The 72,089-nt window shown below is 46.4% G+C and overlaps 2 long non-coding RNA genes across 2 annotated transcripts in view; both read right to left on the bottom strand.

The window, feature by feature from the left end:
- LOC120388573 overlaps positions 1-9,338 on the bottom strand; it is a 16,033-nt gene extending 6,695 nt beyond the window's left edge. Inside the window, exons 1-2 of the long non-coding RNA XR_005590594.1 lie at positions 9,318-9,338; positions 6,552-6,572 (exon numbers count right to left, since the gene is read on the bottom strand). This is a non-coding gene — a long non-coding RNA (uncharacterized LOC120388573). The remainder of the gene's footprint in view (positions 1-6,551; positions 6,573-9,317) is intronic.
- Positions 9,339-39,564: 30,226 nt separating this feature from the next.
- LOC120388146 lies at positions 39,565-66,067 on the bottom strand. Its single transcript, XR_005590508.1, has 6 exons — positions 66,051-66,067; positions 64,525-64,551; positions 63,740-63,766; positions 55,336-55,362; positions 54,582-54,617; positions 39,565-39,584 (listed from the first exon to the last, which is right to left on the bottom strand). It is a non-coding gene; the product is annotated as an uncharacterized LOC120388146 (long non-coding RNA).
- Between the last annotated feature and the right edge of the window lie 6,022 nt (positions 66,068-72,089).

The raw sequence follows: 72,089 nt of genomic DNA, 5'->3' as shown, positions 1-72,089 counted from the left end.
GTAGTGTGGGGCTCAAAACTGGACACAGTACTCCAGATGAGGCCTCACCAATGTCGAATAGAGGAGAATGATCATGTCCCTTGATCTGGTGGCAATGCCCCTACTTATACAGCCCAAAATGCCATTAGCCTTCTTGGCAACAAGGGCCAGGGCCGTCCAGAGGATTCAGGGGGCCTGGGGCAAAGCAATTTCGGGGGCCCCTTCCATAAAAAAAAATTGCAATACTATATTCTTGTGGCCTGGGCATGGGCAAATTGCCCCACTTGCTACTCTCCATGGGTGGCCCTGAGAAAAATAAACCTTCCGTGTCTTGGCACAAGCCCAGTTTTGAAAAAAACTTCTTTACAAGGTATCACTGGTTCTCAGAATCAGCTAGTGCTAAAAGGCACTAAAGCTCATTAAAAGGGTTGGACAAATATTTTCCGTCAAAACTTTTTCTGGATCGAAAACTAGGGGTTTTTAAAAAGCAGAAAAAAAATCATGGACGATGTCTTCTTTCCTTCAATTTTTTTTTAATTGAAAAGCTGAAATTATTGTGCCAAAACCTGAATATGGTTTGGGGTTTCAGAAGTGTGTGGCCAAATATTTGCTGCTTTCTGTGTTTGTTTAAAGAAACAATAAAAAAAATTCTGCTTGAAAAAAATCCAAAACTTTTGAACCACCTCAGCTTGTGACCAAACCAAGCTGAGCTCATCCAGTCAGAGATTTTTCCAGGTTTATGATACTCCGCTGGCTTCCTTGACTCGTATCTGTCTCCATTACTTTGGGTTCATTTAGAACATAAGAACAGCCATACTGGGTCAAACCAAAAGTCCATCCAGCCCAGTATCCTGTCTACCGACAATGCCCAGTGCCAACTGCCCCAGAGGGAGTGAACCTAACAGGTAATGATCAAGTGATCTCTCTCCTGCCATCCATCTCCACCCTCTGACAAACAGAGGCTAGGGACACCATTCCTTACCCATTCTGGCTAAGAGCCATTCATGGACTTAACCTCCATACATTTATCTGTTTCCTAGAGAATGGCTCCATGGGGTCCCTCACAAACTGGAGACAGTTACTGTGGGTTTGTCTTTAGTATAGACTATGTACATACTCCACGAACTGAGCATTTGAGCTTGTTCCAGAATCTGTGTGAAAACTAGCACATGCATGTGAATGGACACAGGGTGCTAAAATTAAATTAACCCAGGGGTTCTCAAACTGGGGGTCGGGACCCCTCAGGGGGTCACAAAGTTATTACTGGGGGTCATGAGATGTCAGCCTTCACCTCAAACCCCGCTTTGCCTCCAGCATTTATAATAGTGTTAAATATATAAAGAAGTGTTTTCAATTTATAAAGGGGGGGTCACACTCAGAGGTTTGCTATGTAAAAGGGGTCACCAGGACAAAAGTTTGAGAACCACTGAATTAACCCCTCTGAAGCCTCAGAGAATGCAGGGGAGGCGGGTGGGGGTGGGGGTGGTCTCCCTTGGTAGGGTTGGGAAGGAGGTAGGTGGTGTAGGATATTGGACTTTTCATGTGATCCCTCCCCCAGTGGCTAATTTTAAATGAAGCTACCCTCCCCTGACATGAATCTCCCTATGGCACTGAAATTAAATATACACTATAATTTGGCATTTGAGAAGTGAAAGGGATGGTAGCCCTAACGGAAAAGCTAACAGCTTGGCTCTTCTGCAAGCCTCAAACTGCTTAATGAGCTTTAGGGTAGACAGGGGCGGCTCTAGGTATTTTGTTGCCCCAAGCACAGCAGGCAGGCTGTCTTCGGCGGCTTGCCTGCGGGAGGTCCCTGGTCCCATGGATTTGGTGGTCTGCCTGTGGGAGGTCCGCCAAAGCCGTGGAACCAGCAGACCTTCCGCAGGCATGCCGCTGAAGGCAGCCTGCCTGCTGCCCTTGCAGCGACCGGCAGAGCGCCCCCTGTGGCTTGCCGCCCCAGGCACACGCTTGGCGTGCTGGTGCCTGGAGCCGCCCCTGAGGGTAGGGAAGGCTGTGCCTCCCAAACATCCTGGCCCTGCCCCCTATCTGAACCCCACCCACTTCCTGCCCCCCAACTGCCTGCCCCCCCTCAGAATCCCCGATACATCCTGCTCCTTAAGAACATAAGAACATAAGAACAGACGTACCGGGTCAGACCAAAGGTCCATCTAGCCCAGTATCTGTCTACCGACAGTGGCCAATGCCAGGTGCCCCTGAGGGAGTGAACCTAACAGGCAATGATCAAATGATCTCTCTCCTGCCATCCATCTCCATCCTCTGACGAACAGAGGCTAGGGACACCATTCTTACCCATCCTGGCTAATAGCCATTTATGGACTTAGCCACCATGAATTTATCCAGTCCCCTTTTAAACATTGTTATAGTCCTAGCCTTCACAACCTCCTCAGGTAAGGAGTTCCACAAGTTGACTGTGCGCTGCGTGAAGAAGAACTTCCTTTTATTTGTTTTAAACCTGCTGCCTATTAATTTCATTTGGTGACCCCTAGTTCTTGTATTATGTGAATAAGTAAATAACTTTTCCTTATCCACTTTCTCAACATCACTCATGATTTTATATACCTCTATCATGTCCCCCCTTAGTCTTCTCTTTTCCAAACTGAAGAGTCCTAGCCTCTTTAATCTTTCCTCATATGGGACCTTCTCTAAACCCCTAATCATTTTAGTTGCTCTTTTCTGAACCTTTTCTAGTGCTAGAATATCATTTTGAGGTGAGGAGAGCACATCTGTACACAGTATTCGAGATGTGGGCGTACCATGGATTTATATAAGGGCAATAATATATTCTCAGTCTTATTCTCTATCCCCTTTAATGATTCCTAACATCCTGTTTGCTTTTTGACCGCCTCTGCACACTGCGTGGACATCTTCAGAGAACTATCCACGATAACTCCAAGATCTTTTCCTGACTCGTTGTAGCTAAATTAGCCCCCATCATGTTGTATGTATAGTTGGGGTTATTTTTCCAATGTGCATTACTTTACATTTATCCACATTAAATTTCATTTGCCATTTTGTTGCCCAATCACTTAGTTTTGTGAGATCTTTTGAAGTTCTTCACAATCTGCTTTGGTCTTAACTATCTTGAGAAGTTTAGTATCATCTGCAAACTTTGCCACCTCACTGTTTACCCTTTCTCCAGATCATTTATGAATAAATTGAATAGGATTGGTCCTAGGACTGACCCTTGGGGAACACCACTAGTTACCCCTCTCCATTCTGAGAATTTACCATTAATTCCTACCCTTTGTTCCTGTCCTTTAACCAGTTCTCAATCCATGAAAGGACCTTTCCTTTTATCCCATGACAGCTTAATTTACGTAAGAGCCTTTGGTGAGGGACCTTGTCAAAGGCTTTCTGGAAATCTAAGTACACTATGTCCACCGGATCCCCCTTGTCCACATGTTTGTTGACCCCTTCAAAGAACTCTAATAGATTAGTAAGACACGATTTCCCTTTACAGAAACCATGTTGACTATTGCTCAAGAGTTTATGTTTTTCTATGTGTCTGACAATTTTATTCTTTACTATTGTTTCAACTAATTTGCCCGGTACCGACGTTAGACTTCCGGTCTGTAATTGCCGGGATCACCCCTAGAGCCCTTTTTAAATATTGGCGTTACATTAGCTAACTTCCAGTCATTGGGTACTGAAGCCGATTTAAAGGACAGGTTACAAACCTTAGTTAATAGTTCCGCAACTTCACATTTGAGTTCTTTCAGAACTCTTGGGTGAATGCCATCTGGTCCCGGTGACTTGTTAATGTTGAGTTTATCAATTAATTCCAAAACCTCCTCTACTGATACTTCTATCTGTGACAGTTCCTCAGATTTGTCACCTACAAAAGCCAGCTCAGGTTTGGGAATCTCCCTAACATCCTCAGCCGTGAAGACTGAGGCAAAGAATCCATTTAGTTTCTCCGCAATGACTTTATCATCTTTAAGCGCTCCTTTTGTATTTTCATCGTCAAGGGGCCCCACTGGTTGTTTAGCAGGCTTCCTGCTTCTGATGTACTTTAAAAACATTTTGTTATTACCTTTGGAGTTTTTGGCTAGCCGTTCTTCAAACTCCTCTTTGGCTTTTCTTATTACACTCTTGCACTTAAGTTGGCAGCGTTTGTGCTCCTTTCTATTTGCCTCACTAGGATTTGACTTCCACTTTTTAAAGGAAGTCTTTTTATCTTTCACTGCTTCTTTTACATGGTGGTTAAGCCACGGTGGCTCTTTTTTAGTTCTTTTACAGTTTTTCTTAATTTGGGGTATACATTGAAGTTGGGCCTCTATTATGGTGTCTTTAAAAAGGGCCCACGCAACTTGCAGGGATTTCACTTTAGTCAATGTACCTTTTAACTTTTGTCTAACTAACCCCCTCATTTTTGTATAGTTCCCCCTTTTGAAATTAAAGGCCACAGTGGTGGGCAGTTGGGATGTTCTTCCCACCACAGGGATTTTGAATGCTATTGTATTATGGTCACTATTTCCAAGCGGTCCTGCTATAGTTACCTCTTGGACCAGCTCCTGCGCTCCACTCAGGATTAAATCTAGAGTCGCCTCGCCCCTTGTGGGTTCCCGTACCAGCTGCTCCATGAAGCAGTCATTTAAAGTATCGAGAAATTTTATCTCTGCATTTCGTCCTGAAGTGAAATGTTCCCAGTCAATATGGGGATAATTGAAATCCCCCACTATTATTGGGTTCTTAATTTTGATAGCCTCTCTAATTTCCCTTAGCATTTCATCATCACTATTACTGTCCTGGTCAGGTGGTCGATAATAGATCCCTAATGCCTTGCCCCCTCACCATCCCCCAGAGACCCCTCAACCACCACCTCGGGACCCCACCCCTGATCCCAGTCCCCTGATTGCCCCAACCCCTATCCACCCCCCCTGCTGAGTCTTGACAGACCCCCAGAATGCCCACGATCCAACCCCCCCATTCTCTGTCCCCTGACCACCCCCCCGGCCTCTGCCCCCATCCTGTCCCTGGGACTCCCTGCCCCTTATCCAACCCCTCCAGCCCCTTACCCCCGGCTCCTCCCTCACCTGGAGCCTCAGCGCATCATATCCAGGAGTGTCCCTGAACAGCGGTGCAGCATGGCTCCGACGGGGCCTGAGCTCCCAGCCCTGCCCCCTCACCACGCAGCTCTGAGCGGGGAGGAGCTCAGGCCCCACCAGAGCCACGCTGCACCGCTGTTCAGGGACGGTCCTGGGTACGCTGAAGCTCTGGGAGAGGGGCGGAGGCGGGGTCGGGCCAGGGCGGGAGCCTCACCCGTTCTCTTGGGGGCCCCTGCAGAGCCCAGGGCCTGGGGCAAATTGCCCCACTTGCCCCCCCCACTCTGGGTGGCCCTGTTGACTCATATCCAGCTTCTCGTCCACTGTAACCCCTAGGTCCTTTTCTTCAGAACTACTTCCTAGCCATTCGGTCCCTAGTCTGTAACAGTGAATGGGATTCTTCCATCCTAAATGCAGGACTCTGCACTTGTCCTTGTTGAGTAGTTAATCTGAGCTAGGCCCTCAATGCAGGGCATCTCTCTTTAACAGAATAGCCCACTCTGCATTCTCAGTGTGTGATTTTCAACAGTTCAGACCTTGGCTAAATCTAGAGCAGGCTTCTCTAGAGCAAGTCTGTACAATGCTCATCAGTGAGAAATATCGACAGGCTGCAGTTTCAAATTGCAGACTTCAGTCCTTGGCCATTTGGATCTTATCTTAACAACAACAACAAAAACAGATGGATAAATTGGAGTTTCCACAGACCCCTAGAGATCTTAGTGCTCCTGACAGTGTCACATAGCAGGCCATGCTAATGCCAGATTTTATCATTGAATCATAGAAATGTAGGGCTTAAAGGTACCTCAAGAGGTCATCTAGTCCAGCTCCCTGAGCTGAGGCAAGGCCAAGTAAACCTAGACCATACCTGACAAGTGCTTGTCCAACCTGTTCTTAAAAACTTCCAACAATAGGAATTCCACAACCTCCCTTGGAACCTATTCCAGAGCTTAATTACCTTGTAGTTAGAAAGTTTCTCCTAATATGAAACCCGAATCTCCCTTGTTGCAGAGTAAGCCTATTGCTTCTTGTGCTACCTTCAGTGGACAGGAAGAACAATACATTGTCCTCTTTATAAAAGCCTATAATATATTTCAAGACTGTTATCAGATCCCCCCTCAGGTTTCTTTTCTCATGACTAAATCTGCCCATTTTTCTAAACCTCTTTGTTTTGTTGTTCTCTCCCAGACTCTCTCCAATTTGCCCACATTAATGCTGACAAAGAGGTTTAAACAATATGTGTGTGTGTTTGAAGAGAGCAACTTTCTACAATTAACAACCTAATCCAGCAAAATAGTTTGAAAATTAGCAAAATAGACAAATCTCTGCTTCCAGAGGGATTCACTCTGCTATAAGCTCAGCATTCCCATGAAGCACCTCTTGCTGCTACAGTGGCAGATGTCTTCAAGTGGCATCCAAAATATCCATTTGCCTGCGCCTTTCTCTAGTCTCCATATGACCGAGTGACATTTGACCTGGCTGAAGGGAAAATAGGGTTCTGGGAAACCTTACCTTCTTCGGTTTATTTCCCACCTATGTGAATAGAAAGAAAGAGAGAACATTTCTCATTGGTTAAACATAAGTGTTTCTCAGCTCCATGCCCATACACACATAGTCTCCCATTGTGCCTGATCTTGAACCCATTCAAGCGATTAATGGCAAATTCCAATCTGACATTTTTGTGAAGTCCATTCTAAAAAAATTCCCAACCAGACTCAGCTTTCAACTGTAAATCTCCCCCTGTTACTGCAATACAGGAAATCCTGAGCATTACCACAGCTTTAGAGATTCTACACGTTCCCTATTTCTGGAATTCAGACACATCCCATAAGATAAATAAAAAATCATTGTTAGAGAAAAAAATATTTTGCTCCCATATTTCTAAGAGTAAGTTCTTCATATCTCTTTATACATACATGTAAAGGGATGGTGTGTGGTGGTGCGGGGGTAGGGTGGCTTTCCACCAAGGGGAATATGAAAGGTGGCTGAGGCTTGCTTTGAGAGACAGATTTCAGAGGGAATTTCTTGCAGAACTGAACTTAAAATGGATTCCTGTACATTTGCTGAATGTTTTGGACACACAGAAAACAATAAAAAAACAACAACAATGGTGAAATATATTGAGGAGGAATCCATTCAGAGTTCCTTTTTTCTGCCATGATGTTTATTTCTTACTGTAGCCTCTTTGTGTAGCACAAGAGGGTCCCTGGGTCCCATTTTCCTAACCACCAGGTTACAGAATAAGTCTTATTTTTTCTTTCTCTGGCTCAGTGATCATTTAATTAGTTATCCAAAGTGGAACAGGTGCACCAGGAGAGATTGAGAGAACACCATGTCAGACTATCCTGTAGCACTGTGGTTACAGCATTCACCTGAAAGGTAGGAATCTAGAGTTCAAATCCTTTGTCCCCCATAAGAGAAAAGTAGGAATTGAACCTGGGTCTCCCACATCCCAGCTGAGTGCACTAACCCCTCGGCTAAAAATAATAAGGCAGTAGCTACTATCCCCACCTATGGTGTTTCTTGCAACAAACAGCTTCCATGCCTAGGGGCAGGTCTACACTTAAAAGGCTGCAGCTGTAGCGCTTTAATAAAGACTCTCTAGGCTGATGGCAGAGAGCTCCCACAGGGGTATAGTTAATCCACCTCCCTAAGGCTATGCCTACACTAGAGATCTTACAGCAGCTCCACTATACCAATGCAGCTACGCTGCTGTAAGATCTCAAGTGTAGCTGCTCTATGCCGACAGGGGAGAGCGCTCCCATCAACATAACTAATCCGCCCCCAATGAGTGGTGGTAGCTATACTGGTGGTACACCAACACTCTGGAGTGATGTAAGTTATATCGACGTAAGTGGTAGTGTAGACATAGCCTATGAGAGGCAGTAGCTGTGTCAGCAGCAGAAGCCCTCCCCTCAACATAATGCTGTGCATGGGGCAGTTAGGTCAGTTTAACAACATTGCTCGGGGTGTGGATTATTCACGCTGAGTGACACAATAATACTGATGTCAGTCTGTAGTGTAGAGCAGAGCTAGAGCTGGCTGCCGATTGCAAACAGACATTGAAGCCTGAACTTTGTTGCCTGTCTTTATGAGAGGAGTGGGGTTTAGCGCACACCTCTCTCATTGGCATCCCTCATTGTCTGGCATAGGTGACTCCCTGCCTATCATGCTGGGTTTTGTAGATCTATTTTAAAGTGCCTATGTCTCCTCAAGCATTGTGCAGGGAGTTTAGGTGCCTAACTCAGGTTTAAGGGGATTCCATCATTATCACAGTAATTTGCTAGGTGCCTAAAAGTTAGGTGTTAGGTGTTGTGATGCTCAGTGTCACAACCCCTAAGTCCCTGTGTGGGTACTTGGGTAGGTGCAAATTAATAAACCTGAAAGTGTAAAGAAAAGGGTTGTTAAGCAGAGGCCTAGAAAGAGAGGCCTGTGTGAGAGATGCAGGCAACTTGCCCTCCCTAAGGAACATATTAACAATCTCCACCAGTAATGGACTCCTCACAAGATTTCTCCAACCATGAGGCATATGGGTCTGCCCAAAACACAGTAGCCTGATGTTCTACAAGCTCCTCCAGTAATGCATAAAACCAGCAGAAACTAAATCAAAGAAGAACTTGCATATGCCCCGCCTGCAGAGTGGCCTGCTAGCAAACCTTGGGGCCAAACCTTTCAAATAAGGGCTTGCCTACATGAGGAAGTTATCTCGGAATAACATAAGGTATGAATTTAAAGCTCTATAGCTATTCTGGGTAACTCCCTCGTGGACACTCTTTTTCCAGAAAAAGGGCCTTTTCACTTTAGCTTAATCCACTTCCAAAATAGAGCAAGTGAACCTGGATAAAAGGCATTTTTTCCCTCCAGAATAGAAGCGTCCAAATTGGGAGTTGTTCTGGAATAATTATGCCAGTCAATCTCCCCTTGTGGACAAGTCCAAAGAATAACTGTTTTTCTTGGCAATAGATTGAAAACTCTTCACCCTGAGCAATACTCTATTTTATGTATCTGAGTGGAAACTTGTCTGCCTCCAATATACCCAGCACATAGGTTTCACAGATTCCCTATGCCACGATCAGTCAGATGAAGCCTTTTCTGTAGATATGCCTGTGCCAGGTGCTTAGCAGATCCCTAGTATGTTCCTGCCTCTTTTTTACATACAGGACACCATTAAAGGTCACAAACCACCCAAGTTGTTAAAGTGAGTAAAATGTTATTGCTGTAGTGAAGGTACATAGTTCTCCTACGAATATAACTGTCCCAATATCAGTTCAAACTTACTCTTCTTATTGTCCTTTCCTTCTGGAAAAGAAAAGAAAAGCCTCATGTTTAAGTACATTCACACACCACTTCTAATAAAACATGGGCAAACCAATACCATAATGTACTGCATCTAGTAGAGATTCTTGACATTCCCAAGTACATAAGAATTAATATCCAGTTCCAGAAATCTTCTTGACCTGCACAACTGCATGAATGGAGGTAGTGTAACATCTTAGGCTTTGGCTTGACTACAGAATGTCATTTGTTTCCTTGTAAATCTATTGAAATGAACTTATATCCACACAGAAATGTTGCAAATAGCCCACCACATGACAAAGGGGTGGCATTAGTCATTTGGCTTCATAGTTGCAGTATCTGATGAACCTCCAACAGTTCCCTGGTTGAGAATCCCCTCTCACCCTCCCTGGCCATCCCCACCTCCACAAATAGTTCCCTACTTCCATTAATGCACCTCCCACCACCCTCAAACATAAAATATCACAGGGAAGGATGCGCGTTGTAGAAGCCCCTAATAATGTGACCACTGAACTGCCCTCCCATTTGTGACACCTGCAGGTCTTGGAGAACAAAAGGACCATGGGAGAAGAATGGGTTAACTCATGCACCTGGCCCTCTCTGGGGATGCAGTGCAGGGGGGAAGGAAGGAAAGACCCATGCTCAGTCATGTATTGGTTGTTCTATCTAGGTGAACAGTTAGTGCACAGCAAGCTAGGATATAAATCCACAGTGCAATAGCCCGTCATGTATTAAATGTCCGTGTACATCCTGCTGTCACACACTAACAGTCATAGAATCATAGAATCATACAATATCAGGGTTGGAAGGGACCTCAGGAGGTCATCTAGTCCAACCCCCTGCTCAGAGCAGGACCAATCCCCTACTAAATCATCCCAGCCAGGGCTTTGTCAAGCCTGACCTTAAAAACCTCTAAGGAAGGAAATTCCATCACCTCCCTAGGTAACTCATTCCAGTCCCCTAGTGGACACTGAACTGCTTCTGCTTCAAAGCAGAGCATATCAAAGCACATTAAGGAATCATTAGTGTCTGCCAGCAGGGTCCACATGGACAGCTAATGCACTATCGATTTACACCCCAGCTTGCCAGGTACTAACTGTTCATCCAGACAAGCCCCTAGGTTGCCAACCTGGTGGAGAAGTGCAACACATTGTCTGAGAGAAAAATCACCAAATCATCTTTACAGCTTTTTTCACAGACATTGTTTTGAACTAAGATGCAATTCCTAAGGTGAAAAATTGCTGCACATGCATCACTCAGCCCCCACTGCCAAACCGTTCTCATTCTCCCCCACCCCTTGATTCATGGTCTGATCCAGCTCCCCTCACTGGAAATGCTGCAGAATCTCCTAAATCCACCTCAGACCTACAGTAACCCTGAATCCCCGCTTTCTCACTGCCACAGGGACTCCAAAATCCCACTGTGTTCTACACACAACCACTTCTAGACATGATGCAGACCTCTACCACTCCCAGGTGGGCAGTGTTACCCAACCAATAGGGGGTAAAACCTGACCAGATATTAACCAAATTTTGAGAAAAACATTCAGCCGATTTCAGAGTCTTTCTTTCTTTCTTGCCAGTAACATTTTCATTTATTAACCTTAGAAAAAAAATCAGTGTGCAATCTATCCAATATGTTAATAAACCCTTTAAATTAACTTCAGTTTGTGAAACAATTCACTCATTAATCACTGCACTGTGTGTTTCACTGAAAACACTTCTGAGTAATACACTATTTTTGGGGGTAGCACAGGTGAGATGAAATCCCACATGGCTCATTTTTGTCGATCCTCTGTAGTTCAGTTTCTACCCTCAGTTACATTGAAGCACAGGTGAGTCTTAGGGTAGAATGTGGCCTTCTCAATGTAACTGTTCAAACAAGAATGAAAATTTACTCATTTCTATTTTGTGTGTATCTGCACATTAAAAAAGATATATTTAGTGTATGTTTATTTTTCCAGATTTGGTGGATTGTTTAATGGCATTTTCAAGAAATTAGAAAATAAAACTACTAAGCAATAATATATCCCCATTAAACAGTGTAGTGGGAGAGACTCAAGTACAAGCTGTTGAAAAGCCAATGCAAACTTACCTGGGTTCCAGTTTTTTGAGGCTAGACAAACAAACCACAGATTGTCAATATGCAACAATGTCAAGAGGAAATAAATGTAACAACATTTATATAAAACATTTTTTTCTTTCAGAAGTAAAATATTAGAAGTAGATAAGCAGATATTATTTTAGTTAACTTTTCTTTTAGGAAGAATTGCCTTCCCTAGAGTGTATAAACATAAAATGATAATACTTATTATAGCCTATGACAAGGTCTCCTTTAGTTAAGGTTTAGACCAGGTTTTTGTTTATCGCTCGACTATGGTGACCAGAGAGCAATTGTGAAAAATCTGGATGGATGGATGCGGAGTAATAGGGTCCTATGTAACACAAAGCCATCATATTTTTGACAGTCCCGATAAAATTGGGACATCTGGTCACCCTAATCTCAACTCTCCTAGAATCAGCCTTGCTCCTTGGAGTGACTTGAAATTTGGTGTGCCATATGGGGGAGCTGGCTTGGTGACAGATCCAAATTTGGGGTAATTTGACCCCAATTGGAATTCTGGGTTGAGATCACAATGCCACAATGATGGGGCAAAAACAGTGTCGCCGGTGATACTGGGTAAATATCGTCAGTCAATCCTCCCTCCGTGAAAGCAATGGCAGACAATCATTTTGCGCCCTTTTCCCTGGATTGTCGTGGCAGATGCCATAGCACGGCAACTATGGACCTCATTTATCCTTTTTTCACTGTCACCTTAGGTCTACTGGATGTTGCTAACAGATGCAGTACTGCAGTGCTACACAGCAGCATTCACTTGCCTTTGCAAGTTAGCAGAGACAGTTACCAGTCCTATTGTACCATCTGCTGCTGTCATGGGTGCTCCTGGCTGGCCTCGGTGAGGTCGGCCAGGGGCGCATGGACAAAAATGGGAATGACTCCCCAGGTCATTCCCTTCTTTACATTTTGTCTAAAGATAGAGTCAGTCCTGCCTAGAATATCAGGCAAGCCTACTAAAGAACCAGTTAGGCAAATGTCCGCTCCGGGTCAGAGCCCAACATCCCGCAGAAATGATGATCTGCATGCTATTCTAGGAGGTGCCCCTGCAACAACCCCACCTGTTGCTTCCCTCCTCTCACACCCCTCCTGGGCTACCATGGCAGTTATCTCCCCATTTGTGTGGGAGGGCGGGGAAGAGGGAGGCAGCCTCCAGCTGCTATGATATTCCAGGCAGGACGGAATCTCCATTAGACATTAAATGGGGTAGGGGGGAGGAGTGCAGCCTCCAGCTGCTATGATATTCCAGCCAAGCCTGAATCTCCAGGAGACAAAGCTTAAAGAAGGGAATGACCGGGAGTGAGTCCCATTTTTCCCCAGGTGCTCACGGCCGACCTCACCGAGGCCAGCCAGGAGCACTCACGGGATGATGAGGATGGTTTTCAACTCTATTGCACCATTTGCCATCAGGAAAGGAAGAGATGGGGATGCTGCTGTTCAGCGCTGCCGCACCGCGTCTACCAGCAGCATCCAGTAGACATACAGTGACATGAAAAAAGGCGAGAAACAATTTTTTCCCTTTTCTTTCACAGGAGGGGGGGTGGTGGGAGATTGATGACATATACCCTGAACCACCCGCGACAATGTTTTTGACCCTTCAGGCATTGGGAGCTCAGCCAAGAATGCAAATGGTTTTCGGAGACTGCAGGGACTGTGGGATAGATTGAGTACTCAGTCCCCCCTCCCTCCCTCCATGAGCGTCCATTTGATTCTTTGGCTTTCCGTTATGCTTATCATGCAGCACTGTGTTGAGTCCCTGCTGTGGCTTCTGTCTATCAAAGCCTTGGCGATTTTTTCAGATGCTTTGGCATTTCATCTTTTGGAACGGAGTTCTGATAGAACAGATTTGTCTCCCCATACAGAGATCAGATTCAGTATCTCTGGTACGGTCCATGCTGGAGTACTTTTTGGATTCTGGGACTGCATGGTCACCTGTGCTGATCAGCTCTCCACGCTGGGCAAACAGGAAATGAAATTCAAAAGTTCACTGGGCTTTTCCTGTCTACCTGGCTGGTGCATCCGAGTTCAGATTGCTGCCTAGAGCAGTCACAATGGTGCACTGTGGGATAGCACCCGGAGGCCAATACCATTGAATTGCAGCCACACTAACCCTAATCCGAAATGGCAACACCGATTTCAGCGCTACTTCCCTTGTCGGGGAGGATTAGAGATACTGGTATTAAGAGCCCTTTATATTCATATAAAGGGCTTCGTTGTGTGGATGGGTGCAGGGTTAATGAGATTTAAGACTGCTAAATTCAATATGAACTCGTGCTGTAGATCAGGCCCTAGACAGATTGAACTCAATGCTGTTTGCTGCCATTGGCACTTGGCAGAAAATGTGCACTTTCTTTTGTATACTGGTCCCTTCATGTAAAATTTCAGATCTCTCTAAATTTACAGTCCTCTATTAATATCCTTAAATCAGCCACCTATTCAAGAATGGCTTCATTTTTGTTTAGATTCCATTTATAAAAACAGAAGTGCTCTGTAATCACCATCTCAGCAATAGGGCAGGGCCAAATTTTTCAGCCAAATCACATTTTGGCCAAATATGCAGATTCAAAAACACTGAAACATTTCATGAATTTGTGTCATTTTTTTCTGAAAAAAGAAATCAAAATGTTTCATTTTGACACTGTCTAAAGAAAATGTTTCAATTTTTCAGTTCAAAACAACTTTTCATTTAAAAAAATTCCTTAAATGTTATTTTTAAAAAGGTCAACATCTAAAAGGAAAAATATGATTTTGTCAAAGAAAGCAAAATGTTTCTTCTGACTCAAAAGCATGTTTTGGGGGCGGGGGATTTTTGGAATTGCTAATGTACCAAAAAGTCTATTATTCACACATCTCCATGCAGCAGATGTTTTGTCTTTGGGTTTAATATGAGTTCTTACGGTGGGCAGCAGGTTATAAATTTAAGCTCCCATGAAACTATGTACAACCACCACCTTTTTCTCATCATCCGAATCATTAACCATTTATACACTTCCTGTCAGTAAAGGGGACTGGTCCTTTAATGAGCCTGCAAACAATTGCATTTTCCCAAAACAATCAGGCATTCTTAATAGTTTTGCCCCCACTGAGCAGTTTAATGCCCAGTGGTTCCAGTTTCCTTTTACTTCCACTTTCACTAGGTGTTTCACTTGTCACTCTCTGTTTCACTGTGTTCCTGGATTAGGTGCCCAGCCTCATTTCCATTTATTGTGCCTATTGCTCTTTGCATAACAATTGCAGTATGGAGAAACCACATGGCACAGCTGGGACCCAAATAACTCTGTTTATTAAATATTACCATGCAGGTAATGACTAGATGCATATCTACTCCTGCCCTGAGTGGTTTGTGGTTGCTTCAAAATTATAGAACCTTGTGAGAACCACCAGAGGGCTCACAGAGTCCACTACCCTATTACTACACACAGTAACATTGGCATATCAAAGTAAGATAGCATTGCCAACCCAAAAGGTTCAAAAATGACAAATAATCCCCTCCCCCAAACAAAACCCTCACAGGATTAAAAACACAATAACATTTTTTGGCTTGTCTTCTGGTTTCTGGACTCCCTCTGCCATCACCCATGTGAGTGACAATCAGTGTTGCTAACTCTCAGATATTTACAGTGAGTAAGATGATTTTGTCCCTGCTGCAGGAGCGCTTGACAGAATATCCAGCTGAGATCAGATTTCACACATTGGTGTAAAGTGCTCTTTTACAGTGTAGAACTTCCAGCTTCTCCCAAAAATCAAAATAATTAATTCTGTGCTCCCTCCCAGCCCCCATCAATTCATTTTGTGCTTCCCAGCCACACACCCATCCCACCCCCTTCAACTCTGCCATCCACCACACATCTTTTCTGCACTCCCCAGCTCCACTTTTCCCCAACTCCCCTGACCAGCTCTACTCCTCCTGCGCTGTGGATGTTCTACATACCCCCAAGCAGCAACCCCACTGGGAGTTCTTGGTCACACAGCACAGACTGACAGGCTTTAAAGAAGTTGTGCTGTTCCAGGCCTGCTATCAGCATAGCATACAGCCACCTTAGGTTATACGTGTGCACTTGACATACTTAGTGCACAGGGACTACTAGAAATTAAATATGGTATCATTTCCAGGGTGTTATTCTGTGTGCGTGGAAGAGACAAAAATCAGTGAGGACTTTCCCATTTGGCCCAGTGCTTTATCTGAGAAAGACAAAAGTGAACTTTTCAACAGAGAAACTTTAATGTACAAGTTGAGACAATCACTCAAGTTAAGACAATATTTTCCCAGCATGAGAAATCAGTGTGGACTTACCTATTTGAGCCCGCAATTCATCTGAAAATAATCATCATAATAAAAAAAAGTGATTAAAAAAATAGGAACTGATTTTAGTGTCCAAATTGAGATAATGGGTTGGTTTCCCAGAGTGAGAAATCATTCTTCCTGACCCACTGCTAGTCATGTTCCTCCATCCCTCCCCATTACTAACTGCCTGTCCCTGCCCGCAGCCCCTGTCCAGAAATAGTCACAGAAATGCAGCAACATTTGAGATTTCACTCTGTAAATTTCCTTCTCATGAGGGTGCCAGGTTGACATCCATGGAATTGGAATAATCATTCTTTGATCCACAGAAAATGTTCAGCATGGGCAGGGACCATGTGAGCTACCCTCTCACAGCCCCACCAATGTGCTCTCACTTGCCCTGGGGAGACACCTGCTAAGTGTTGAAGGGGAGTGCAGGCTCCAGGGCTTATTCAGTTCTTGAATTCTGAGGCCTTAAATGAGGCTTTCTCTCTCTCTCTCCATAGATTCATATATATATATGGAGTATTTGGGCCAGATGATGGAGCAGTCAGCACAGAGGTTGAGGTCCAGTGGGACCCTGCAGATCAGAGCAATATCAGAAGCCCCTTAGGCTCATGCAGACAGTGGAAAACCTCAAGTCTTTAGTGCCCCTGATAGTCCTTTGAAAGGCCCCCGTGACACAGATGCTGAGTCCTTGAATGTCAGGGACAGGGCATAGCAAATCTGTGTTGGTCTCTCTTGTTCCTGGTCCAGCTCTTTAGTGGTGCCGGATGGCTTCAGGGAAAATCTGCAGCTTTGTATGGCCTGTGTCTCACTGAGGAAAGATATCACAGTCTCAGAGACTCTGAAGTTCATAGATTTTGATATGTGGTGAGGGAGCTTCTTCCTTTGATCCTTGGCCTCCTTTCCCTTCTACTTCCTTTCCCTGTGTTGTACCTGCTGCCTCTTGACACTTTTGTCCTGATGTCCTACCAACCACCTTGTGAACTCCTGCCCTGAAACCCTGATATATGAGCCCCTTCCCTTTCCCCATCCACAGCTCTGCTTCTTCAACCCCCAACAGCAGTGCTGACTCTCCTCCCCTTTCCCTAATACGGGATCCTGTCTCTTTCAAATGTATCAGTGTGTTCATGCATGAGAGGGGAGTGTTCCTTATTGCTGGGCTCACTGTTTTCAGGGTTCACAGACTATGGAGCAGCCTACAAACGGCTGCTGCATGCACCCCTACAGTGCACAGTGATGGAATACACCCCTGCATTCACATCTTACACACTAGTATAATAAAATAAAAGTCAGGCCTTGTAAGATATCATTTTTTTAAAAAACTCATAATTTGATGGTCAATAATGTCCTGATCAAATATGAGTGATCACATTTTACGTAAGGTTATATAAGTTTTGCCTGTATAATGTTATCAACACATGTTCCACACCCCACAATCCTGCGCAAGCAGAAGTCAGCAAACAGGTCTGTTGTAAACAAGGGAATGTGTGCTTGCCTTAGTGTTCATTTAAGCACTAAATAGAGTCATCAGGCAGGAAGGGGGAAAAAGGAAACTCAAACAGGTGGGGGAAAAAAATCAGGGAACATCCTTCTCCATAAAATCCTTGTCTGCTAGTTCCCAGTTGAAAATATTTTTCAAGCATGGGACTGAATTTAAAAAAAGAAGGTGCAAACACCCCAAGACACTCCCCCTCATCCCCGTCTGTCTCTGGCATTGCACTTAAGACGACAAAGGAAAACAAATATTGGACTCAGGGAGCTCCTGACCTGAAGAGGGCTGGGCAGTACGGGACATCTATTTCTGGGGGGAAATCTGGGACTGGGGGTGTGTTGGAGTGAACCTGTAGTACAAACAAGCCTGCAGTACAAACAAGCACAAACAAGTGAGAGCCAGCAGGTACACACAGACACGCAGGGTGTGGCTTGCATGAGGGAAGGCTGTTTGTGAGCAGCCCAGGTGGCATTGTAAGGCACCGAATGTTGCAGGGCAGGTATGACACCCTCTCCCCAGTGGTTTGAATTGTACCCGGATATTTCACAGGCACCTCCTGGCTTTAGCTCTGTGCCTTACTCAGCTGGCTCCTGAGTAAGGGAAGCAGCCATTGAGCACTCTGATGATAACAGGGAGGAAGAAGGAGAAAGAGCTCAAGGCTCGCCCTGATCCCTCCTCCCCATTCATAAATATGCTGGCTTAGCCCAGCAGCTCCCTGTCTCTGCCCATCTTGGAAAAATATTGCCCACTCACGCGCACTTCTCCTCTTCCCTCCAAGGCCTCCCTCTGCTCCTCAGGCTCAAGGAGAAGAGAAGAGGAGGGAGCCTAGTGCTGCTGCATGAGCATCTCCTCCTCTTCCTCCCTCCTGCCAGTGGGCAGCACTTGGGTCTGCAGGACACCATCTCCCTGTACAATGTAGCACAAAGGGGCTGAGCAGGGTATGGTATGGAGTGTATGCACAATCCCATACAGTTGTGAGCTCTGAGCCAAAGTCCTGCACTCAGGAGTGAATCCAGCTGAACCCTCTGGCATGGTGCAGATGAAAAGAGGGTGCCACTTGGTCCCCAGTGTGTAACTAAGTAATAGAAATGAAAACTTACCCCTTTCCTTATCAAGTTTACCTGCCAAATAAAAACAGTTATTTCACTGTGTGCATAGCTTTCAGACTGGACACAGATCTGTCATTTCTATTGTGGATTCTTGTGAGCAGTTGAACTCAATGTCTGCATGTAACCTTCTCTTCACCATCAAGTATAGGGAAGGGATGGTGGCCTGAGCCTGGAGCAGTTTAGCATCCGCCTGTTCAGACACAAAAGTTCCTGCATTTCCTATTGCAATTGAACTGGAAATAGATGAAGTTACTAGGAATGAGCCTGACCCACCGTGTTCAGATCTGGTTTGGTAGGTTTTGACTGTTTAAGAGAAAATGGACCTGCCATTCTTTTAGGCCCATATCTTGGAACAGCCTCTCTGTGTAAATCAATGTGTTGGGTTTGAACTATGAAACTTTAAAATAATTTAGATTTTGCGTGACCTCAGAAATCAGCTCTTTCCCAGGGTGATGTCCCAGGAGCTCAACTAGTTGAAATGCTGAGCTAACAATTGGCTGGATTTAATAAGGAAGGGGCTGGAGACTGGTGATATTCAGTGAAGGACCCTCAGCTTCAGCAGTTGCTTCCCTTTTCACCCATCAAAGCCCAGAATTGTTGATACCAAAGACAAACTGAAACTTCGCCTTTTCTCCCAGGTGTTTGTCTGGGGAAGAGGAATTAGTAGGTAGTATTGGATGGTGGGATGAACTTGGAGGCGGAGTGCAGCGGGGAGGGTAGCTGGGTGATTTCTTATGTTTGATGATTTTTCCCTGCTGTATGCTTCACCAAATATCGTATAAAACACAGAGTTCTGGATGAGTTCATGTACAGTAATTATCACTAATATACTTATAATTATTCAGAAATTGTTCCATTTTCTCTGTTAACATTTCAGATTACAATGTTGTGGTGTATGATTCCTGCAATGTATGTTATGGATGAACTATATTTCCTAGAGAGGATGGACATAGGAAAGGAGCAACTCAGCAACACTGAACCACTAAACTATGACACTACATAGGTCCTGAGACACAGATTAGGGTCTGGACTATCTATACAATGGATGGCAGCCTTCAGTGTCTGCTGGCTGAATTGCTGGGCAGCCCCTTTACTAAAGTCTACTGGCTCACATATTGCAAGAGGCTCCAAATCCACACACCCTTCCTTGTATGTGGAATCTCATTCCGTGGAGCTCCAGTTAGCAGCAAGGGTCTCACTGCACATCTGTTTGCTGGGTCAATCATGAGGCTGTTTCAAAACCAAAATGCTTCCAATTTTTTCTGAGAGTAGTAAGATATATGCAATGTTGAAAAATACAATTAATATATTTATGTGGTATAAACCTTCTGTATTTTACTGAAATTGTTTCAATAGCCAGGTAAACTTACTTATTTTTTCCATCAATGATTCTAAAGGAGACAAAGAGAGAGAGAGAGAATGTGTACATCTTGTTTATTCAAAACTGTATATTCTCTAAATCTAATTAACTGTATTAATTAAAGGAGCTCCTAAATGAGAAAGTATAAAAAAAAACATGAAAACACTTCCTAGTTTTTGTCTTAGCAGCGAATGATAATAACTCATAGAGCACAGCATGTCACTGGCAGAGCCAGAAATAGAACCTTGTTATCCAGGACTGTAGCTGGGTAAATCTGCACAAAGCTACTCTCAAATCTTCTTTGTGGTTCATAAACACATTCACTGTAAATGTAATCCTGCCCCTTGTGTTGAGTTTTCACTGACTATTCCAGCAAATATGTTTACATTCTCCTGAGCACTGATATGTAAATGAAGAATGAAGAATATTCATGGCAAGTGAGCTTATAATTATAAATATCTGGGTCATCCTGTTTGCCATTTTTTAAAAATTGGAACATTAGCTTTCTCCCAGTCTCCTGGAACTTCCCCAGTGCTCTAAAACTTATGAAAATCAGCATTAACTGTCCAGTGAGCTTCTCAACAAGCTCTTTTAAAACTCTTCAATGCAAGTTACCTGGATTGGCTGTTTGAAATTTTGTAATGTTAGTAGCTTCTGTTTAGCTTCCTACAGAGAAACTAGTGGAATGAAAAAATGGTGAGACATGTAAGCTGTCCTTTCACAGTCCCACTAAGGGAGAGCCTTACCCCTGTCCTGTGGGACACCTGCAACAAGTTTGAGGGGAAAACAGAATCCATGGCTCATTCAGCCCCTGGACTTTATTCTGAGTCTATGTGTAACTGATTTGATTCTTCCCATGAACTCCACTTTCTATAGACCACCCAATTGCCATCAGATGGCAACAGTTTCTGCCAACAATTGGTACTGAATGTGAATATTTAGTATTCACATGTCATGGCTACTCATCAGAAATCATATTTAGAATCCCCCAATCTTCTGGTCCCTTCTGTTCATCAGGGTGAAAGCCACCTTTTAGTTATTAATAGGAACTCACCCTTTTTCTCCTTATGAATATCTGGAAAATAAATACAACATAGAGTCAAACTTTCCACAAATGCACTTTGCATGGGCAAAACTGTTCAGCTGTGCACTCCCAGTATGGTGCAAGGCTGGGTTGGGTGCTGAGGGGGATTTTCCAAAGCAGTGTGTCAGGTTTCTTCAAGTCCCCCAAGCACTCTCCATCCTGTGCAGTCCCTGAGGGTGAGACTAGGGCATGAGAAAAGTAATAAATTCCTCCTGAATCAGAGGCTTCCAGTCTTGACAGTTACCACTGTGTTTGGCCACAATGCCATAGACACGACATGGTGGGAGAATGGACGTTGACTGGATTAGAAAACACTGCATCTGCAGACCAGAATTCTATGCAGACAGGAAAAGGTTAACTTATAAGGCCATGAGATTCTGTAGCCCAGTACTTAGAGCCCTCATCTAGGAGAGGGAGACCCAGGTTCCAGTCCCTTTGTTCCAGTGACTGTCTGATTATCCAATAATCTTCAAAGGATGGGCTAGAATTATATTGCATATGAAATTGTACTAAGCTATTCGCTTCATAGTGTTCAGTGGATTGTGTTAACCGAATGGCTAGGGAGCAGTTCTGCAGAAAAGGACCTAGGGGTTACAGTGGACGAGAAGCTGGATATGAGTCAACCGTGTGCCCTTGTTGCCAAGAAGGCTAACAGCATTTGGGGCTGTATAAGTAGGGGCATTGCCAGTGGATCAAGGGACATGATCATTCCCCTCTATTCGACATTGGTGAGGCCTTATCTGGAGTACTGTGTCCAGTTTTGGGCCCCACACTACAAGGAGGATGTGGAAAAATTGGAAAGAGTCCAGCAGAGGGCAACAAAAATGATTAGGGGGCTGGAGCACATGACTTCTGAGGAGAGGCTGAGGGAACTGGGATTGTTTAGTCTGCAGAAGAGAAGAATGAGGGGGGATTTGATAGCTGCTTTCAACTACCTGAAAGGGGGTTCCAAAGAGGATGGATCTAGACTGTTCTCAGTGGTAGCAGATGACAAAACAAGGAGTAATGGTCTCAAGTTACAGTGGCGGAGGTTTAGGTTGGATATTAAGAAAAACTTTTTCACTAGGAGGGTGTGAAGCACTGCCTAGGGAGCTGGTGGGATCTCTTTCCTTAGAGGTTTTCAAGGTCAGGCTTGACAAAGCCCTGGTTGGGATGATTTAGTTGGGGATTGGTCCTGCTTTGAGCAGGGGGTTGGACTAGATGACCTCATGAGGTCCCTTCCAACCCTGATATTCTATGATTCTATGATTCTGTGAGAGCCTACCCAGTAATTGGGACTTTATGGGCAGAGAGCTCAAAGGGACATTCAATTAAATCAACCTATGTGAGGTTGACTTTCAACCACTGCTGTAGTTACTGCAGAGGCTGATGTCCACATTACCCTCCTTCTGTCAGTGGTGTGTGCAATATAATTCTAGAAGCATTTGCACTGACTGGTGATGGGAAGTGTGGAGGGCTCAGAGCCACAGCTCTCAACTCCACACAGCTCCCCACCAGGAGTTCAGCTGCCCCCCCCCACAGATGGGGCTTTTTGTCTCCACAGTCACAGCCGAGTATGTGGGGGGGGAAGATGGCTGGTGTTTCTCATCTCCAGTGGGCAGATCTGCACACAGTGTCTGGTCAGCTGCCGTGCTCCTTGCGAGGAGTGGGGAGCTGGGACCCCAGGGTGAAGCAGGATTTCCAGGAGGAAGTGGGGAGCCTGTGGGGCAGCACAAGCTGGGAGCCTAGGTGGCAACCGAGCTTGGAGTGGAGACCCGACAGTAGCCCAATTGACGAGGTGAGAGCCAGTTTTCTTGTCCAGCAGAGTTGTTAAATTGACAAGAAAGCCAACAGCTGTCGTAAGGAACATAGTGTCTACACAGACACTGCATCGCCCTAATTACATAGACATAAGCTGTACAACTCTCGTGCAGGTAGAGATATTAGTTGCTGTAGTACGGCACTTACATCGGCAGGAGGAAGGCTGTAGTGTAGACTCTGACATAGTTACATCGACATAAGCTGCTTTATCTCAACCTAACTCTGTAGCGTAGACCAAGTCTCATTAAGACAGAGGCTATGTCTACATTGCTGACCTTATAGCAGCACAGGTGTGCTGCTACAGCCATGGAGCTGGAAGGGTGTTCATGTAGCCACTCTTTGCCAGCAGGATAGAGCTCTTCTGCCAGCAAAAGAAAACTACCCCAATGAGCAGCAGTAGCTTTGTCAGTGGGAGAGCATGTTCCACTGACATAGCACTGTCCACACTGGTGCTTTTTTGTTGTAAAACTTTTGTTGGTCAGGGGTGTGAAAAAACATACCCCTCCCCTGACCAACAAAATTGTAGTGTAGACATAGCCAGAGACAACACAAGCAGAGGCAGAGAGAGTCATAGAAAGCAAGACAAAAGCAGAGAGAGAAAGCCAAGGAAATGCAGCCTGGAAGCACAGTAATGTGGCCCTGAAAAAATGTTTTTTCCATACAGAGTGCTGGGTGGAAAGGCAGGCTGGCAACAGTGGAGAAAGGAACTCTCTCTTCTTTTTGTTTCTTCCTGCATTTGGAGAAGCAGGACTTTGTGCACTCCTTGTAAATGAACAAGATACCACCAAGGAAAATACCAGACTCCATTGTCAAATTCTGTTCCCATCTGGAACATCCCCAGATCCCAAAACTTTGGTGGACCACTTAGGTCAAAATGGAAAGTAATAATAACAAAAACTAAAATACAACAGTATTTGCAAAATTATGCCAAGTAAAAAATCATCTACTTTCATGATCTCTAGATTCAGATTATGGTATGGAATGGGGCCTCTCTGTTGTCTGACCTTTTGCAAAGATTGAGAAATACAACCTTCTAACTCTTCTTGCAATCAAATAATTCATCAGTTATTCCATTGCAAATTCAGAACAATCCTGGTGTATCAGGGCACCATGTGAAAAAAGAGATGGGTGGTGAAATGAAATAGTATAGGGCTTATACATCACAGTGTCTAATGTTTACAAAATATCAGAATAGACTTACCATTACTCTCTCTCACTTTCTCTGCAAAAAGAAGGAAACATTTCAGTGTGTGAATATTTTTGTCTATACAGGGTTTAGCTAAGGTTTTCTATTGAAGTAGGAGTTGAATATGGAACAAGCTATTTGGAAAATCAAAGGAGGGAAGTATTGGAAGCAACCTGCTATGAGCTATCAAGTACAGGTAAAAAAAAGTACAGGTTATCTCATTATAAGCTTGAGCTAGGTCTTCTTTCTCTGCATGGAGCTGTTTCCTGAAAAGAAAGGAGCATAAGGATCCTGATAAAGGGAAAATTCTGATACATTTGTATCTTTGTAGTTGCTAAGTCACCTCCATAATTAAAGTTAATGGGGAGATATACTGCACTACTTACACCCCTCCACTGGGACCAGGGAGCAACAAAAAACCAAAAGGTAGAGAACAGGAGAGGAGAAACACTTTCTTGCTCATCTGGCTGCATCTTGATTAGCCTTGGGCCCCATGAAGTTTCTCCTGGGCTGTGAAAAACCTTTTCACTGATCATTTGTTTATGGAGGGAGCGTAACCTCAGATAAGGGTGGATGCTGGGGCATTGAACAGGGGATTCGCTTGCTGCTAATGCCCTCCTCATCCCACTCTAACAAATTGTATTTGACTCTTCAACCGCCCCATGAGAGCACTAAGGGGCAGCCTTAATGTGCTTTCAAAGAGCTGGTGGTGAGGGGGCTGGAGAAGCTGGTAAGTCTTTCAGGCCAGTGTGGGATTCTGGAGGACTGTGCCGGGGAGCCTGGTCTAACTGAAAAACCTTCTATAGGGGCTGGGGAGTTTTGACTCCAGAAATCTCTAAGGGACAGAGGGATTTCGCACAGGGGGGGCGCTACAATTCACACCCTTAGTCCTCTCACGGAGGCCTGGGAGAAGCAGGTGGTGGGGACCAACCAGCCAGAGCAGAGAAATGGTTTTCCATTCCCTGGAACAATGTGCCTGAGGGTCCAAGTATTCGCATGCAGGAGCACTGGCAGCTGTCTGCAGCTTCACTCTATCTTGATAGTGTTTTGGCGTGAGAATTACGTCATGTGAATGATTCATTCTGGCTGTTTCAAGGCACAGCTGATATCAGACATATGTCAGCGTAGATGGAGGGTCAGAGGTTAGGAAACATTTTTTTCTTTCCTACAAAAATTTTGACAACAGTTAGGCTGCTGGTGAGCTGACACCATTGCTCATTGTGCTATCCATGTTGCCTCATTGTGTCATTGTGCTCCCTGTCTGTCTGTATCCCTCTCTTGTCTCTTGGTAATCGTTTTTATCAGTTACAAAATGTACTAAATAATGAAATGTGTAATAAATATGAAATGCCAAATCTTACGTTTTGACTAATTTTAAGCAAGTGCAAGTGTATTTACTCTTCAGAAATTGGACAAAAAGATTCCAGGCAAGGCAGATCTGTGTGAAGCTTCATTGCATTTCACACTCCCATTACCCCCCGCCCCCGCCGCCCCAACAGTTCCAAGCAGGCTGCCTTACGGAAAATGTCGCCCTGGGAGAACTTGTATTTTGGCGCCCCTGGTACCTGCTACCTCCCTGGCCTCCGCTCCTACCCTCTATTCCCCCTGGTCCCCCGAAGCCTCCCTGGGCTTCCCATCCATTCCCCCATTACACCTGACCTCTGCTGCCTCCATTACCTCCCCATCACCGCTGGCCCCCACTGCCTCTCACCCCTGCATCCCCCTGGGTCTGCTGCCTCTCTGGGCTCCCAACCCACCTCCATCACCCCTGGTCTCCACTACCTCTCCATCTATCCCACTATTGTCCCTGCTGCCTGCTGCCTCCCCAGGCTCCCCACTCCCCCATCACTTCTGAGCCCCACTACCTACCCCCCACCGCATTGACCCAAGCTTCTTTCTGTGGCCTTGCACCCAAAGCCTGTCCTTCTCCTTGCCTCTTGACCATGTCACCCCCCCCACACACATCTGTAAGACTGGCCCTGGTTCAAAGTAAAGGTGGATATCATGGGGAAGAGGGGGAAGGACTGCACTTCAGCTATTCCTGGGAACATGGGCAACTGACTGTACGTAAGACCAGTTGCGTGGCATCTGTTGTCAGCGTCAGGGACTGGATCCAGAATACAAGGAAGTACAAAGATGGCTTTAAGTCACCATTTCCTCCCATCTCAGCCACAGCGAGTCCTGGCTAGGACACACTGTGTCAGAACGGAGAACTGGGTCCCGAGAGTGGATGATTTTGCAAGGTTGGTTCTTAGGTTGGTTCAGAATCAAGCTGCTTCCACACAGTTCAGAGGGCAGGATTTAAGGATTCCCAGAAATACAGTTCACATTTCCACTGCCCACCTCCTGTGTGTGTGAGTGAGAGAGAAAGAGACAGAGAGTAAACCTGTTGAAATTTCCAAGCAGACTTACCCATTAATTTCTTGAGAGATTCTGGAAAAGAAAAACAGCTCTTTAAATACCTGCACATTGTTTTATCTAAACTGTAGAGTTACAAAATGTAACTGATTTTTATTACAATCTGTATGTCCTGAGAAATATGTTCTAGCCCAATCAGCCATTATAACACAGTCAATTGTTCAGCTTACAGCATTACTTCATGATATAATGATTAAAAAAAGACAATAAATATGTGTATATCCTGTTGATCTTCTCTGTGTTAAACTGCTGAAAAATCCGTTCAGACTTACTCGTGTCCATCTTCCCAGATCCTGAAAAAAAAAACATTGAAGGGTCAGCACATTGCTTTCTCCAAATGACGTCATTATAAAATCTAACCTGATTCTGTCAACTAGAAATTGTCCTAAATGATAAGCTAGAAAAGAACAATACTTTGGGGATTTTTACTAGATAATATTAAAACATTATCACCATACACTCCTATTATGGAGGCACATTGGTTCCAAAATAGTTAAGACTTGAGATAAGCTCACTTTTTTCAAAAGGTGATTTTTCCAAGTGCTCTAAAACCGTATATGATGTCAATGGTGCTTCTGTACCTTAACTGTACTTCATGGTTTTCAGATTTTTAAGTATAATTTGCATGTGATGATGGTACGGAATGGAATGGTATGAGACACTGTCTGCATTCACAACGTTTTTGGTCAGTGAATAGGGCTCTTCCAGCACTAGGTGTCACAGTGTTTTATAAAGTTGGAAAAGAAATTGTATCCTCATTTTACAGAGGTGTAAACTGAGGCACAGGCAGCAGAAGGGACATGACTGTGGTCATATAAAAAGTGTGTGTCAGCCTCAGGAATAGTTTTCTTGTCACTTCACATGAGCTGGGTAAATACTGCAAACTGTGAACAATATGTTCTTGCCTGTCAATTTACCCTCTTACAGCAATGAATTCTTTAGCTGGAACTGACAATTGCGTTGACCACGATTCACACATCTCCATGCAGCAGAAGTTTGGTCTGTGGGTTTAATATGAGCTCTTAGGGTGGGCAGCAGTTTATAAATTTAAGCCCTCATGAAAATCTGTACAACCACCACTGTTTTCTCATCATCTGAACTATTAACCATTATATACACTTCCAGTCTTCAATAAAGAGGACTGGTCCTTTAATGAGCCTACAAACCATTGCATTTTCCCAAAACAGTCAGGCATTTTTAATCATTTTCAACCCACTGAGCAGTTTCATGCCCAGTGGGTCCAGTTTCCTTTTACTTCTACTTTCACTAGATTTCTCCAGTCACTCTCTGTTTCACTGTGTTCCTGGATTAGGAGCCCAGCCTCATTGACATGTATTGTGTCTATTGCTCTTGGCACAGCTGGGTCCCAAATAACTCTGTTTATAAAATATAAACATGCAGACAATGTCTAGATGCCTACATAATGCTGCTCTCAGTGGTTTGTGGTTGCTTCAAAATTATAGAACATGACGAGACCCAACAGAGGGCTCACAGATAATTTAAAGGGACACTACCCTATTACTACACATAATAATATTGGCCTATGAAAGTAAGATGGCATTGCCAACCCAAAAGCTTCAAAAATGACAAATAACTCACCCCCCACCCCCACCCCCAAAAATCACAGGATTAAAAAACAACAACATTTTTTGGCCTGTCTTCTGGTTTCTGGACTCCCCCTGCCATCACTCATGTGGGTGACAATAAGTGTTGCTTACTCTCATATATTTATAGTGAGTAAGATGATTTTGTCCTGGCTACAGGAGTACTTGTCAGAATACCCAGCTGACATCAGATTTCACACATTGGTGTAAACTGCTTCTTTATGGTGTAGAACGTCCAGCTTCTCCCAAAAATCAAAATAATTAAGTCTGTGCTCCCTCCCAGTCCCACATCAATTCATTTTGTGCTTCCCAGCCACACAGCTCTCCCACACCCTTCAGCTCTGCCCACCCACCACACATCTTTTCTCACTCCCCAGCTCCACTTTTCCCCAATTCCCCTGACCAGCTCTGCTCCTCCTGCAGCTGTGGGTGTTCTATGCACCCTCCAGCACAAACCCCACTGGGAGTTCTTGGTCACAAGGCAGAGACTGAGGGGGATTCTAGAAGTTGTGCTGTTCCAGACCTGCTGTCAGCATGATATACAGCCAGCATAGGTTATACAGTGTGCACTTGACATACTTAGTGCAAAGGGAGAACTAGAAATTAAATACGGTATCACTTCCAGGGTGTTATTCTGCATGCATGGAAAAGATAAAAATCAATGAGGATTTTCCCAATTTGCCCAGTGCTTTTCCTGAGAAAAACAAAAGTGAATTTTTCAACAGAGGAATTTTAATGTACAAGTTGAGACAATCGCTCAATTTAAGAGAATATTTTCCCAGAGTTAGAAATCAGTGTGGACTTACCTATTTCAGTCAGCAATTCATCTGAAAAAGAAAAAAAAGTTATTAAAAAATAGAAATGGATTTTAGTGTCTAAATTGAGATAATGGCTTAGTTTCCCAGAGTGAGAAATAATTCTGCCTGACCCACTTCCAGTCAAGTTCCTCCATCCCTCCAAATTACTAACTGCCTGTCCCTGCCCACAGCCCCTGTCCAGAAATAGTCACAGAAATGCAGCAACATTTGAGATTTCACTCTGTAAATTTCCTTCTCATGAGGGTGCCAGGATGACATCCATAGACTTGGAATAATCATTCTTTCATCCACAGAAAATGTGCAGCATGAGCAGGAAGCATGTGAGCTGCCCTCTCACAGCCCCACCAATGTATTTTCACCTGCCCTCAGGAGACACCTGCTACGTGTTGGAGGGGAGGGCAGACCACAGAACTTATTCAGTTCTTGAACTCTGAGGCCTTCAATGAGGTTATCTCTCACTCTCTCTCTCCATAGATTGGAATATTTATATGGAGTATTTGGGGCAGATGATGGCGCAGTCAGTACAGAGGTCGAGGTCCAGTGGGACCCTGCAGATCACAGCAGTTTCAAAAGCTCCTTAGGCTCATGCAGACTGTGGAAAACCTCAAGTTTTTAGTGTCCCTGATAGTCCTTTGAAAGGCCCCTCTGACAGAGATGCTGAGTCTTTGAATGTCAGGGACAGGGTATAGCAGATCTGTGTTGGTCTCTCTTGTTCCTGGTCCAGCTCTTCAGTGGTGCTGGATGGCTTCAGGGAAATTCCACAGCTTTGTATGGCCTGTGTCTCACTGAGGAAAGATATCACAGTCTCAGAGACTCTGAAGTTCATAGAGTTTGATGTGGGGTGAGGGAGCTTCTTACTTTGATCCTTGGCCTCCATTTCTGCTACTTCTTTTCACTATCTTGTGCCTGCTGCCTCTTGACAGTTTTGTCCTGTTGTCCTACCAACCTTCTAGTGAACTCCTGCCCTGAAACTCTGATATATGAGCCACTGCCCTTCTCCCATCCACAGCTCTGCTTCTTTGACCCCCAACAGCAGTGCTGACTCTCCTCCCCTTTCCCTGATAAAGGATCCTGTCTCTTTCAAATGTATCAGTGTGTGCATGCATGAGAGGGGAGTGTTCTTTATTGCTGTGCTCACGGTTTTCAGGGTGCACAGACTATAGATCAGCCTACAAAGTGCTGCTGCATTTGCCCCCTACACTGCACAGTGATGGAATACATCCCTGTAATCACATGCTACACACTATCGTAATAATAATAAAAGACAGGCCTTGTAACATATTATTTAAAAAAATATCAGAATTTGATGTCAGTATTGTCCTGATCAAATATGAGTGAAAACATTTTACGTAAGGTTATATAAGTTTTGCCTGTATGATATTATTAACACAAGTTCCACACCCCACAGCGCTGCCCAAACAAAAGTCAGCAAACAGGTATGTTGGAAACACAGGAATGTGTGCTTGTCTTAATGTTCATTTAAGCACTAAATAGAGTCATGAGGCAGGAAGGGGGGAAAAAGGAAACTCAAAGGCCGGGGGAAAAAATCCAGGGAACATCCTTCCCATAAAATCCTTCTCTGCTACTTCCCAGTTGAAAATGTTTTTCAAGTGGGACTGAAATTGAAATAAAAAGATGCAAACACCGCAAGACACTCCCCCTGCCCCCATCTGTCTCTGGCATTGCACTTAAGAAGACAAAGGGAAACAAACATTGGACTCAGGGAGCTCCTGATCTGAAGAATTTGGTCAGTAACCTTGATGGAAACATGTGGAGAGAAAGTTTCCTTATATCTAATACAGTTTGCTAAGTTAGGCACCAGTAAGTGTTTTATCTTTATTTTTCTTGTAACCATTTCCAAATGTTATGCCTCATTACTTGTACTCACCTAAAATCTATTCCTCTGTAATTAATATACTTGATTTACATTTTTATCTAACCCAGTGGATTTAAGTGGAAGTGTCTGGGTAACTCTATTTTAAGGTAACAAGCTGACATATTGTTCCCTTACAGGAATAATGGACTTGATATAGTTGTACTGCCAGGAGAGGGCTGGACAGTATAGGACATACATTTCTGGGGGGAAATCTGGGACTGGGGGTGTTAGGATATAGATATTCAGGCCTGTCTGTAAAGGCCTATACTTTAAGAATTTAGGTGCATTCTTATCACTTAGCTAGTTATAGAGATATAAAAGAAAGAATCAGTGACAGTCTGAGGCCATGTTCTTAGGCTAAGGCCTTTGGCTAAGCAGTGGGAGCAGCCATAAACTGGGAAGCTTATGGTCACCTTCTCACATTCCAAACCAGTCATGTTGAAATAAGGCAATCTGGAGCTGTTAGAAAGGAGGTCCGATCTATCATCTCCAGATAAAGGGAAGAGCCTAGAAGTTGTAAAAGGAAATTTAGTCTGACAGCATCCTGTCTGGTAAGAACTCACTTATCAATAGACACAGCTGGGAAACCCTTATGTCTTTATAGACGTAGTTGTGAAATCCTCACTTCTGTATTGTTCTGTCATTATAGTTCCCACTTTGCTATTGTTTATTTGCATGGACTCTGTCTGGTTCTGTGATTGTTTCTCTCTGCTGTATAATTAATTTTGCTGGGTGTAAACTAATTAAGGTGGTGGGAGATAATTGGTTAGCTAACCATGTTACAATATGTTAGGATTGGTTAGGTAAATTTCAGTAGAATGATTGGTTAAGGTATAGCTGAGAATATTACTATATAAATTAGGGGCAAACAGGAAGTAAGTTGGGATTCAAAAATAAGGAAAAAAAGAACTTGAATTTAAGCTTGCTGGAAGTTCACCCCAATAAACACTGAATTGTTTGTGCCTTTGGACTTTGGGTATTGTTGCTCTCTGTTCATGCAAGAACAATCAGGCAAGTGGGAGAATGAGGTAATACACATTCTAACAGGGTGTATGTTGGGGTCAACTTGCAGTACAAACAATCTGGTGAGAGCCAGCAGATACACACAGACACGCAGGGTTTGGCTTCCATGCTGGAAGGCTGTTTGTGAGCAGCCCAGATGGAACTGTAAAGCATCCAAGGTTGCAGGGCAGTTGTGACACAGCCCCCCATTGGTCTGAATTGTGCCCTGGTATGTCACAAGAACCTCCTGGCTTTAACTCTGTGTCTGAGGAGGGAGCCCAGTACTTCTGCATGAGCATCTCCTCCTCCTCTGCCCTCCTGCCAGTGGGCAACACCTGAATCTGCAGGACACCACCTGACTGTACAATGGAGCACAAAGAGGCTGGCCAGGGTACAATATGGAGTGTATGCACAATCTTGTACAGTTGTGAGCCCTGAGCCAAAGTTCTGCACTCCGTAGTGAATCTCACTGAACCCTCTGGCATGGTGCAGAGGAAAATGAGGGCACCATTTGGCCCCCAGAGTGTAACTAAGTAATATAAATGAACACTTACCCTTTTCCTTAGCAAGGTCATCTGCCAAATAAAAACAGTTATTTCACTGTGTGCATAGTTTTCAGACTGGACACAGATCTATCATTTCTATTGTGGATTCTTGTGAGAAGTTGAACTCAATGGCTGCATGTTCCATTTTCTCAGTGAACGTTTCAGATTACAACGTTGTTGGTGTGTGATTCCTGCAAAGTATGTTATGGATGAACTATATTTCCTAGAGAGGACGGACACAGGAAAGGAGCAACTCAGCAACATTGAACCACTAAACTATGACACTACATATGTCCTGAGACACAGATTAGGGTCTGGACTATCTATACAATGGATGGCAGCCTTCAGTGTCTGCTGGCTGAATTGCTGGGCAGCCCCTTTACTAAAGTCTACTGGCTCACTTATTGCACGAGGCTCCAAATCAACACACCCTTCCTTGTATGTGGAATCTCATTCCATGGAGCACCACTTAGCAGCCAGGGCCTGACTGCACGGCTGTTTGCTGGGTCAATCATTAGGATGTTTCAAAACCAAAATGCTTACAATCTTTTCTGAGGGTAGTACGATATATGCAATTTTGAAAAATACAATTAATATATTTATGTGGTATAAATTTGTATTTTACTTAAATTGTTTCAATATCCAGGTAAACTTACCTATTTTTTCTATCAATGATTCTAAAGGAGACAAAGAGAGAGAGAATGATTTAAATGTGTACATCTTGTTTACTCAATACTGTATATTCTCTAAATCTAGGTAACTGTATTAATTAAAGGAGCTCCTAAATTAAAAGGTATAAAACAACTAGGAAAATCTGAACACTTCCTAGTTTTTGTCTTATCAGAGACTGATAACTTATAGAGCACAACATGTCACTGCAGAGCCAGAAATAGAACCTAGTTATCCAGGACTATAGCTGGGTATTTATCGCTACTCTCAAAACTACTTTTTAGTTCATAAACACATTCACTGTAACTGTAACCCTGCCCCTTGCATTGAATTTTCACTGACTATTCCAGCAAATATGTGTACATTCTTCTGAGCACTTATATGTAAATGAAGAATGAAGAATATTCATTACAAGTGAGCTTATAATTATACATATCTGGGTCATCCTGTTTACCATTTTAAAAAAAATTGGAACATTAGTTTTCTCCCAGTCTCCTGGAACTTCCCCAGTGCTCCAAAACTTCCTGAAAATCAGCATTAACTGTCCAATGAGCTTCTCAATGAGCTCTTTTAAAACTCTTTGATGCAAGTTACCTTGATCTACTGATTGAAATTGTATAACGTTAGTAGCTTCTGTTCAACTTCCTACCAAGAAACTAATGGAATGGAAAAATGATGAGACATGTAAACTGTCCTTTCACAGTCTCACCAAAGTTGTGCATTAGCCCTGTCCGGGGGGACACCTGCAACAAGTTTGAGGGGAAAACAGAATCCATGGCTCATTCAGCCCCTGGACTTCCTTGTGAGTCTATGTGTAATTGACTATCTTTACATGTAATGTATATGTATAGATACATATATGACCATGGCCAGCTGTAGTGGTGGGCTGAGGTCTAATGTGAGAGATCAATACTTTTCTGCATGAACTGGACTCTTCCCATGAACTCCACTCCCTATAGACCACCAAATTACCATCAGATGGCAACAGTTTATGCCAACAATTGGTACTGAATTTGAATATTCACATGTCATGGCTACTCATCTGAAATCGATTTAGAATCTGCCAATCTTCTGGTCTCCTTTGTTCATCAGGTTGAAAGCCACCACTCAGTTATTAATAGGTACTCACTCTTTTCCTCCTTAGGAATATCTGGAAAATAAATACATAGAGTCAAACTTTCTACAAACGTGCTTTGCATGGGAAAAAATGTTCAGCTGTGCACTTCCTGGATAGTGCAAGGCTGGGTTGGGTGCTGAGGGGGATTTTCCAAAGCAAGTTTCTCCAAGTCTCCTGAGCACTCTCCATCCTGTGCAGTCCCCGAGGGTGAGACTAGGGCATGCGAAAAGTGATAGATCCTCGTGAATCAGAGGCTTCCAGTCTTGACAGTTACCACTGTGCCTGGCCACAATGCCACAGACACAGCATGGTGGGAGAATGGACGTTACTGTATTAGAAAACACTGCATCTGCAGACCAGGATTCTATGCAGACAGGAAAAGGTTACTAACAAGGCCACAAGATTCTGTAGCCCAGTGATTAGAGTCCTCCTCTAGGAGGGGGAGACCAAGGTTCCAGTGACTCTGATTACCCAATAATCTTCAAAGTGTGGGATAGAATATATTACATATGACATTGTGCTAAGCTATCAGCTCCATAGTGTTCAATGGGTTGTGTTAAACCTACTCTAAGCTGTGAGACCTCCATCCCCCATTTAAAATGGCCATGAGAGACAGCTAAACAGCCCCACCTAAAACAAAGGGAGTATGCAAGCCTACCCAGTAACTGGGACTTTGTGGGCGGAGAGCTCGAAGGGGCATCCACTGTCTTTGGGTCTGTCTACACTACAATCCTAAAATGAACTCCGTGAGGTTGACTTACAGCCACTGCAGTAATTACTGTGTAGGGTGGTGTCCACATTACTCTCCTTCTGTCAGTGGTGCATGTCCTTACCAGAAGCACTTGCACCTACTGGTGATGGGCAGTGGGGGGGGGAGGGCTGAGAGCCAGCGCTATCAGCTCCACACAGTTCCCCACTGGGAGCCCTGCTGCCCCCCTGGGCTTTTCACCTATGCACTCACAGCTGGGGAAGTTGGCTGGGGTTTCTCATCTCCAGTGGGTAGATCTGCGCTCAGTGTCCGGTCAGTTGCCATGCTCCTTGTGGGGAGTGGGGAGCTGGGACCCCAGGGTGAAGCAGGATTTCCAGGAGGAAGTGGGGAGCCTGTGGGGCAGCACAAGCTGAGAGCTAGAGTGGCAACCGAGCTTGGAGTGGAGACCCGGCAGCAGCCCACTTAATGAATTAGGAGCCAGTTTTCTTCTCCATCAGAGTCATTAAATTGACAAGACAACCAGCATCTGTGGTAAGGAACACAGTGTCTACACAGACACTGCCTCACCCTAACTACACTGACATAAGCTGTTTGCCTCTCGTGAAGGTGGAGTTATTAGTTGGTGTAGTAGGGCACTTACATGGGCAGGAGGAAGGCTGTAGTATAGACACTGACATAGTTAGCTCAACATAAGCTGCCTTATGTCGACCTAACTCTGTAATGTAGACCAAGTCTCAGTGAGACAGAGGCTATGTCTACATTACCGACCTTATAGCAGTACAGGTGTGCTGCTACAGCCATGAAGCTGTAAGGTCTCCTGTGTAAGCCACTCTTTGGCAGCAGGAAAGAGCTCTTCTCCAAGCAAAATAAAACCACCATGAATGAGCATAGCACTGTCCACACTGGTGCTTTTTGGTTGGTAAAACTTTTGTTGGTCAGGGGTGTGAAAAAACATACCCCTCCCCTGACCAACAAAATTGTAGTGTAGACATAGCCAGAGACAACACAAGCAGAGGCAGAGAGAGTCACAGAAAGCAAGACAAAAGCAGAGAGAGAAAGCCAGGGAAAAACAGCCTGGAAGCACAGTAATGTGGCCCTGAAATAAAGCTTTTTGCCATACAGAGTGCTGGGTGGAAAGGCAGGCTGGCAACAGTGAACAAAGGGAACTGTCTCCTCTTTTTGTTTCTTTCTGCATTTGGAGAAGCAAGACTTTGTGCATTCCTTGTAAATGAACAAGATACCACTAAGGAAACTACCAGACTCCATTGTCAATTTCTAGTCCCATCGGGAACATCCCCAGAGCCCAAAGCTTTGGTGCACCACTCAGGTTAAAATGGAAAGTAATAATAACAAAAATTAAAGTCCAATAACGTTTGTGTTTGTCTTAGTAGCAAAATTAACCCACGTAAAAAATCAACTACTTTCATGAACTCTAGATTCAGATTATGGTATGGAGTGTGGCTTCTCTATTGTCTGACCCTTTGCAAAGATAGAAATACGACATTCTAACTCTTCTTGCAGTCAAATTATTCATCACTTATTCCATTGCAAATTTAGAAACAATCCTGGTGTATCTGGGCACCATGTGAAAAAGGGATGGGTGGTGAAATGAAATAGTATAGGGCTTATACACATAGTGTATAATGTTTAAAAGTATCAGTGTAGACTTACCCTTTCTCTTGCTCACTTCCTCTGCAAAAAGAAGGAAACATTTCAGTGTGTGAATATTTTTGTCAATACAGGGTTTAGCTAAGGTTTCCTAGGGAAGTAGGAGTTGGATATGGAATGAGCTATTTAGAAAATCAAAGGAAGGGAGTATTGAAAGCAATCTGCTATGAGCTATCAAGTACAGATAAAATACCGGGCTATCTCATTATAAGCATGAGCTAGCTGGCTCTCATCTTCTTTCTCTGCATGGAGCTTTTTCCTGAAAAGAACGGAGTATAAAGATCCCGAAAAAGGGAAAATCCTGATGCATTTGTATGTTTGTATTTGCTATGTCACTTCCATAATTAAAGTTAACAGGGATGAGGAGAGACACTGAACTACTTACACCTTTCCACGGGGACCAGGGAGCAACAAAAAGTCAACAGGTAGAGAACAGGAGAGGAGAAAAACTTTCTTGTTCATCTGGCTGCATCCTGATTGGCCTTGGGCCCCATGAAGTCTGTCCTAGGGTGTGGAGAACCTTTTCACTGATCATTTGTCTATGGAGGGAGCGTAACCTCAGATAAGGGTGCATGAGGGGGTATGCAACAGGAGATGGGCTGTTCGGCTGCTGCTAATGCCCTCCTCATCCCACTCTAACAAGTTGTATTTGGCTCTTCAACCGCCCCATGAGAGCATTAAGGGGCAGCCTTGATATACTCTCAAAGATCTGGCCCTGAGGGGGCTGGAGAAGTTGGTGAGTCTTTCAGGCCAGTGTGGGATTCTGAGGGACTTTGACAGGGAACTTGGTCTAACTGAAAAATCTTCTCTAGGGGCTGGAGAGTCTTAACTTGATTTTGCACAGGGTGGGGGGGGCGCTACAATTCACACCCATAATCCTCTCCAGTGAGGCCTGGGAGAAGCAAGTGGTGGGGAGCAACCAGCCAGAGCAGAGAAATGGTTTTACATTCCCTGGAACAATGTGCCTGAGGGTTCAAGTATTCACATGAGGGAGCATTGGCAGCCGCCTGCACCCTTCACACTATCTTGATAGAGTTTTTGGATGGGAATTGCATCATGTGAATGGTTCATTTCTGCTATTTCAAGAAACCGCTAATATCAGACAGCTGTCAGAGGTAGACGGAGGGACAGAGTTTAGGAAACATTTTTTTTTCTTTCCTACAAAAAAATTGACAACACTCAGGCTGCTGGTGAGCTGACATCGTTGCTCATCATGCTATCCAGTATTGCTTCATTGTGCCACTGTGCTCCCTGTCGCTCTGTATCCCTCTCTTGTCTCTTGGTAATCATTTTTATCAGCTACAAAATGTACTAAATAATGAAAAGTGTAATGAATATGAAATGCCAAATCTTATGTTTTGGCTAATTTTAAGCAACTGCAAGTGTAACACACACACCTCCTGGGTGTGATGTTCTCTGCCATCTAGTGGCACGAAGACCAGTTAGAGAGAGAGACTTAAGTGTGTTTTCTCTACAGACTAAGCTCACAGGGCAGTAGCTTTTAGCTCATGCAATAGAGGATCATGCTCTAAGCTCCAAAGGTCGCCAATTCAATCCTGCCCACCTGCGACCGGGGTCTGTTGGCATTACGTTTACGCTTCAAAAGTTGGACAGAAAGGTCCAAGTCTGGGAAACAGCCCAGGCATGTTTGGATTTTCTAGGAAAGGCAGATCAGAGTGAAGTTTCATGGCATTTCACTCTCCCGTTCCCCACTCCCCACCCCAGTTCCAAGCAGGCTGCCTTAGGGAAAATGTCACCCTGGGAGAACTTGTATTTTGGCACCCCTGGCACTTGCTGCCTCCTTGGGTTCCCCTCCTACCCTCTATTGCCCCTGTCCCCGTCCCCTCCCCCCGCTGCCTCCCTGGGGCCCCCAGATCCCACCATTTCATCTGGCCTCCACTGCCTCCATCACCACTGGTCCCCACGGCCTCCCACCTCCACATCGCCCCTGGGCCTCCTGCCTTTGTGGGTTCCCAACCAACCCCTCCATCACTGCTGGCCTTCACTGCATCCCCTGGCCCCCATCCAATCCCCGATTGCCCCTGATGCCCACTACCTCTGCATCCCCCCTGGTCCTGCTGCCTCTCTGGGCTCCCAACCCACCCCCATCAGTCCTGGCCTCCATCCATCCATCCATCCTCTTCATCCATCCCACCATCATCCCTGCCTTCTGCTGCATCCCCAGTCTCCCCACTCCCTCATCATCCTGAAGCCCCACTACCTACCCTCCCCCCACCACATTGACCGGAGCTTCCCTCTGTGGCCTTGCACCCAAGGCCTGCCCTTCTTCTGTCCTCTTGACGATCTCACTCCCCCCCACAACCACAGTGCACTGGGCAGTGACCCACATTGCCCACCTGTATTCAGAGTAAAGGTGTATGTCATGGAGAAGAATGGGAGGGACTGCACTCCAGCTGTTCCTGGGAACACAGGCAACTGACTGTAGGTAAGAGCAGTTCTGAGGGAGCTGTTGTCAGTGTCAGGGACTGGATCCAGAGCACCAGGAAGTACAAAGATGGTTTTAAGTCAGCATTTCCTCCCTTCCCACCCACAGTGAGTCCTGGCCAGGACACACTGTGAGCCAGAACAGAGAACTGGGGACTGGGTGTGGATGATTTTGCAAGTTTGATGCTTAAGCTGTTTCAGAATCAAGCTGCTTCTACACACTTCAGAGGGCAGGATGTATGGATTCCAGAAAATACAGTTAATGTTTGCACTGCCCATGTCCTCTGTGTGTGAGTGAGAGAGAAAGAGAGTGAACCTGTTGAAATTTCCAGGAAGACTTACCCTTTAATTTCTTGAGAGATTCTGGAAAAGAAAAACAGCTCTTTAAATACCTGCATATTGTTTTATCTAAGTTACATAGTTACAAAATGTAACTGATTTTTATACAATCTGTATGTCCTGAGAAATAAGTTCTAGCCCAATCAGTTGTTATAACACACTGTCAATTGTTCAGCTTACAGCATTTCTTCATTACATTGTAGGATTTTTGGAACTAAAATCAATAGCTTGATATATCCCTGTGATTCACCAGCAGTTTATGCCTAGATTGAAAAGATATTAAACTGATTTCAATGGGAGTTAGGAATCTAAATGCCTTTAAAAACTGACTCTTAGTCCTCTAAGCAAAATTCACAGTTATTGATTTTAAAACCCAATGTTGAGCTGTATTCAATGGGACTATGTTGGATAAAGGCATATGTGATTCTGTTCATGGGATCAGACCTAAGCTACTACAGATCTTTATGTGGACAGGATCATATAAATATTTAAAAATAAATAAATAAATAAAAAAGCCAATAAACATGTGTATGTCCTGTTGATTGTCTCTGAGTTGAACTGCTGTAAAATCCGTGCAGACTTACTCCTTTCCATCATGAGAGATACTGAAAAAAAGAAACACATTGAAGTGTCAGCACATTGCTTTATCCGAACTATGCCATTATAAAATCTAACCTGATTTTGTCAACTAGAAATGGTCCTAAATGATAAGCTACAGAAGAATGATACTTTGGGGATTTTTACTAAATAACATTAAAACATTATCATCATACACTCCTATTATGGAGGCACACTGGTTCCAAAATAGTTAAGGGTTGAGATAGGCTCACTTTTTAAAAAAGGTGATTTTTCCAAGTGCTCTAAAATCCATATATGATGCCGATGATGTTTCTGTTCCTTATCTCTATTTCCTGCTTTTCATATATTTAAGTATTATTTGCACATGACAATGGTATAGAATGGAATGGTTTGAGACACTCTCTGCATTGACAAAGCTTTGGTCAGTGAATAGGGCTCTTCCAGCAGTATGTGTCACAGTGTTTTATGAAGGTGGGTAAGAAATTGTATCCTCATTTTACAGTGGTGTAAACTGAGGCACAGGCATCAGAAGAGACTTGACTGTGGTGACATAAAAAAGTGTGTGTCAGAGTCAGCAATAGTTTTCTTCTCACTTCACTGGAGCTGGGTAAATACTGCAAACTGTGAACAACATGTTCTTGCCTGTCAATCTACCCTCTTACAACAATGAATTCTTTAGCTGGCACTGACAGTTGGGTTGACCATGATTCACACATCTCCATGCAGCAGTTGTTTGGTCTGTGGGTTTAATATGAGCTCTTAGGGTGGGCAGCAGGTTATAAATTTAAGCCCACATGAAAATCTGTACAACCACCACCTTTTTTCTCATCATCTGAACCATTAACCATTATATACACTTCCAGCCTTCAATAAAGGGGACTGGTCCTTTAATGAGCCTGCAAACAATTGCATTTTCCAAAACAGTCAGGCATTTTTAATCGTTTTCCCCCCACTGAGCAGTTTCATGTCCAGTAGTTCCAGTTTCCTTTTACTTCTACTTTCACTAGACTTCTCCGGTCACTCTGTTTCACTGTGTTCCTGGATTAGGAGTCCAGCCTCATTGACATTTATTGTCTATGGCTCTTGGCACAGCTGAGTCCCAAATAACTCTGTTTATAAAAAATAAACATGCAGACAATGTCTAGATGCCTACATAATGCTGCTCTCAGTGGTTTGTGGTTGCTTCAAAATTATACAACATGACGAGACCCACCAGCAGACTCACAGATAATTTAAAGGGACACTACCCTATTACTACACATAGTAACATTGGCATATGAAAGTAAGATGGCATTGCCAACCCAAAAGCTTAAAAAATGACAAATAATTCACCCCCACCCCCCACCCCCCAAACCCTCCCAGGATTAAAAAACAACAAAAAATTTTGTCCTGCTGTCTTCTGGTTTCTGGACTCCCCCTGCCATCACCCATGTGGATGACAATCAGTGTTGCTAACTCTCAGATATTTATAGTGAGTAAAATGATTTTGTCCCTGCTGCAGGAGCGCTTGCCAGAATACCCAGCTGAGATCAGATAGTTTTCTTGTCACTTCACTGGAGCTGGGTAAATACTGCAAACTGTGAACAACATGTTCTTGCCTGTCAATCTATCCTCTTACAACCATGAATTCTTTAGCTGGAACTAACAATTTGGTTGTCCACTCTCCACACTCAGAGAGGCAGCTTCCTAGTGAAAACTAAGTTGTGACACTCTCCACACTCAGAGAGGCAGCTTCCTAGTGAAAACTAAGTTGTGACACCAAATAGTTCTCCCCAAATAACCTCAGTGTCTGTCATAAGCCCCATAGACAATTTCCAGTACTTTCAATCCCAACAATTATTAAATTAAATACGAAGAGTGGTTGAACTCTAGACTTATGTCTTCCTTGTTCTCTGTAATCAAAGTGGCAAGTAAGAAGAGAGTTGCCTATTTTGATACAGTGAATCCATGAGTATAGACGAGTACTGGGAATGAACACGCAGTCCAAATCCAAAGAATAAGGAGCTGGAGAGAGTATGAAAGAATCAAAGGAATACAGCAGGCTGCAAGGCCAAGCAACTAAATGCAGCATCTCAAGAGGAGGAGACATCTACATTGGTGGGGAAAAAGAGTAGAGGTTTGCTTTATTTTTTTAACTGATAATGCTTTCCATTTATTGAGCCTTCTGCTAGAACTGATTGCCACAAGAAAAACCATTGTAATTAAAGGAAACACTTTGATCCAGAAACCACTGGTTCAGACGCCTGCTCCTTCAATAGTTCCAGGACCAAATTCAATTGTCAAATGGCAAGTTATTTCTGCCAATATAGAAGCAAACTATTGGCTTGCGTGCAGTTATCTGGGGGAAGCCAGTCAGTATCAAACTCCTCACCTTTGGACTGTCTCAGTAAATGCTGATAGGCATGGTCAACCAACAGTCCATTGCAGACAAATGGAATAATGATGCATTAGGATAATTACCAAAAAATTGAGATTGTACATGAGTTTATTGTGACTGCATTTTTATCTCGTGTGCACACTTTCTGTGAATATTCCAGCAAACAGATTTATTTGGTGCCTGTTCAGTTCAACTGTAAATTTTCAGTTACCATCACAGAAAGTCATTTTCAGACCCAAGATTCTTCCTGATTCAGGAAGGTACGTAAGCACAATGTTCTGGATTAATACCTCAGTTAGCCCTATCATTGAATCCCAGCCCACAGCTCTGCCACTAGAATGATCTTGATGCATTCATCAAGACAACAGTAACAATCAGATTTTGAATCTGGATCACCATAAATTGATTTAACATTAAAGATTCTGAGAAAAAATTTCTGCTAATTAACACTCTTCCTGTGAACTAATTTACAACAATGTCAAGAATTTCAATACTAGTTTTTGGAAAAGGAACCAGTAAACAATTATTTAGTTGAACGGATAGGTTACAACATTGACACTAATAGATGAAATCCTGCCCCACTGAAATAAATGGGAGATTTGCTATTGACTTCAATAGGGCAGAATTTCATCCAAGAAATCACTCCCAGATCAATTACAGATACAGAATTCCCATAGACAAACTGCCTCTTGGCCCCGCCCTGCTTGTTGATGTACTACATGGCTGACATATTATCTGTGAGAACTCAGACTTTTGTGTTCATAATGTGGGGCAAGAATGCCTGGCAAGCCACTGGACTGCCCTGAGCAAGATGATGTTGCTATGGAAAGAAAGCTCCTCCCTGAACCACAGATCTTGAGTCCTGAGGTGCCCCACATGGGCTCCCCAACCCAGAGCTTAGATATTGGAGACCAAGTGAGAGGATGGTTGGGTCTTTTTGAAGGGAACCCCTTTGCAAGCCATCCAATGATCCAACCACATCAAGGAGTGGAGTATGTGAGGTGGCACAATGATTTTCCTATTCAAGTGGTGTCTGGAAGGGCAGTACACCATGCCAGCCAGGCTTGGAGAGGTCTGAGTGTCAGCCTTGCATGTGGCACTACATAAGTACATGAAGCCATGTGATCGAGAAGGCTCAAGCAAGGCCAGACCGTCACAATCGACTGTGAATGTAGGAAGCGTACTAGCATCTAGATTGCCAAAAAACATTCCTTCGGGAAGAAGGCTCTTGCCAACTGGGAGTTGAGCACCACCCAGATAAATTCTATTTTCTGGAGAGGTGTCAAGGTCAACTTCTGCACATTGATGAGAAGACTCAATGCTTGGAAGGTCAACTGTATGAGTTTGATGTCAGACTCCACTAGTGCTCGAGACTAGCCTTTGATGAGCTAGTCGTCGAGATACAGGAACATGTGCACACCTGTTTACCTCAGAAATGCTGCCACCACTGTCATGCACTTGTGAAGACTCATGGGTAGGCCGAAAGACCGTATGGCAGGGCAGTGGATTGATAATGACTCTGGTTCACCACAAACCTCAGAAACCTTCTGTGGCAGTGGAAAACTGAGATGTGGAAGTATGTGTATTTTAATTCGAGGGTGGCATACCAATCCCCTGAATCCAGTGATGGAAGACAAGGAGAACTTCAGGCTCCTGAGATAGTGATTGAGCCGACACAGGTTTAGAATGGGCCTGAGACCTCCCTTGGCCTTGAGTATCAGAAAGTACTGGCAATAGATCCCTTTCCCCCTTAACAGCAGCAGAACCTCTTCTACAGCTCCCATACGGAGAAGAGATAGCACTTCCTGCTCTAGCAGGAGCTCGTGAGATGAGTCCTTGAAGAGGGATGGGGAAGGTGGGTGGGAAATTGGGATAGAAACAAATTGAAAGATGTAACCAAATTCTAATGTGTTCAAAACCCAGTGGTCAGAAGTCATAGAATATCAGGTTTGGAAGGGACCTAAGGAGGTCATCTAGTCCAATCTCCTGCTCAAAGGAGGAACCAATCCCCAGACAGATTGTTATCCCAGTTCCCTAAATGGCTCCCTCAAGGATTGAGCTCACAACCCTGGGTTTAGCAGGGTAATGCTCAAACCACTGAGCTATCCCTATCCCTATCCCTACACGCTGAGAAAATAAGAAAGGTGGTTTGAAAAGATATGGGTGACTGGATCCTGGATAGTAATTGGTAGATTGTCCTCAATCAACTTCTCAAAATAAGTGATTCAAGGAGACAGAGTGTCATGGGGATGACTGAGGGTCCTATGGAGGAGGAAGATGGCGGAGGTGGCCTATGCCCAAACCCCTTGTTCGTCCTTCTCCACTGCCAGCTGGACATAGAAATGCCCAAAATGCCATGGCCTATATGGTCTCCTGGATTGTGCTGGAGAATGCAGGCCCAGGGACTTTAGTCTTACCCTGGAGTCTTTTAGACCATGCAGTCTGGCATCAGTTTGCTCTGAAAAGAACAAGCATCCCTCAAACAGCAGGTCCTGGAAGGTTTGTTGTACTTCCTCCAGGAACTCTGATGCCTGCAACTATGAGCTCCATCGCTTGGTGACTGCTGTGGCCATAGATCTAGCTGTGGAATCCCTGGCATCCAGGGCAGCCTGAAGAGAGGCCCTGGCCACTGTCTTGCCCTCCTCCATGACGGTTGAGAACTCCTACTGGGTGTCATGGGGAAGTCTGTCCTTGCACTTGTTCATTGCTTTCCTCATGTCAATGTCATAGCAACCCAGCAGTGCCAGCCGGTTAGCTATGCAAAGTTGAAGCCCCCCAGTTGAGTTGGCTTTCCTGCCCAGTAGGTCCAGCTTCTGGGGCTTCTTCGCCTTTGTAGCAGACCCTGTCTGGCCCTGACAGTCCTTCGTGTTAGCAGCCACCACAACACATGATCCAGGAGGAGGCTGAGAAAATAAAAGCTCACATCCCTTGGCTGGCCCAGAGTACTTCCACTCTGTCTTCTTGGCAGTAGGAGGGAGGGAGGCTGGGTTCTGCCAGAGAATCTTAATAGGTCCCATAATGGCCTCATGCAAGGGGAGAGTGACCTTTACAGGAGCCGCCACCAATAAAATGGCCAAGAAGCTTTCAGAAGGCTCTTGACAACTTCAGCCTGCAGGCTCAGATTGGATGCCACCCACTTTAATAAATCCTGATGGGCCCTCAGGTCATCCTGTGGCAGGGATGTCCCTTTCACCATTAACTCATCATCCGGTGAAGATGAGGAGGAGGCAGACACCTCCAGAGCTCCACTGTGTCCTCCCTGCTGGCACTCATCTGTACTGGCTTCAGTAACAGTTTTGGTACCAGGATGCCCCCAGGCCTGGCACTGAGCACACACCCAACTACGGTACTGGTGTCTGACTCCAGTGTCTCACATTGCAGTACTGGCGGTACCCTACTCTCACAGAATAATGAGTAGGAACACCTAGAGCTGGTACCTTATAGACTCATAGACTTTAAGGTCAGAAGGGACCATTATGATCATCTAGTCTGACCTCCTGCACAATGCAGGCCACAGAATCTCACCCATCCACTTTTATAACAAACACCTAGCCTATGTCTGAGTTATTGAAGTCCCCAAATTGCAGTTTGAAGACCTCAAGCTGCAGAGAATCCTCCAGCAAGTGACCCATGCCCCATGCTTCAGAGGAAGGTGAAAAACCTCCAGGTCCTCTGCCAATCTGCCCTGGAGGAAAATTCCTTCCCGACCCCAAATATGGCGATCAGTTAAACCCTGAGCATGTGGGCAAGACTCACCAGCCAGCACCCAGGAAATAATTCTCTGTAGTAACTCAGATCCCAATCCGTCTAACATCCCATCCCAGACAACTGGGCATACTTACCTGCTGATAATCAAAGATCAATTGCCAAATTAATTGCCAAAATTAGGCTATCCAATCATACCATCCCCTACATAAATTTATCAATCTTAATCTTAAAGCCAGATATGTCCTTTTCCCCCACTACTCCCCTTGGAAGGCTGTTTCAGAACTTCACTCCTCTGATGGTTAGAAACCTTCGTCTAATTTCAAGTCTAAACTTCCTAGTGTCCAGTTTATATCCATTTGTTCTTGTGTCCACATTGGTACTAATCTTAAATAATTCCTCTCCCTCCCTAATATTAATCCCTCTGATATATTTATAAAGAGCTAATCCCCCGTCAACCTTCTTTTGGTTAGGCTAAACATGCCAAGCTCTTTGAGTCTCCTTTCATAAGACAGGTTTTCCATTCCTCGGATCATCCTAGTAGCCCGTCTCTGAACCTGTTCCAGTTTGAATTCATCCTTCTTAAACATGGGAGACCAGAACTGCACACAGTATTCCAGATGAGGTCTCACCAGTGCCTTATATAACGGTACTAACACCTCCTTATCTTTGCTGGAAATACCTCGCCTGATGCATCCTAAAGCCGCATTAGCTTTTTTAACAACCATATCACATTGGCGGCTCAGTCATCCTGTGATCAACCAATACTCCAAGGTCCTTCTCCTCCTCTGTAACTTCCAACTGATGCGTCCCCAATTTATAACTAAAATTCTTGTTATTAATCCCTAAATGCATGACCTTGCACTTTTCACTATTAAATTTCATTCTATTACTATTACTCCAGTTTACAAGGTCATCCAGATCTTCCTGTATGATATCCCGGTCCTTCTCTGTGTTAGCAATACCTCCCAGCTTTGTGTCATCCGCAAACTTTATTAGCACATTCCTGCTTTTTGTGCCTAGGTCAGTAATAAAAAGGTTAAATAAAATTGGTCCCAAAACTGATCCCTGAGGAACTCCACTAGTAACCTCCTTCTAGCCTAGCCTGACAGTTCACCTTTCAGTATGACCCGTTGTAGTCTCCCCTTTAACCAGTTCCTTATCCACCTTTCAATTTTCATATTGATCCCCAACTTTTCCAATTTAACTAATAATTCTCCATGTGGAACCGTGTCAAATGCCTTACTGAAATCGAGGTAAATTAGACCCACTGCATTTCCTTTGTCTAAAAAATCTGTTACTTTCTCAAAGAAGGAGATCAAGTTTGTTTGGCACGATCTACCTTTTATGAAACCATGTTGTATTTTGTCCCAATTACCATTGACCTCAATGTCCTTAACTACCCTCTCCTTCAACATTTTTTCCAAGACCTTACATACTACAGATGTCAAACTAACAGGCCTATAGTTACTCAGATCACTTTTTTTCCTTTCTTAAAAATAGGAACTATGTTAGCAATTCTCCAGTTGTACGGTACAACCCCTGAGTTTACCGATTCATTAAAATTTCTTGCTAATGGGCTTGCAATTTCACGTGCCAGTTCCTTTAATATTCTTGGATGAAGATTATCTGGGTCCTCCAATTTAGTCCCATTAAGCTGTTTGAGTTTGGCTTCTACCTCGGATGTGGTAATATCTACCTTCATATCCTCATTCCCAATTGTCATCCTTCCATTATCCCTAAGCTCCTCATTAGCCTTATTAAAAACCGAGGCAAAGTATTTATTTAGATATTGGGCCATGCCTAGATTATCTTTAACCTCCACTCCATCCTCAGTGTTTAGCAGTCCCACTTCTTCTTTCTTTGTTTTCTTCTTATTTATATGGCTATAGAACCTTTTACTATTGGTTTTAATTCCCTTTGCAAGGTCCAACTCTACATGGCCTTTCTCACTTCATCCCTACATGTTCTGACCTCAATAAGGTAGCTTTCCTTGCTAATCCCGCCCATCTTCCACTCCTTGTAGGCTTTCTGCTTTTTCTTAATCACCTCTCTGAGATGCTTGCTCATCCAGCTTGGTCTACAACTCCTGCCTATGATTTTTTTCCCCTTTCTTGGGATGCAGGCTTCTGATAGTTTCTGCAACTTTGACTTGAAGTAATTCCAGGCCTCCTCTGCCTTTAGATCCACAAGTTCTTCAGTCCAATCCACTTGCCTAACTAATTTCCTTAATTCTTTAAAGTTAGCTCTTTTGAAATCAAAAACCCTAGTCCCAGATGTATTTTTGTTTATCCTTCCATCTAGTTTGAACTGAATTAACTCATGATCACTTGAACCAAGGTTGTCCCCTACAACCATTTCTTCTATGAGGTCCTCACTACTCACCAAAACCAAATCTAAAATGGCATCCCCCCTTGTTGGCTCTTCAACTACTTGATGAAGAAATCCATCAGCTATCACATCCAGAAAAATCTGAGCCCTATTACTACTACTAGCACTTGTCCTCCAGTCTATATCTGGGAAGTTAAAGTCTCCCATGATCACACAATTCCCATTAGTGTTTACTTCATTAAAAAAATTAAAGAGGTCTCTATCCATCTCCAAATCAGATCCCGGCGGTCTGTAGCACACCCCAAGCACTATCTCAAGGGAGGCTCTAGTAGCTTTCTTTCCCAATGTGATTTTTGCCCAGACAGACTCTATCTTGTCCATTCCATCCCTTCTTATTTCTTTACTGTTAACCTCATCATTGATATACAAAGCTACTCCACCACCTTTGCCTTTATTTCTATCTTTCCTAAACAGCACATAGCCTTCAATACCTGTACTCCAGTCATGACTACTATTCCACCATGTTTCTCTTATCCCTATAATATCCGGTTTCACTTCCTGCACCAGTAGCTCTAGTTCCTCCATTTTGTTTCCTAGGCTTCTCGCATTAGTGTACAGACAGCTTAATTTTTTGCCATTTGGCTTCACTGACATTCTTTATCTGGTTAGGCACAGACATTCTACCACCAGTATCACCTATTAGACTGGTATCTACACTACCCTTCCTCCTTATGTCCATTCTTATGCTCATGGCTGTATCCTCTCTTACTTTGTTTTCTTCCCTCTCAGTGTTAAATTCCGGTGTGGAGATTACCTGGACATCTCCCAACCATCTCCCCCAAATTTCTAGTTTAAAGCTCTCTTAATCAGTTGGGCAAGCCTCCATCCTAGAAGTCTATTTCCCTCCTTACTCAGGTGAAGTCCATCCCGAGAGAACAGTCTTCTGTCCATGAATGCTTCCCAGTGGCCGTACATCCCAAAGCCCTCCTTATAGCACCACTGCCTGAGCCATCTGTTGATCGCCATGATCTTGTCACACCTTTGTTGCCCTTCTCTAGGAACAGGCAGAATCCCACTGAAGATCACCTGAGCCTCGATTTCCTTAAGCGTCTTCCCCAGCCTGGTATAGTCTCCCTTGATACGTTCCAGCGAGAACCTAGCCGTATCATTCGTTCCCACATGAAGGATAATCAACGGATTCTTTCCTGCTCCCATTAAGATTCTTTTCAGCCTCAGGTCCACATCCCGTATCTTAGCACCCGGCAGACAGCACAGCCTTCTGTTCTCCAGATCAGCTCTAGTTACAGGCCTGTCTATTCTTCTCAGTAAGGAGTCCCCAATCACGTAGACCTGCCTTTTCCTGATGTCAGTATGATTCTCTGGTCTGTCCCCTGCTCCCAATGGCTGCAAGTCCTCTCGATTCCTGTTCGCCCTTGCAATCCTCCGCAACCCATCCTGTATTCTCCTGGGGCTCATATTTGGTGTTAAGTATCAGAGGGGTAGCCGTGTTAGTCTGGTTCTGTAGAAGCAGCAAATAATCCTGTGGCACCTTATAGACTAACAGACATTTTGCAGCATGAGCTTTCGTGGGTGAATACCCACTTCTTCGGATGCAAGCAGTGGAAATTTCCAGGGGCAGGTGAATATATAAGCAAGCAAGAAGCAAGCTAGAGAATTGGTGACAACACAATGGTGTTGTCTCCATTGACTCTTCCCCTCTTCCTGTGGGGCTAGCTGCTCTTCTCTTTTTCCTTGCCCCTCACCTTCAGTGACCACCTGCTGTGTCCCTTCTTCATTTTCCAACTCTGCAAACCTGTCCTTGAGCTCTATTTCTCCTTCACTGGCCTGTCTTTTCCTCTGCCTGGTTCTCTTAGTTACATGCTTCCACCATCCACTTTCCTCACTCAGCAGTGTCCCCTCAGAATTCTTTGGTCCTGCTTCCATCTGCAAGTCTGAGATTGTCCCTTCAGACACCTCATTTCTTTGCTCCATCATCTGCTCGAACCCCCTTCTAAACTCGACCAGAGTTTCCACCTGCAACTCCAGTCCTTGGATCTTTTCTTCCATCAGCTCTATCAGGCGGCACTTCATACAGACAAAACTCTTTTCAGGTACCCCCTCCAGGATCATGTACATGCCGTAGCTTCCACATCCGGTCATCACCATTGTGTCTTTCACTGCTGCCTCTGTATCGGTCATAGCCTTCCCACTGAAAACCTGTTAGTCAGAGAAACAAAAACCAAAACAAAACCCCAGCCACCCCCTCCCTTCACTAGCCTGTCAGTTTTTCTGCCTAGGTCTAAGTCTCCCCCGAGAACTCCCCCTGTAAACTCCCAGTGAAACTCCCCTGTTTACAGCTCTGTTTGCTGGTTGCTGTGCCGCTGCCTGACTGGCTGGCTACCTTTATAGGACCCCTAGGCAGATAAGCCCCGCCCCCTAAGCAGGGCTCAGCTTCTCTCCCAGCACCCTGCCCCTACCAGCCTCCACACATACAAACTACACAAAATACAAAAACCTGCTCCTCCAACAGAACTCCCAGTGAAACTCCCCTGTTTACAGCTCTGTTTGCTGGCTGCTGTGCCGCTGCAGCTGTCTTGACCCAGGGAAACCCCCACAGATTCCAAAAAGGCCACTGGTCCAGAACTGGCCCCCTTGGGCCCATGGACCAAGCATTCTGGGGCATCATGGCTTGCAGAGCATCAGACGACACTGATGGGAGGTGCATGTGGTCTTGGCTGTGGCGGTGAGGAGCCAGATCCCAAAAAGGAGGAGAAGGAGCGAGAGGATCAAGGCAGCACCGACCCTCCCAGACCGGGGAATGATGTCATGGCGATGCCTCAGATGATTAGGGGATTCCCTGGAGAGCAGCCTCACTACCGGCCTGAAGCTGGTCGACATCTCAGAGGTGGCAGGCGGTGCCTGCAGTGCTGCTTCTTGTGCCCCCAGAGAACCCAGTACTGGCAGAGTTAGTATGTTTCTAGCCGCTGCATAAGCTTCTGGGGTGGTGGGTACCACAAACTGGTCAGCACACTGGCAGTAAGGGGGTCGCACCTCCCTTCACAGGGTTTGTGGTGCCGGCGCATATGACTGTGCCGGTGGCTGCCACAATGTCAGAGAGGGAAAGTGGCCCAGTGTAGGTCTCGCCTGTCCCTGTCCACAGGTCTTGCCTTGTCCCTGTCTACTCTTCTATCTCCCTTTGGTGCAGGAGAGCGGCTCTTCTCACGGTGCCCTTGATGTTACTTCTTGGGCACTGGTGACAAGGAGCAGTGCCGTGAGCTTCTGGAAGTGGGAGGTGCACTGCGCACTGAAGTTCATGTGCTCAATGTTGAGTCATATCTCAACTCCGAGGTGGGTATCAATGCTGCCTCCATCAGGAGGACTTTCAGTCTCATGGCCCGGTCTTTCTGAGTACATGGTTTAAACTCACAACAAATCTTGCAGTGATCTTTTCTGTGGCATTCTCCCAAATACTTGAAACAGCTCAAGGAAGGGTCACTGTTGAATATAAGTTTCAGAGAGGTAGCCGTGATAGTCTGTATCAGCAAAAACAAGGAGTCCTTGTGGCACCTTAGAGACTAACAAATTCATTTGGGCACAAGCTTTCTTGGGCTAAAACCCACTTCATCAGATGCATGGAGTAGAAAATACAGTGGAGATGTATAAATACACAGCATATGAAAAGATGGGAGTTGTCTTTACCAAGTGTGGGTGGTCAGTGCTAATGAGCCAATTCAATTAAGGTGGAAGTGGGCTATTCTCAACAGTTGGCAAGAAGGGAGGAAAATTCACTTTTGTAGTGCTAATGAGTTCAATGTAATCAAGGTGGCTCATTTCAAACAGTTGCCGAGAAGGTGCGAGTATCAGCAGGTGGGAAATTATTTTTTGTAGTGACCCATCCACTCCCAGTCTTTATTCAGGCCTAATTTTATGGTGTCCAGTTTGCAAATTAATTCCAGTTCTGCAGCTTCTTGTTGGAGTCTGCTTTTTAAGTTTTTTGTTGTTGAAGAATTGCCACTTTTAAGTCTGTTATTGAGTGTCCAGGGAGACTGAAGTGTTCTCCTACTAGTTTTTGAATGTTATAATTCCTGATGTCAGATTTGTGTCCATTTATTCTTTTGCATAGGGACTATCTGTCTGACCCTCTGCCATGTATATTGTGGAGCCCTCTGCCATGTCCTGTTGAACCAATGGTAGCTATTGTAACTAGAGTAATCCTCAGGAAAGGAGCACTGGACTGACTCAGCATGTGGGAACACAAGAACTGGGGAAATGCAAAGCTGAGCCTCACATCGCCTCATTTATACATCATATTTGGTGTTCAGTCTCGTACTCCTTCTCTGTAGCCAAAAAAAAAACAACAGATGCATAAACTGGAATTTCCCCAGGTCCCTAGAGGCCTTAATGCTCCTGAAAGTTGGATTCTGTCACATAGCAGGCCATGCTAATGCCACGTTTTATCATTGAATCATATAAATTTAGGGTTGAAAGGAACCTCAAGAGGTCATCTAGTCCAGCTTCCTGAGCTGAGGCAAGGCCAAGTCAACCTAGGCCATTCCACCAAGGGGAATATGAAACGTATCTGAGGCCTGTTTTGGGACACAGATTTGAGAGGGAATTTCTTGCAGACCCGAAATGAAAATGGATTGCTGTTCATTTGCTGAATGTTTTGGAGAGACAGAAAATAGTAAAAAAAAGAAACAATGGCAAAATATATTGAGGAGTTCAGGGTTAATTTTTCCTGCCACAATGTTCATTTCTTATTGTAGCCTCTTTGTATGGCACAAGGGGACTAGCCCCTTGGTCTCCAATTTTCCTAACCACCAGGTTACAGAATAAGTCTTATTTTCTCTCTCTCTCTGGCCCAGAGACTGTTTAATTAGTTATCCAAAGTTTTGGTGACCAGACAGCAAATGTGAAAAATCGGGATGGGGAAGGCTTGAGAAGAATATCCTCATCTATTGGTACAGGTGAACACAGACCCAAAGCCTTGGATCTTGAGAAAATTGAAAAATCAATCAGGTTCTTAAAAGAAGAATTTATTTAAAAAAAGATAAAAGAATCACCTCTGTAAAATCAGGATGGAACATAACTTTACAGGGTAACAAAAAGTTTCAAAACACAGAAGATTTCCCCTCCAGGCAAAACTTTAAAGTTACAAAAACAGGGATAAACCTTCCAATTAGCACAGGGAATATTCACAAGCTATGACAAAAGATAACTGAACACATTTCCTTACTATTACTTACTATTTCAGCACTATTAGATGCTTAGTTCAGATATGGCTTAGGGAGATGTATTTTCCCTGCCCTGGTTCCTTGTTGACTCCGAGAGAACAAGGGAACACCAAAACAAAAACCTTCCCCCACAGATTTGAAAGTATCTTCTCCCCTTATTGGTCCTTTTGGTCAGGTGCCAACCAGGTTATCTGAGCTTCTTAACTCTTTACAGGTAGGGAGGGATTTTATGCTACCCTTAGCTGTATGTTTATGACAGGCCTGCACTGCTGCAGCCTGTCACCCGGCCTCAGATATCCTATTTCTGTGCTGGGCAATCCCTTGGTGGTCCTGATTTGCAAAAGTATGTAACTGTAGGGTCAATGGTTGGCAGGAGTTTAGCTGGGGAACAGCTCCATGGCGCTGTGTGACCCTGGAGTTACTCTCCACCCTTAGAGATGTGGGGTCAGGTTCTGCCTCCACTCCTAGTGGAACAAGGTAGGTGGTGGGTCCCATCAGAGTGCACCTCACAAAGCCCATTTAGAGCGTAGCAGGGTTTGGAGGCTCTGTTCATTTGAGGCCCAGGCCTAGACTAGGATGGGGGAAAATAGGACAGGACTAAGGAGCTGAGGACTGGGATAGCAGGGAAGCTGTGGGTGGGGACTGAGGGATGCCAACAGAGCTGGGGCTGGGGAAGGAACCCCAGTCTGGGATAACAGGGGGCTGCAAGCAGTGGTGGTATTTGCACCATGGGGAATCCCCTTCACAGATCAGTTCTGGGGTCCCTACCAGTGACCTGGCATGTCTGGTATGTGCGAGGTCAGGCAGTGCAGAGGACACCATTCAGAGTCCTGGGCAGCATTGAGCAAGATGGAGCTGCTGATACCTGGCGGGTGAGGTCTGGCTTTCAGGGGGCTCCTTGGTACCTCAGGGTTCCCTGCAATTGTATGGCTTGCAGATGCCTAATTCTACCACTAGCTGCAGGTCGGGACTGAGGGTCACTGGCAGAGCTGTGGGGCTGGAGAGCCCAGGGCTGGGATAGCAAAGGGCTGCAGGTAGGATTGAGGGTCCCTGGAAGACCCGTGTGTACGTGGGAAGCCCACCAGTGGAATAGCAGGGATTTTGCATAATAGTATTGAGATCAATCCATCAAATTGCATGGATGAAATTTGTCCAGCCCCTCATCAAGTAGCACTAATCTGTATGCACTAACTTCACTCTGTCATTAAGGATGATATTAAAACGTGAGATGCAAAGACTGCAGTGTTTGAATATTTCCAGGGGAGGGCGAGGTGACCATGAAGGTGACTGAAATACATACATTGTGTGTGCTCATTTTCCTACCATGTTATAGTCTGAAGGCACAGACACACGTTTACTAGGGATTAGACTAGTACCTGATTTCAACTTCTTGATCTCCTTTTCCTGAAACTCTGAAATGGCAAAGAGAAAAGAGACAGGAGCTGTGTGATGCAGTGTTCCCCATAATGACTGGGGTTAGTTTTAGACATGCAACAGCCTCACTTTTAGCTCCAGTTCAGGAGCCTGCATGATTGATAGCAGCGGGGATTCTGGTTCATGACACCCACCAACATGCAGAACCCCTGGAATTTGCAAAGCATCTAACCTTGATGGAAGATGTGGGTCTAGATCCCGATTCAGCTCTAACATTCTCAACCCTTCTGTCTCAGGGGAATTCCTTTTCTGTGTTACTAAAAAGTTACACACTCCAGGTGTAAGTAGGGAATGGATGTGCAGATGATTGGAGCTCACATATGACATCTGGTTTTGGCAACAAAGCATGGAAACATGAGCCGCGTTCTGGGAAGTGGCCCAGAAGAACCTGCACTGCTTCAGTATTCTGTACAAAGGTACTAGTCCCCTTCTGCTGCATTAAAAAAAATGTGATTGGCATTGGATTGTCAAAGGCCAGGTGACACCTGTCTGTCTATCCAGACATGAGAGCAGGTAACCCTGTGTCTGCTGTAGAGAGCTCTCAGTGCTGCCTTGGGACTGGTGTGACTGTAATGTGATTTGTATTTTTGCCCAAACTTCACTCAGCCCTGCCCTGCAGTGTCTTTGTCTGCTCAGAACCATGTGTTGCTGGGAGCTACTGCCCAGGGGCTCTGTGGTGGAGGTGGATGAACTTACCAATCCTTTCACGCAGCTTGCTGCACTCTGGGGAGAGAAGAAAAGGATACCATGATGGGTTCAGCAGGGGTTGTTTTCACTAGTGTCACAGGGCTGGAGTGATGGAAGCTCCCTAAAAGTGGAGGGCCACCTACAGCCGTACCGTGGACCCAACCCACTGAGCCACTCCTCCCCCTGAAGCCCCACACTTGTCCTGCCCCTTTCCCTGAGGCCCCCTGTGTGCTACCCAACCCCCCTGAAGACCCACCCTCACGCTGCCCCTTTTCACCCAGCCAGTGCTCTCACACCACCCGTTCCTCTGAGACCCCACTCCCGTGTCACCTTTTCCCCCGAAAACACACCCTTGCACTAGTATGAGCATTCCATAAGAATTATCCCAAAATGCCTGATCCAGCATTGACCAGACGTTTCACCTAGCAAGGGACTGATGCCAGATGTCTTGAAGCCTGACTCACAGGGCTCTTCTCACCCCGTAACTTCCAACCCACCCCCCACTGACCTGCTGACAGTTACCAGAACTACAACCTCAACTTTCTATTTAAACCAACCACAGGACCAGGATGTTGTCCATGCAAATAGGCTTTTCCTTGCCCAGTTCTGCTTCTTTTGTGTTATCTGCTCCTACCCTCTGACTCCGATCTCCTGGCAACCTGACTCTGCTGCTTCCTCACACCTGACTCCTGTTCCAACCACTAGGCATCACCGCCCACATCCTGGTCATGACACTCGAGCAGAGCGAGAATGAGTCGGCTACCTGGGCTGAGAAGCTCGCTCCCACCTACAGTGTAGATCTACCTGATGAGCCAAGAGTGTCATAACTGACAGGACATGTCAGACAAAAAGTTACCTGTTTCCGTAACTGGCATTCTTCGAGATGTGTTGCTTAGGTGTATTCCATAGTAGGTGTGCATGCTCGCCACGTGCACCGGTGCCAGAAGTTTTTCCCTTAGCAGTACCTGTAGTGGGGGAGCCCCACTGCAACCCCTGGAGTGGCGCCTCTATATCGCACTATAAGGGGAGCTGCGTGCTCCCCCCACCCTCAGTTTCTTCTTGCTAGACAACTCTGACAGAGGGGAAGGAGGGCAGGATGTGGAATACACCTGAGCAACAAATCTCGAAGAACATCACTTACAGAAACAGGTAACTATCCTTTCTTCTTCGAGTGATTGCTCATTTGTATTCCACTATAGGCGACTCCAAGCTATACCTGATGGAGGTGGGTAGGAGTTTAAGGGTTAACGGGGCGGAGCACTGCCCTACCAAACCCGGCATCATCCTGCATTTGGGAGATGATTGCATAGTGCAATGAGAAGGTATGTACAGAGGACCATGTAGTAGCCCTGCAGATGTCCTGGACAGGGACATGAGTCACATAGGCAGAGGAGGAAGCCTGAGCTCTCGTTGAGTGAGCCTTCACTATAGGAGACGGGGGAACCCCTGCCAGGTCGTAACAAGAGCATATGCATGAGGTGATCCAGCAGGAGATTCACTGGGTCAATACCAGTCACCCCTTCATGCACTTGGCCCAAGCAATGAAATGCTGTGGGGATTTATGGAATGGCTTGGTTCGGTCTAAGTAAAAGGCCAGCGCTCTACGCACATTTAGCATGTGCAGGCGTCGTTCCTCATTAGAGGCATTGGGCTTAGGGCAGAGGAGTGGGAGGAAGATGTACTGATCCATGTGAAAAGCCGAGACTACCTTCAGCAGAATAGCTGGGTATGGGCAGAGCTGGACCTTATCCCTATGGAAAACCGGACAGGGGGATTCAGAGGTCAGGGCCCTAAGCTCCGAGACCCAGCGGTCTGAGGTGATAGCTACAAGGAACACCACTTTATATGATAAGTGGGACCAAGAACAAGTGGCCAAAGGCTCAAATGGTGGGCCTGTAAGGCGGGAGAGCACCAGGTTCAGGTCCCAAAGCGGGACCGGGGGTCTATCGTAAGGGAATGCCCGATCCAGCCCCTTGAGAAACCGGGCAGTCATGTGATGTGATAACACTGAGTGACCTTGCACTGGGGGGTGGAAGGCCGATATGGCTGCCAGCTGCACCCTGACAGAGGAGGGAGCCAGCCCTTGGGTCCTAAGGGACAGGAGGTAATCGAGGATAAGCTGAATAGATGTGGAGGAGGGGGAAGAACATCTCTCCCTCACCCACATGGCAAACTGATACCATTTGGCCAGGTAGGTTCGATGTGTGGAAGGCTTCCTGCTCTCGAGCAGGACTTGCCTAACATCCTCTGAACACCGCCCCTCTTCCTCATTCAGCCATGCTGTCAGATGGAGTGAGGCCAGGTTGGAGTGGAGGAGACATCCTCCTTCCTGGGAGAGGAGGTCCAGTCAGAGCGGCAGCCTGTAGCGGGGGGGGGCACTAAAAGCTGCAGGAGGGTCCCGTACCAATGCTGACAGGCCCAATCCAGGGCTATGAGGATAATCTGAGCCCCGTCTGCTTTCACCTTCTGAAGGACCCTGCCTATCAGGGGAAAAGTCAGGTAGAACAGGTGGCCCGACCATGGGATTAGGAACGCGTCTGATATCGTCCCTTCGCCCTCTCCTGCCCTGGAGCAGAAATGTGGGCATAGGCGATTCTGGGAGGTGGTGAATAGATCTACCCGGGGAATGCCCCACTGTAGGAAAAGCTGCCTGGCCACCTCCCTGTTCAGAGACCATTCGTGTTGTTAGGAGAAGGTCCTACTTAGGAGATCTGCAAGCGTATTGCACCTGCTGGGCAGGTGAAAAGCCCTGAGATGGATGTTGTGGGCTGTACAGAACTCCCACAGGAGCTGGGCTTCATGGCACAAGGTCACGGAACATGTGCCATCTTGTTTGTTGATATAATACCTCGCAGTTGTATTGTCCGTGAGGACCCTGACCACCTTCCCCGCTAGGTGCTGGCTGAAGGCTACACACACCAGACGAACCACCCTAAGCTCCCTGACATTTATATGCAAGTGCATTTCCGAGGGCGACCATGTGCCCTGCATCTTGAAGCTGCCCACGTGGGCTCCCCATCCCAGGTCGGATTCATCCGATACGAGATCTAGCAAGGGAGGGGGTCCCCGGAAGGGGATTCCCTGAAGCGTGTTGCTCGGAAGGGACCACCATTGTAGGTCGGCACTACATTCGGTGGCGACACGACGACCTTGTCCAGTGCATCCCTGGCCTGGGAATAGTGGGAGGCCAGCCGCAGTTGGAGGGGCTTCATTCTGAGCCTGGCATGCAACACCACAGAGGGGCACACTGCCATATGGCCTAAAATTTGAAGGCACACCCATGCCGTCGTCATCGGAAAGGCAATGACTGATGTGATGAGACCTTTGAGCGTCTCGAATCTGTCTTGGGGGAGGGAGGCCATGGCCACCAGGGAGTCTAATGGTACCCCTATAAAGTTTATGCGCTGAACCAGGACTAAAGTAGACTTTTCCTTGTTCACCACTAGAATCATAGAATCATAGAATCTCAGGGTTGGAAGGGACCTCAGGAGGTCATCTAGTCCAACCCCCTGCTCAAAGCAGGACCAAACCCAACTAAATCATCCCAGCCAGGGCTTTGTCAAGCCTGACCTTAAAAACCTCTAAGGAAGGAGATTCCACTACCTCCCTAGGTAACCCATTCCAGTTCTTCACCACCCTACTAGTGAAAAAGTTGTTCCTAATATCCAGCCTAAACCTCCCCCTCTGCAACTTGAGACCATTACTCCTTGTTCTGTCATCTTCTACCACTGAGAACAGTCTAGATCCATCCTCTTTGGAACCCCTTTCAGGTAGTTGAAAGCAGCTATCAAATCCCCCCTCATTCTTCTCTTCTGCAGACTAAACAATCCCAGTTCCCTCAGCCTCTCCTCATAAGTCATGTGCTCCAGTCCCCTAATCATTTTTGTTGCCCTCCACTGGACTCTCTCCAATTTATCCACATCCTTCTTGTAGTGTGGGGCCCAAAACTGGACACAGTACTCCAAATGAGGCCTCACCAGTGCTGAGTAGAGGGGAATGATAACATCCCTTGATCTGCTGGAAATGCCCCTACTTATACAACCCAAAATGCCATTAGCCTTCTTGGCAACAAGGGCACACTGTTGACTCATATTCAGCTTTTCGTCCACTGTAACCCCTAGGTCCTTTTCTGCAGAACTGCTGCCCAGCCATTTGGTCCCTAGTCTGTAGCAGTGCATGGGATTCTTCCATCCTAAGTGCAGGACTCTGCACTTGTCCTTGTTGAACCTCATCATATTTCTTTTGGCCCAATCCTCTAATTTGTCTAGGTCCCTCTGTATCCTATCCCTACCCTCCAGCGTATCAACCACTCCTCCCAGTTTAGTGTCATCTGCAAACTTGCTACGGGTGCAGTCCACACCATCCTCCAGATCGTTAGGCCTAGAGTTGAGCATGTATGTAGCAGGAATTCCATCTGCACCTGCACCTGGGACCGAGACTTGCCCTTGAGAAGCCAGTCGTCTAGGTAGGGAAAGATCTGCAGCCTGTTCCTCCTGAGGTGGGCTGCCACAACCACCATGCATTTGGTAAAAACCCTAGGGGCTATGGAAAGACCAAAGGGGAGGACCGTAAACTGGTAATGGTCTGTTCCCACCAGTAAGTGGAGGAAGCGCCTGTGACCCTTGAAAATTTGGATATGGAAGAACGCATCCTGGAGGTCCAGGGACATGAACCAATCCCCAGGGTCCAGGGACGGGATAATAGAGGCCAGGAACACCATACGGAATTTGCATCGAACCATAAACTGGTTGAGATTCTGGAGGTTGGGGATGGGCCTGAGCCCGCCTTTCGCCTTTGGGACCAGGAAATACTGGGAGTAAAAACCTTTGCCCTGGAACTCCCGAGGTCCCTCTCCACCGCGCCTAGGGTGAGGAGGCACGTCACCTCCTGACTTAGGAGGAGGGCGTTTTCCGGGTCCCCAGGGACACCCCGGGGTGGAGGATGATGTGGTGGGGGTGCATGGAACTAGAGCCTGTACCCCTCAGAGATGGTACTGAGGACCCACCGGTCCGACGTTATCTGGGACCAATGCACTGGGTTTCCCTGGCAACAGGCCAAGTGGTGCCTCACAAAGAGTCAAAAACTCCTTTTCCCCTGCCTCTTGCCCTTGGAGGGACCGGGGCAAGGGGCCGAACGGGACTGGTGCTGTGACCTGCACCTCTGGTCCCTAGGCCTTTTTGGCGGAGGCTCGTATCTGCCCCTTATGTGGGAAGCCGAAGGCTGCGGCCTGGGTTTGTCCTTGGCTGGTGGGACAGAGGCCGGGAGTCTGCAGGGTAGTGCAGGAGTCTTTCATCCCGTGCAGACGAGTATCTGTTTGTTCTGCGAACAATGCCTTGCCATCAAATGGCAGGTCCTGTATCAGGGACTGGGATTCCACGGACAGCCCCGACAGCGAGAGCCACGATGCCTGACTCATGGAGACAGCCAAGGCCATGGAATGTGCTGCTGTGTCGGCCGCATCCAAGGCCGCTTGCAGCACTGCCTTAGCCGCTATCGCCCTCTCATCGACTAGAGCCTTGAATTCTTTTCTGTCCTTCTCTGGGAGGAAGAGCTTGAATTTTAGGCAGAGACCCCCACAAGTTAAAATCATATCTACTGAGGAGCACTTGATGGTTTGCTATCCTGAGCTGGAAACTCGTTGAGGAATAAACCATTTTTTCAAAGGTGTCCAGTCTCCTCCTTGGGAGGGGAGGGATAGCTCAGTGGTTTGAGCATTGGCCTGCTAGACCCAGGGTTGTGATTTCAATACTTGAGGGGTCCACTTAGGGATCTGGGGAAAAATCACTACTTGGTCCTGCTAGTGGAGGCAGAGAGCTGGACTCAATGACCTTTCACGGTCCTGTCCAGTTCTAGGAGATGGGTATATCTCCTATTATATATATATATATATATCCTCGCATCGTTATCTTTGCGGGTTGGCATGGGCTGGCCGTGTCTTTCTCGGTGGTTAACCGATTCCACCACCAGTGAGTTCGGGGCAGGGTGAGTGTAGAGGTACTCATGGCCCCTTGTTGGGACAAAATACTTCCTCGCTGCCTTCTTAGATATGGACAGCAGTGAGGCTGGGGTTTGCCATAAGTGAAGGAAATATTGGCTACCCCTTGGTGAAGCGGTAGAGCTATGTGGCCCGGTGCTGAGGATGACAGAACATTAAACAAATTGTCTGCCAGTTCCTCCATTTCCTCTGCCTGGAGCTGGAGGTTGGTGGCCACGCGCCGAAGAAGCTATTGGTGAGCTTTGAAGTCCTCCTGAGATGGAAGAGGCAGTGCTGCTATGGAGTCGTCCGGTACCGACGGGACGACGAGTACCGTCCCTAGGGCGTCAGGTGGTGCTGGTAATTCGCACTCCACATCCAGGTCCTGTTGCGGTGCCAGTGGTTTGGCACCCAAGGACTGGTCTCGGTGCTAAGGCGGGGACACCGAGGGAGCTTGGGATGCCCCAGCCATGGAATGGGGCCCCGGTGGTGCAGGTACCTGGGACCACGGTGCCCACTGGCACCACTGTCCTTGCCCCAGTGCACCTTGCAACTGTGCCGGCTGAGACCCAACCAGGGTTATGCATTCCTGAGGGACGGTGCGGATAGGGGAAGGGCGGCTGGGAGCCAAGGCTGAAGTGACCGAGGATCGCACGGTGCTGTAGGATCTACTCAATCGATGCCAAGCATGCCAGGTCTGACCCCGTGATTTAGACCACAACAACGATGATACATATACGTCAGAGGTGCTCTCTTTGGAGTTCTGTCAACAATCGCAGCTATGACGTGTCGGTGACAGTGACTGTCAGGATGCATGAGAAACATGTTGCGCGCCCTGGTATGATTGGTGGTGCCAATGGAGCCATGGCCTGCTATCACTGCGGCTGGACAAGGAGAATCAGTGCTTTCTGTCCTGGCGCCTGCATCTCCGGTGAGCTGAGGACTCTAGCGACTCTCTTCCAGGCAACTCTGACAATAGAGTAGAAACATGACATGTGCTACGGGACGTGCAAAGACCTATATCTCCAATCTCGTGGGTGCCCGGCGGCGGCTTCCCTCGGGACCGGGACCCGAACTCAGGCGGCACGCATGACGAGAATGTCGCGAGCTGCTTGGGCTGCCTCTGGCATTGAAGGAACGCGCATTGTCGGGGAGGTACATGCCGACGGGACCGGACTACTCCGCTCCACATGAGTCGGAGGTCTGGTTTCCGAGGGGGATCGTGGGCTGCCCAATTTGGGTATGGCCTCACCCCTGTCCTTGTCCCGGCGCCGCTGGGTCTTACATTGCTTCTTAGCAGAGGAGCGGTGCCGATTGGTGGATGGGGCCTTGCTTCGTACTGAGGACGCGGTACCGGGTGCCGGGTCGGGTCGGCGCGCCGGTGCCGGAGCCAGAGCCGACTCCATAAGCAGAGCGCGGAGTCAAATCTCACGTTCACATTTAGTCTGGGGTTTAAAGGACTTACAAATTTTGCAGCGCTCGCTTATATGAGTCTCGCCCAGACAACGAAGACACTCGGAGTGTAGATCGCTTCAGGAAAACTTTTAACGGTCGAAGATTGTGCTACTAAGGAAGATAGTACAGCAAAGTTGTAGCAGAAGTTCCGACTGCCTTCACTGGTGGTACTGCTAAGGGAAAAACGTCTGGCACTGGTGCACGTGGTGAGCATGCACACCTACTGTGGAATAAACATGAGCACTCACTCGAATAAGAACTGTTGTTAATGAACAACAGACAAGGTCCCAGATCAGCCCTGAAACAGAGCCCACAAATTGACATTGGGGGCAGAACCTCCAGCAGACAGCACTGCCAGGAATGAGGGGAGGGAGCATCACACCATAACATGTGTCACATAGAGAGAGGCACTGCGCAGCCTGTCACCCAGCCTCAAACCTCCAATTTTTAGGCTCTGCAATCCCTCTGTGGTGCTGATTTGTAAAAGTGTGTAACTCTAGGGTTAGTGGCTGGTAGGAGCTTAGTTGACAAAGGGCTTGGTGGGGCTGTGTGGTATTGGATTTATTCTCCACCACTAAAGATGTGGGGTCACATACTGTCTCAGCTCCCTGTGGAACAGGCTGGGTGGTGGGTCCCATCAGAGTGAACCTCACAGAGCCCACATAAAGCATAGAAGGTTTTGGAGGCTCTGTTCATTCGAGGCCCAGAACTAGACTAGGATGGGGGGAAACAGGACAGGACTGAGAAGCTGAGGGCTGGGATAGTGGGAAGCCAGGGTGGGTGGGGGACTGAGGGATGCCAACAGAGCTGCGGTTGAGGGAAGAAGCCCAGGGAAACCACAAATTCTACAGCATTTGTTACTTTCAAGGGCAAGGAGGGATGATTATGGACGAGACTCAAGTCCATACATTGCACAGGAGATCTTTCTTTCTTGTGATAGTGTGAAAGCAAAGACACATGTTAAGTAGGGGGTTAGTGAAGTACCTGCTTCAAAGGCCTTCCTCTCAGCTTCTGAAATAGGGAGGAGAAAAGAGTTAGAGACAGAGACAGGTGCTGTGTGATGCTGTGTGCCCCATAATGACTGAGGTCAGTTACAGACACCCTACAGCCTCACTCCCGGCCCCAGCACAGGAGCCCTCAGCTTTGATAGGTGTGGGGCTGGCAATTAGTGATACGAACAAACACACAGGAGCCCTGGGATTTGCAAAGCATCTAACCTTGATGGAAGACATGGGTCTGGATCCCGATACAGCTCTGACATTCTCAACCCTTCGGTCTCAGAGGAATTTCTTTTCTGTGTTACTAACAGCCGTTAGTAGCAACAAAGCTACACACTTCAGGTACAACTAGGGGATGGACGTGCTGATTACTGGAGCTCACAGCTGGGATCTGGCCTTAGCAACAAAGTATGGAAACATGAGTCTGAGTCTGGTCTCTTGCTCAACTCCACATTCTGGGAAGTGGCCCAGAAGAGCCTGCACTGCTGCAGTCAGCAACAGAAAGCAGCTGGCCCCTCCTGCTCCATCAGAACAATGTGATTGGCATTGGATTGTCAAAGGCCAGGTGACACCTGTCTGTCTATCCAGAGATGAGACCAGGTAACCACGTGTCTGCTGTAGAGAGTTCTCAGTGCTGCCTTGGGACTGGGGTTACTGTAATGTGATTTGTATTTTTGCCCAAACTTCACTCAGCCCTGCCCTGCAGTGTTGGTGTTTCTGTGTCTGCTCAGCTCTGCCCAGGGGCTCTGCCGGGGAGTTGGATGAACTTACCAAGCTTCTCACATAGCTTGCTGCACTCTGGAGAGAGAAGAAAAGGACACCATCATGGGTTCAGTCTGGGTTGTTCTGAGCAGAGGGTCATGGGGCTGGAACTACGGAAGCTCCCTAAAAGTGGGGGCCCACCTGCAGCCTTGCCATGGACCCAACCACTGTGCCACCCCTCCCCCTGAAGGCCCACACTTGTCCTCCCCCTTTCCCTGAGCTCCCCGCCATGTGCTACCCAATGCCTCTGAAGACCCACTTTCATGCTGCCCCTTCTCACCGAGCCAGTGCTCTCGCATCACCTCTTCCCCTGAAAACACACCCCTGCAGTATTATGAGCATTGCATAAGAATTATCTCAAAATGCCTGATCCAGCATTGACCAGAGGGCTTCATTTGACAAGGGACTGATGCCAGATGTCTTGAAGCCTGACGACAGGTCTATTCTCATCAAAAAAGTTCCTACTCACTGACCTGCTGACAGTTACCAGAACTACAACCTCAACTTTTTATTTAAACCAATTACAGGACCAGGATGTTGTCCATGAAAATAGGCTTTTCCCTGACTAGTATTACCTGCTCCTACCCCTGCCTTCGATCTCCTGGCAACTTGACCCTGCTGCTTCCTCACATCTGGCTCCTGTTCCAACCACTAGGCATCACCACCCATGTCCTGGTCACGACACTCAAGCAGAGTGAGCATGAGTCAGCTACCTGGGCTGAGAAGCTCGCTCCCAGCTACAGTGTAGCTCTACCTGATGAGCCAAGAGTGTTAGAACTGACAGGACGTGTCAGCCAAAACTGTTGTTAATGAACAACAGACAAGGTCCAAGATCAGCCCTGAAACAGAGCCCACAAATTGACACTGGGGCCAGCACCTCCAGCAGACGGCACAGCCAGGAATGAGGAGAGGGAGTATCACACCAGAACACATGTCATATAGAGAGAGGCCTGCGATGTGGCAGCCTGTCACCCAGCCTCAAACCTCCAATTTCTAGGCTGTGCAATCCATTTGTGGTGCTGATTTGCAAAAGTGTGTAACTCTAGGGTTAGTGCTGGCAGGAGCTTAGCTGGGGAAGGGCTCGGTGGGGCTTTGTGGTACTGGATTTACTCTCCACTACTAAATATGTGGGCTCACATACAGTCTCAGCTCCCAGTGGAACAGGCTGGGTGGTGGGTCCCATCAGAGTGAACCTCACAAAACCCACAGAGAGCATAGAAGGGTTCGGAGGCTCTGTTCATTTGAGGCCCAGACCTGGACTAGGATGGGGGGAAATAAGACAGGACTGAGAAGCTGAGGGCTGGGATAGCAGGGAAGCTGTGGGTGGGTGGGTGGGGGACTGAGGGATGCCAACAGAGCTGGGGCTGGAGGAGGAAGTCCAGGGATACCACAAATTCTGCCGCATTTGTTATTTCCAAGGGCAGGGAGAGATGATCATGAAGGAGACTCAAGTCCATACATTGTACAGGGGATTTTTCTTTATTCTTACAGTGCAAAAGCACAGACACATGTTAAGTAGGGGGTTAGTGAAGTACCTGCTTCAAAGGCCTTCCTCTCAGCTTCTGAAATAGGGAGAAGAAAAGAGTCAGAGACAGAGACAGGTGCTATGTGATGCTGTGTGTCCCATAACAACTGAGGTTAGTTACAGACACCCCACAGCCTCACTCCCAGCCCCAGCACAGGAGCCCTCAGCTTTGATAGGTGTGGGGCTGGCAGTTAGTGATACGCACCAACACACAGGAACTCTGGGATTTGCAAAGCATCTCACCTTGATGGAAGACATAAGTCTGGAACCTGATACAGCTCTGAAATTTGCAACCCTTCTGTCTCAGGGGAATTCCTTTTCAGTGTTACTAACTGCCCTTTGTAGCAAAAAGCTACACACTCCAGGTACAACTAGGGGATGGACGTGCTGATTATTGGAGCTCACAGCTGGGATCTGGCCTTAGCAACAAAGCATAGAAACCTGAGGCTGTCTGGCCTCTTGCTCGTCTCTACATTTTTGGAAATGGCCCAGAAGAGCCTACACTGCTGCAGCCTGTAGTCATCTATACAAAGTGGCTGGCCCTTCCTGCTCTACCAGAACAATGTGATTGGCATGGATTGTCAAAGGCAAGGTAACACCTGTCTCTCTATCCAGAGATGAGAGCAGGTCACCCTGTGTCTGCTGTAGAGAGCTCACAGTGCTGCCTTGGGACTGGGGTTACTGTAATGTGATTTGTATTTTTTCTTAAATTTCACTCAGTCCTGCCCTGAGTGTTGGTGTTTCTGTGTCTGCTCAGCACCATTTGTGGCTGTGATCCTCTGCTCAGGGGCTCTGTCAGGGAGGTGGATGAACTTACCAAGCTTCTTATGCAGCTCTGGGGAGAGAAGAAAAGGAGACCATCCTTCTGAGCAGAGGGTCATGGGGCTGGAACGACGGAAGCTCCCTAAAAGTGGGGGCCCACCTGCAGCCTTACCATGGACCCAACCACTGTGCCACCCCTCCCCCTAAAACCCTGAACTTGATCTCCCCCTTTCCCTGAGCCCTCCCACATGTGCTACCCAATCCCCCTGAACAGCCACCCTCATGCTGCCCCTTTTCACAGAGCCAGTGCTCTCACATCACGCCTTCCCTGGAGGTGCCATTCCCACACGACCTCTTCCCCCGAAAACACACTCCTGCAGTATTATGAGCATTCCATAAGAATTATCCCAAAATGCCCAATTCAGAATTGACCAGAGGGATTCACTTGGCAAGGGACTGATGCCACATGTCTATTCTCACCCAATAAGTTCCAACCCACCTCCCACTGAGCAGCTGACAGTTACTAGAAGTACAATCTCAACCTTCTATTTAAACCAGCCACAGGACTAGAAAGTTGTCCATGAAAATGGGCTTTTCCCTGCTCAGTTCTGCTTCCCTTGTGTTACCTCCTCCTACTCTCTGACTCCGATCTCCTGGCAACCTGACCCTGCTGCGTCCTCACACCTGACTCCTGTTCCACCCTCTAGGCCTGACCACCACGCCCTGGTCATGACACTTGAGCAGAGCTAGCATGAGTCAGCTACCTGAGCTGAGAAGCTTGCTCCCAGCTACAGTGTAGATGTACCTGATGAGCCAAGAGTGTCAGAACTGAAAGGATGTGTCAGACAAAACTGTTGTTAATGAACAAGAAGACAGGGTCCCAGATCAGCCCTGAAACAGAGCCCACAAATTGACACTGGGGACAGCACTTTCAGCAGACGGCACTGCCAGGAATGAGGGGAGGGATCATCACACCAGAACACATGTCACATAGAGAGGGGATTTTCCTTTCTTGTAACAGTGTGAAAGCAGAGATACACGTTAAGTAGGGGTTTAGTGAAATACCTGTTTCAACGGTCTTCCTTTCAACCTCTGAAATAGGGAGGAGAAAAGAGTTAGAGACAGGTTCTGTGTGATGCTGTGTGCTCCATAACGACTGAGATTAGTTACAGACACCCCACAGCCTCACTCCTAGCCCCAGCACAGGAGCCCTCAGCTTTGATAGGAGTGGGGCTGGCGGTTAGTGAGACGCACCAACTCACAGGAGCCCTGGGATTTGCAAAGCATCTCACCATGATGGAGGACGTGGGTCTGGATCCCGATACAGCTCTGATATTCTCATCCCTTCTGTCTCGGGAGAATTCATTTTCTGTGTTACTAACAGCCCATTAGAGAATCAAAGTTACGCTCTCCAGGTACAGCTAGGGGATGGAAGTGCTGATTTTGGAGCTCAAATCTGCGATCTGGTCTTGGCAATACAGCATGGAAATGTGAGTCTGAGTCTGGTCTCTTGTTCATCTCCACATTTTCGGAAGTGTCCCAGAAGGGACTGCACTGCTGCAGGCATCTATAGAAAGCAGCTGGCCCCCTCCTGCTCCATCAGAGCAATGTGACTGGCATTGGATTGTCCAAGCTAAGGTGACACCTGTCTGTCTATCCAGAGATAAGAGCACGTAACCCTATGTCTGCTGCAGAGAGCTCTCAGTGCTGCCGTGGGACAGTCATCACTGTAATGTGATTTATATTTTTGCCCAAACTATTCACTCAGCCCTGCCCTGCGGTGTTGGTGCGTCTGTGTCTGCTCAGCACCGTGTGTGACTGGGAGCCTCTGCCCAGGGGCTTTAATGAGGAGGTGGAAAAACTTACCAATTGTCTCACGCAGCTCCTGGTACTCTGGGGAGAGAACAGAAGGAGACTATGGTGGTTCAGTGTTGGTTGTTCGAAGCCCAGTGTCTTAGGGTTTTTCCAAACTCTGGATACATCTCCACTGCAAATGGAAGCAAGCCTCCCAGTTTGGGCAGCAGACACGTGTTTGCTCTGCTCAAGCCAGTGAGCTAAAAGCAGCAGGGTAGCCAGTGGCAGAGCCGCTGATGAGGGGTGGGGGGCAAAGGGCGCACATGCCCAGGGGCCTGGGCAGCGGGAAAGGCAGCCGGGTGGGCATGTGGAAGCCCTGGCCATGTCAGAAGAGCCCCCATTGACTCTTCTGCCCTGGGGCCTGGAAGTGCTGTCTGCGGGCCTGGCCTGGGGCAGCACATGCAGCAGCTTGGGCTAGCTGCTCAAATATGGACCCGCTCAGAGCCCCTCAGTCTGGACTCAGGTGGCTACCCTGAGCCACTGCCCCTGCTATCCTAGCCACACTGCTACTCTCAGTGCACTAGGTCAAGTGGAGTTAGTATGTGTCAGGCTACCAAGCTGGGAAGCTCAGTTCCAGCTCCAGTGTAGACATACCCACTGAGCCAAGGGTCTCAGAACTGACAGGACACGTCACACAAAACTCTTGTTAATGAACAACAAACAAGATGCCAGATCAATCCCTAAACAGAGCCCACAAATTGCCACTGGGGGCAGCTTATGGGACTGCAGGGAAGAAGGGGAGGGAGCGTCACACCAGAATTGTATCACATAGAGAGAGGCCTGTACTGCTGCAGCCTGTCACCCAGCCTCAGACCTCCTATTTCTGAGCTGTGCAATCCCTTTGTGGTGCTGATTTGCAAAAGTGGGTAACTCTAGGGTCAGTGGTTGGAAGGAGCTTAGCTGGGGCAGGGCTCTGTGGGGCTGTGTGGAACTGGATTTTCCATCCACCCCTAGATACGTGGGTCAGGTCCTGCCCCAGCTCTTGTGAGAACAATCTGGATGGTGGAACCCATCACAGTGCACCCCATGGAGCCCATATAGCCCATACAGAGCATACTAGGGTTTGGAGGTTCTGCTTCTTTGGGGGCCAGGCCTAGATTAGGATATGGGGAAACAGGACAGGACTGAGGAGCTGAGGGCTGGGATAGCAGGGAAGTTGTGGGTGAGGATTGAGAGATTCCAACAGAGCAGGGCTGTGGGAGGCAGCCCAGGGCTGGGATGTGTGTATGTGGGGTCAGGGGTGGGGGGCGGTGCAGGAAGTGGCAATGTTTATCCTATGGGGACCTTTTGCAAAGTTCAATTCCAGGACCCTTTCCACTGACCTTGCATATATGGTGGTGGTGGGAGTAACAGAACTGGACAGGACTGAGGAGCTCGGGGCTGATGTAGCAGGGAGACAGTGGGTGGGGATTGAGGGGCACTGGTGGTGCACTGGTGCTGTGGGGAGGCAGGGAGGCAGGGGGTGAGCACTATAGTGCAGTGGCAGAGCTGTGTGCAAGATGGGAGCCCAGCATTGGGATAGCAGGGATTTTGCAGGTCAGAACTGAGATGTAACCACAGACCTGCATGGAGGAAGCTTGCCCAGCCCCTGGCTCAGGGCTTGTTTATACAGCCCTGTAGTTTGGCATATGAGGGTCGATTTGCAGCACACACAAAAGTGCTGTGCTTTAACTGAACATTGAATGGTACCTAGTTGGTCCTCTTCAGATATGATTATAGAAATGTAAGCTAGGGGCCTTTCAGTGCACACCCACTGCATCCACATGGGGTTGTTAGTTACCAGGCAGCACTTTGGTATGTGTTGCTCTTCACACTTCTGTAATCTGACCTGTTGGGCAGTGTAGACATAGCCTGAGCCCTGCCACCATATATGCATTAAATTCATTCTTTGATGCTGAGGATGATACTGAAATGTGAGCTGCAAACGCTGCAGTATTTTTTTATTTCCATGGCAGGTGGAGATGATCATGAAGGTGACTAAGGTCCATACAGAGCATATTGTGATATTTCTGTCTCATTATAGCATGAAAGCGCAGATATATATTTAATGGGGGGTTAGCCAAGTACCTGACTCCCAGGACTTCTTCTCAGTCTCTGAAATGGGGAAGAGAAAAGAGTTAGACCCAGAGACACACACACTGTGAGGGGCTGAACACTCCTTAATGACTGGGGTTAGTCACAGACATCCCACACCTGCACTCTCAGCCCCAGAGTCAGAGCTGGCAGGTTTGACAAGAGCAGGGCTGGTGATCAGTGATATGCACCAACAGGCAGGAGACCTGGGGAGTTTCTCACTCCTTTGCCCTTGTCTAAACACACACGAGAACCAGGTTAACTAATTAGGTTTGAAAACACACCTTGAGTTAAACTGGTGCAGGGCTGTGTGTAGAACAGGCTTGGGCTGGTGCCGCAGGGCTAGTAGACCCGTTGGGCAGGGTCAGTTACTCCGCAGCAACCCCTCTGGCTAGTTACAGAACAGCACTGATTGCTAGGGGAGTCCCATCCAGCCCTCCCCAGCTGGAGGAATGGTGGCCACAAGGGGGCATGGCAGAGGGCAAAGGAAGTGAAAGAGGGAGAGCCTCAGGGCTCTATCTAGCTGTGATTGCCGGGAGATCCCCAGTCACTGTGCTGGCATGAGGTATCCATTGTCTGCACCTTTCATCTGTATTTCCCTGCATGTGAGTGCAGTGCCCAGTAGAACAGGTCAGCACCAATCAGCACCATCATAATGCAAACCAATATTGTTACTAAATATTGAAAAGTTCACAATGGAATAAATTAGACATGTGGACTTTGAAAAATGGTGCTGCTGTGTATATTAGCACAGCTCAAGAGAGTGAATGTCACAGATTCCTAGAGTTTAAAGTCAGATGGGACCATCAGAACGTCTACTCCGACCTTCTCTGCAACACAAACCAGAATCTCATCCACTTTCTCCTGCACCAAGCCCAATAACTCAGATTTGGCTACAGCAGCTTCCATAAAGTTGCCCAGTCCAGATCTGACACCATCAAGAGATGGAGAATTCACCATGGAGAGAAGAGGAATTACTAGACAGAGACCTCTCAGCTCCATCCCTTTCATTGCACTGAGCTCACTAGTAACACCAAGCAGTCACAGGGCTCACAGAGCAGCAGACCTACCAAGATTTATCAGAGTCTCACATTTAGAGTGTTTCTTCTGAGAGGCCTTTCTCTTCACTGTAAGACAGAGAATCAGACATCGCAGTGAGACAGGGAAGGAAGGGAAAACACTGAGCAATACGCTAATACAGGTGGAGGTGGGGACCCCCATGTGTTTATTAGTTTGGTTTATTTCCTTAAAACCAACACAAGTTAAATATCTGAACAATAAGACGTTCCCATGCCCCAGCCTAGTGCCATCTAAGGCTGGGCTCTAAACATGCAAATAACACATTCCCATTACCTGCATA

This window comes from Mauremys reevesii, linkage group 22 (assembly GCF_016161935.1).
Source record: "Mauremys reevesii isolate NIE-2019 linkage group 22, ASM1616193v1, whole genome shotgun sequence".
Classification (NCBI taxonomy): Eukaryota; Metazoa; Chordata; order Testudines; family Geoemydidae; genus Mauremys; species Mauremys reevesii.
Note: the sequence above shows the minus strand (reverse complement) of the source record. Positions and strands in the feature narration are given on the sequence as shown.